Source organism: Triturus cristatus, chromosome 2_1 (genome assembly GCF_964204655.1).
Source record: "Triturus cristatus chromosome 2_1, aTriCri1.1, whole genome shotgun sequence".
In the NCBI taxonomy this organism is placed as follows: Eukaryota; Metazoa; Chordata; class Amphibia; order Caudata; family Salamandridae; genus Triturus; species Triturus cristatus.
Window position 1 is genome coordinate 1,146,741,645 of NC_140581.1, and position 72,089 is coordinate 1,146,813,733.

The following is a 72,089-nucleotide window of genomic DNA, read 5'->3' on the forward strand; positions in this document are numbered from 1 at the left end:
ACACAAAAGCGACTCCGCCACCAGCATCATCAGGAATTGCCCCTTATGGGCGGTATTGTCCATTCCAATCGATGGCTTCAATAATAAATAGTTTTGTCATGTGTCTCTGGGGTCAACACTCTTTCATAACTATTTAAATTACTGAATGAGCATGACTTTCGAATTTTAATCCAGGATTGAATAAAAAAAAATTGATGTAATTCAAAAGGTCTACAAGAGAGAAGCTGGTGGTGTAGTCCTGCTTTGTATGTCCAGAGGATCTCTTTACTTGGGTTTTCACCTTGCGTGTTATGCCCCACCAGCTCCTGCTTCAAAATGCTGAGAGTGATGCTTTGGGCCTCAATTTCCCTTGGCTTCCTGTTAAACAGGATATGTAATAAAGCCATTATGAATTTCCATTGCTGACAGTCACCACACCATATCTGCCTAAAAACAAGCAAATCAAGCTCGTCAGAACAGTGTCGTCTCCAAGATCGACCACAGCGGTGCACGCCTCATGGGTCATCTTCCAGGACCTCTAGGATAATCCCAGTGATATGTGATAGTGGAGGTAGGGTGACCTTCAATCTCATGAATTGCGGCTATAATAAATTTGAGGGGGAGATGCAGAATCACTAAGTTTTTGGCCAGATTCTGAGCCATAGAAGGGCTTGTTGTCGATTACAACCGTAAGAAATGCTTGCATAGTGGCACAGCCTACCATATACAATGAGGAAAACATTAATTTTTGTAATTGTATATTCAAAGGAGAATAAGAATCATATTTAGCAAATATTATTAAGCCTGCACTATTCCATAAATTAACAATGACTGGAACATTGAATTCACCACTTTTTTGTAATACTTCACTTTTCAGAGTATAGGATCTTATACAATAAAGTAATCAAGGGTGAAATTGTTTTAGAATCCTATTCGATATGGAGATAACAAACAAGAAAAAAGTGTTTGGGAAAGTGTCAGTAAAAGGGAAAGCCGATACAGAAAAAAGCCAAATGTCCTCAATGTGTTTTGCCTACCTTTATAACTGTTTGGCCACGGTGCATAGATACCACTAAATCAAGCAATGAAGTACACTGAGCATCGGAAAATATAGTAGTGAAATATGAAGGTGAGGGTTTGTGTGGGCCTGCATTCTTTTCTAAAGTGCTTTCCAGAATTTTAAAGAAGCAGATCTTTGGTTTATTTCAAATGTAAAGGGATGAGGGTATCAGTGAATAAAGGCATATTGTATAAGGAGAATGCGTTCAAGAAACAATTTTCCAGATTGGGAAATTAAAGAAGGCTTTTTGACCACCTGATTGATATGGGAAATATTAATATTTAGATCTACTGATAGCGCACTAGGCACTGATACTTGGTTTGAAAGTCATAATTAAGTGTCATATATACTTTGAATGTTGCTTGCATGTATTCTGAAATATCCAACATTACTCACACGTTTTATTGCTTCCTAAATAGATTTCATAATAACATACACCTAAAAGCATTAATAACTTTAATAGATCTCTGGTATGCATGCAGAATTATATCATAAGTGCATTGGGTGTTATCTTTTTTTTAATCTCAAGTAGAATGTGATTTTCATATCTTTTATCACTGCATGATAATTAAGTAAATCAGAATATTGATGAGAATACCATTCTTTCCGATTTTGCTGCTGAATTAGTTCTTTTGTCATATTAGTGTCCTATAGTCAACTGTTGAGTTCATCTGTGGCTTATTTTAAATTGAGAAATGGTCTTGTTTTAATAAAGTGTTTTCAAATATTGCATATATCACAGAATCTACGACTTATTCATTACATATGACATTCATTCCTTTGAGGTGGCATACTGCGTATAAACCACTGAAACCTAATTGGTATATGTACTCAGTTTAACTAAGACTTTGCAGTGCTTCTGTGACGTTAGTGTGACAATGGGGTTTGGAGCTCTCCCTTCCTCCACTGTTTTTATCTCCTTGAATTTTACTAATCTAAAAGTGAGAGTCTGATGCACAGAATGATGTAATACTCAATTTTCAACATGACAGCTGCTCATAGATTAGATAGAAATGGCATGATGTATGTCAGCAATGGAAGTTGGAATAGCCGTGCAAGTGATATACCTGCAACATATATCACCCTATTGGGTTAAATCATTCCTTTTGATATAAAGCTTAACACATTTAAGCCTTCTTTGTCCCTAATTGCTCCATGTGCACCCTTAATCAAGCTGTGTTCTTGATCATTTTGGGTGGCTCTTCTAGAAAAGAAGTATTTGCTCCAGTCTGTCTCCAGGGTATTATAATTGCTGCGCTCCCTTCTAGAACCTCCAAACAAGTCTCATTAGCTAGTTGCAGATGCAACTGATGGTAGTCAAGCTCCAAGTCTTCAGGCACATCCAAGTGAGGCGCTTTCATTAATTGTTCCTCAACAATAAATCGAAAACTCTGAACACAAAAGCGACTCCGCCACCAGCATCATCAGGAATTGCCCCTTATGGGCGGTATTGTCCATTCCAATCGATGGCTTCAATAATAAATAGTTTTGTCATGTGTCTCTGGGGTCAACACTCTTTCATAACTATTTAAATTACTGAATGAGCATGACTTTCGAATTTTCATCCAGGATTGAATAAAAAAAATTGATGTAATTCAAAAGGTCTACAAGGGAGAAGCTGGTGGTGTAGTCCTGCTTTGCATGTCCGGAGGATCTCTTTACTTGGGTTTTCACCTTGCGTGTTATGCCCCACCAGCTCCTGCTTCAAAATGCTGAGAGTGATGCTTTGGGCCTCAATTTCCCTTGGCTTCCTGTTAAACAGGATATGTAATAAAGCCATTATGAATTTCCATTGCTGACAGTCACCACACCATATCTGCCTAAAAACAAGCAAATCAAGCTTGTCAGAACATTGTCGTCTCCAAGATCGACCACAGCGGTGCACGCCCCATGGGTCATCTTCCAGGACCTCTAGGATAATCCCAGTGATATGTGACAGTGGAGATAGGGTGACCTTCAATCTCATGAATTGCGGCTATAATAAATTTGAGGGGGAGATGCAGAATCACTAAGTTTTTGGCCAGATTCTGAGCCATAGAAGGGCTTGTTGTCGATTACAACCGTAAGAAATGCTTGCATAGTGGCATAGCCTACCATATACAATGATTAAAACATGAATTTTTGTAATTGTATATTCAAAGGAGAATAAGAATCATATTTAGCAAATATTATTAAGCCTGCACTATTCCATAAATTAACAATAACTGGAACATTGAATTCACCACTTTTTTGTAATACTTCACTTTTCAGAGTATAGGATCTTATACAATAAAGTAATCAAGGGTGAAATTGTTTTAGAATCCTATTCGATAAGGAGATAACAAACAAGAAAAAAGTGTTTGGGAAAGTGTCAGTAAAAGGGAAAGCCGATACAGAAAAAAGCCAAATGTCCTCAATGTGTTTTGCCTACCTTTATAACTGTTTGGCCACGGTGCATAGATACCACTAAATCAAGCAATGAAGTACACTGAGCATAGGAAAATATAGTAGTGAAATATGAAGGTGAGGGTTTGTGTGGGCCTGCATTCTTTTTTAAAGTGCTTTCCAGAATTTTAAAGAAGCAGATCTTTGGTTTATTTCAAATGTAAAGGGATGAGGGTATCAGTGAATAAAGGCATATTGTGTAAGGAGAATGCGTTCAAGAAACAGTTTTCCAGATTGGGAAATTAAAGAAGGCTTTTTGACCACCTGATTGATATGGGAAATATCAATATTTAGATCTACTGGTAGCGCACTAGGCACTGATACTTGGTTTGAAAGTCATAATTAAGTGTCATTTATAATTTGAATGTTGCTTGCATGTATTCTGAAATATCCAACATTACTCACACGTTTTATTGCTTCCTAAATAGATTTCATAATAACATACACCTAAAAGCATTAATAACTTTAATAGATCTCTGGTATGCATGCAGAATTATATCATAAGTGCATTGGGTGTTATTTTTTTTATCTCAAGTAGAATGTGATTTTCATATCTTTTATCACTGCATGATAATTAAGTAAATCAGAATATTGATGAGAATACCATTCTTTCCGATTTTGCTGCTGAATTAGTTCTTTTGTCATATTAGTGTCCTATAGTCAACTGTTGAGTTCATCTGTGGCTTATTTTAAATTGAGAAATGGTCTTGATTTAATAAAGTGTTTTCAAATATTGCATTTATCACAGAATCTATGACTTATTCATTACATATGACATTCATTCCTTTGAGGTGGCATACTGCGTATAAACCACTGAAACCTAATTGGTATATGTACTCAGTTTAACTAAGACTTTGCAGTGCTTCTGTGAAGTTAGTGTGACAATGGGGTTGGAGCTCTCCCTTCCTCCACTGTTTTTATCTCCTTGAATTTTACTAATCTAAAAGTGAGAGTCTGATGCACAGAATGATGTAATACTCAATTTTCAACATGACAGCAGCTCATAGATTAGATAGAAATGGCATGATGTATGTCAGCAATGGAAGTTGGAATAGCCGTGCAGTTGATATACCTGCAACATATATCACCCTATTGGGTTAAATCATTCCTTTTGATATAAAGCTTAACACATTTAAGCCTTCTTTGTCCCTAATTGCTCCATGTGCACCCTTAATCAAGCTGTGTTCTTGATCATTTTGGGTGGCTCTTCTAGAAAAGAAGTATTTGCTCCAGTCTGTCTCCAGGGTATTATAATTGCTGCGCTCCGTTCTAGAACCTCCAAACAAGTCTCATTAGCTAGTTGCAGATGCAACTGATGGTAGTCAAGCTCCAAGTCTTCAGGCACATCCAAGTGAGGCGCTTTCTTTAATTGTTCCTCAACAATAAATCGGAAAGTCTGAACACAAAAGCGACTCCGCCACCAGCATCATCAGGAATTGCCCCTTATGGGCGGTATTGTCCATTCCAATCGATGGCTTCAATAATAAATAGTTTTGTCATGTGTCTCTGGGGTCAACACTCTTTCATAACTATTTAAATTACTGAATGAGCATGACTTTCGAATTTTAATCCAGAATTGAATAAAAAAAAATTGATGTAATTCAAAAGGTCTACAAGAGAGAAGCTGGTGGTGTAGTCCTGCTTTGTATGTCCAGAGGATCTCTTTACTTGGGTTTTCACCTTGCGTGTTATGCCCCTCCAGCTCCTGCTTCAAAATGCTGAGAGTGATGCTTTGGGCCTCAATTTCCCTTGGCTTCCTGTTAAACAGGATATGTAATAAAGCCATTATGAATTTCCATTGCTGACAGTCACCACACCATATCTGCCTAAAAACAAGCAAATCAAGCTCGTCAGAACAGTGTCGTCTCCAAGATCGACCACAGCGGTGCACGCCTCATGGGTCATCTTCCAGGACCTCTAGGATAATCCCAGTGATATGTGACAGTGGAGGTAGGGTGACCTTCAATCTCATGAATTGCGGCTATAATAAATTTGAGGGGGAGATGCAGAATCACTAAGTTTTCGGCCAGATTCTGAGCCATAGAAGGGCTTGTTGTCGATTACAACCGTAAGAAATGCTTGCATAGTGGCACAGCCTACCATATACAATGAGGAAAACATGAATTTTTGTAATTGTATATTCAAAGGAGAATAAGAATCATATTTAGCAAATATTATTAAGCCTGCACTATTCCATAAATTAACAATGACTGGAACATTGAATTCACCACTTTTTTGTAATACTTCACTTTTCAGAGTATAGGATCTTATACAATAAAGTAATCAAGGGTGAAATTGTTTTAGAATCCTATTCGATATGGAGATAACAAACAAGAAAAAAGTGTTTGGGAAAGTGTCAGTAAAAGGGAAAGCCGATACAGAAAAAAGCCAAATGTCCTCAATGTGTTTTGCCTACCTTTATAACTGTTTGGCCACCGTGCATAGATACCACTAAATCAAGCAATGAAGTACACTGAGCATCGGAAAATATAGTAGTGAAATATGAAGGTGAGGGTTTGTGTGGGCCTGCATTCTTTTCTAAAGTGCTTTCCAGAATTTTAAAGAAGCAGATCTTTGGTTTATTTCAAATGTAAAGGGATGAGGGTATCAGTGAATAAAGGCATATTGTATAAGGAGAATGCGTTCAAGAAACAGTTTTCCAGATTGGGAAATTAAAGAAGGCTTTTTGACCACCTGATTGATATGGGAAATATTAATATTTAGATCTACTGATAGCGCACTAGGCACTGATATTTGGTTTGAAAGTCATAATTAAGTGTCATTTATACTTTGAATGTTGCTTGCATGTATTCTGAAATATCCAACATTACTCACACGTTTTATTGCTTCCTAAATAGATTTCATAATAACATACACCTAAAAGCATTAATAACTTTAATAGATCTCTGGTATGCATGCAGAATTATATCATAAGTGCATTGGGTGTTATTTTTTTTATCTCAAGTAGAATGTGATTTTCATATCTTTTATCACTGCATGATAATTAAGTAAATCAGAATATTAATGAGAATACCATTCTTTCCGATTTTGCTGCTGAATTAGTTCTTTTGTCATATTAGTGTCCTATAGTCAACTGTTGAGTTCATCTGTGGCTTATTTTAAATTGAGAAATGGTCTTGTTTTAATAAAGTGTTTTCAAATATTGCATATATCACAGAATCTATGACTTATTCATTACATATGACATTCATTCCTTTGAGGTGGCATACTGCGTATAAACCACTGAAACCTCATTGGTATATGTACTCAGTTTAACTAAGACTTTGCAGTGCTTCTGTGACGTTAGTGTGACAATGGGGTTGGAGCTCTCCCTTCCTCCACTGTTTTTATCTCCTTGAATTTTACTAATCTAAAAGTGAGAGTCTGATGCACAGAATGATGTAATACTCAATTTTCAACATGACAGCTGCTCATAGATTAGATAGAAATGGCATGATGTATGTCAGCAATGGAAGTTGGAATAGCCGTGCAGGTGATATACCTGCAACATATATCACCCTATTGGGTTAAATCATTCCTTTTGATATAAAGCTTAACACATTTAAGCCTTCTTTGTCCCTAATTGCTCCATGTGCACCCTTAATCAAGCTGTGTTCTTGATCATTTTGGGTGGCTCTTCTAGAAAAGAAGTATTTGCTCCAGTCTGTCTCCAGGGTATTATAATTGCTGCGCTCCCTTCTAGAACCTCCAAACAAGTCTCATTAGCTAGTTGCAGATGCAACTGATGGTAGTCAAGCTCCAAGTCTTCAGGCACATCCAAGTGAGGCGCTTTCATTAATTGTTCCTCAACAATAAATCGAAAACTCTGAACACAAAAGCGACTCCGCCACCAGCATCATCAGGAATTGCCCCTTATGGGCGGTATTGTCCATTCCAATCGATGGCTTCAATAATAAATAGTTTTGTCATGTGTCTCTGGGGTCAACACTCTTTCATAACTATTTAAATTACTGAATGAGCATGACTTTCGAATTTTCATCCAGGATTGAATAAAAAAAATTGATGTAATTCAAAAGGTCTACAAGGGAGAAGCTGGTGGTGTAGTCCTGCTTTGCATGTCCGGAGGATCTCTTTACTTGGGTTTTCACCTTGCGTGTTATGCCCCACCAGCTCCTGCTTCAAAATGCTGAGAGTGATGCTTTGGGCCTCAATTTCCCTTGGCTTCCTGTTAAACAGGATATGTAATAAAGCCATTATGAATTTCGATTGCTGACAGTCACCACACCATATCTGCCTAAAAACAAGCAAATCAAGCTTGTCAGAACATTGTCGTCTCCAAGATCGACCACAGCGGTGCACGCCCCATGGGTCATCTTCCAGGACCTCTAGGATAATCCCAGTGATATGTGACAGTGGAGGTAGGGTGACCTTCAATCTCATGAATTGCGGCTATAATAAACTTGAGGGGGAGATGCAGAATTACTAAGTTTTTGGCCAGATTCTGAGCCATAGAAGGGCTTGTTGTCGATTACAACCGTAAGAAATGCTTGCATAGTGGCATAGCCTACCATATACAATGATTAAAACATGAATTTTTGTAATTGTATATTCAAAGGAGAATAAGAATCATATTTAGCAAATATTATTAAGCCTGCACTATTCCATAAATTAACAATAACTGGAACATTGAATTCACCACTTTTTTGTAATACTTCACTTTTCAGAGTATAGGATCTTATACAATAAAGTAATCAAGGGTGAAATTGTTATAGAATCCTATTCGATAAGGAGATAACAAACAAGAAAAAAGTGTTTGGGAAAGTGTCAGTAAAAGGGAAAGCCGATACAGAAAAAAGCCAAATGTCCTCAATGTGTTTTGCCTACCTTTATAACTGTTTGGCCACGGTGCATAGATACCACTAAATCAAGCAATGAAGTACACTGAGCATAGGAAAATATAGTAGTGAAATATGAAGGTGAGGGTTTGTGTGGGCCTGCATTCTTTTTTAAAGTGCTTTCCAGAATTTTAAAGAAGCAGATCTTTGGTTTATTTCAAATGTAAAGGGATGAGGGTATCAGTGAATAAAGGCATATTGTGTAAGGAGAATGCGTTCAAGAAACAGTTTTCCAGATTGGGAAATTAAAGAAGGCTTTTTGACCACCTGATTGATATGGGAAATATCAATATTTAGATCTACTGGTAGCGCACTAGGCACTGATACTTGGTTTGAAAGTCATAATTAAGTGTCATTTATAATTTGAATGTTGCTTGCATGTATTCTGAAATATCCAACATTACTCACACGTTTTATTGCTTCCTAAATAGATTTCATAATAACATACACCTAAAAGCATTAATAACTTTAATAGATCTCTGGTATGCATGCAGAATTATATCATAAGTGCATTGGGTGTTATTTTTTTTATCTCAAGTAGAATGTGATTTTCATATCTTTTATCACTGCATGATAATTAAGTAAATCAGAATATTGATGAGAATACCATTCTTTCCGATTTTGCTGCTGAATTAGTTCTTTTGTCATATTAGTGTCCTATAGTCAACTGTTGAGTTCATCTGTGGCTTATTTTAAATTGAGAAATGGTCTTGATTTAATAAAGTGTTTTCAAATATTGCATATATCACATAATCTATGACTTATTCATTACATATGACATTCATTCCTTTGAGGTGGCATACTGCGTATAAACCACTGAAACCTAATTGGTATATGTACTCAGTTTAACTAAGACTTTGCAGTGCTTCTGTGACGTTAGTGTGACAATGGGGTTGGAGCTCTCCCTTCCTCCACTGTTTTTATCTCCTTGAATTTTACTAATCTAAAAGTGAGAGTCTGATGCACAGAATGATGTAATACTCAATTTTCAACATGACAGCTGCTCATAGATTAGATAGAAATGGCATGATGTATGTCAGCAATGGAAGTTGGAATAGCCGTGCAGGTGATATACCTGCAACATATATCACCCTATTGGGTTAAATCATTCCTTTTGATATAAAGCTTAACACATTTAAGCCTTCTTTGTCCCTAATTGCTCCATGTGCACCCTTAATCAAGCTGTGTTCTTGATCATTTTGGGTGGCTCTTCTAGAAAAGAAGTATTTGCTCCAGTCTGTCTCCAGGGTATTATAATTGCTGCGCTCCCTTCTAGAACCTCCAAACAAGTCTCATTAGCTAGTTGCAGATGCAACTGATGGTAGTCAAGCTCCAAGTCTTCAGGCACATCCAAGTGAGGCGCTTTCATTAATTGTTCCTCAACAATAAATCGAAAACTCTGAACACAAAAGCGACTCCGCCACCAGCATCATCAGGAATTGCCCCTTATGGGCGGTATTGTCCATTCCAATCGATGGCTTCAATAATAAATAGTTTTGTCATGTGTCTCTGGGGTCAACACTCTTTCATAACTATTTAAATTACTGAATGAGCATGACTTTCGAATTTTCATCCAGGATTGAATAAAAAAAATTGATGTAATTCAAAAGGTCTACAAGGGAGAAGCTGGTGGTGTAGTCCTGCTTTGCATGTCCGGAGGATCTCTTTACTTGGGTGTTCACCTTGCGTGTTATGCCCCACCAGCTCCTGCTTCAAAATGCTGAGAGTGATGCTTTGGGCCTCAATTTCCCTTGGCTTCCTGTTAAACAGGATATGTAATAAAGCCATTATGAATTTCCATTGCTGACAGTCACCACACCATATCTGCCTAAAAACAAGCAAATCAAGCTTGTCAGAACATTGTCGTCTCCAAGATCGACCACAGCGGTGCACGCCCCATGGGTCATCTTCCAGGACCTCTAGGATAATCCCAGTGATATGTGACAGTGGAGATAGGGTGACCTTCAATCTCATGAATTGCGGCTATAATAAATTTGAGGGGGAGATGCAGAATCACTAAGTTTTTGGCCAGATTCTGAGCCATAGAAGGGCTTGTTGTCGATTACAACCGTAAGAAATGCTTGCATAGTGGCATAGCCTACCATATACAATGATTAAAACATGAATTTTTGTAATTGTATATTCAAAGGAGAATAAGAATCATATTTAGCAAATATTATTAAGCCTGCACTATTCCATAAATTAACAATAACTGGAACATTGAATTCACCACTTTTTTGTAATACTTCACTTTTCAGAGTATAGGATCTTATACAATAAAGTAATCAAGGGTGAAATTGTTTTAGAATCCTATTCGATAAGGAGATAACAAACAAGAAAAAAGTGTTTGGGAAAGTGTCAGTAAAAGGGAAAGCCGATACAGAAAAAAGCCAAATGTCCTCAATGTGTTTTGCCTACCTTTATAACTGTTTGGCCACGGTGCATAGATTCCACTAAATCAAGCAATGAAGTACACTGAGCATAGGAAAATATAGTAGTGAAATATGAAGGTGAGGGTTTGTGTGGGCCTGCATTCTTTTTAAAAAAGTGCTTTCCAGAATTTTAAAGAAGCAGATCTTTGGTTTATTTCAAATGTAAAGGGATGAGGGTATCAGTGAATAAAGGCATAGTGTGTAAGGAGAATGCGTTCAAGAAACAGTTTTCCAGATTGGGAAATTAAAGAAGGCTTTTTGACCACCTGATTGATATGGGAAATATCAATATTTAGATCTACTGGTAGCGCACTAGGCACTGATACTTGGTTTGAAAGTCATAATTAAGTGTCATTTATAATTTGAATGTTGCTTGCATGTATTCTGAAATATCCAACATTACTCACACGTTTTATTGCTTCCTAAATAGATTTCATAATAACATACACCTAAAAGCATTAATAACTTTAATAGATCTCTGGTATGCATGCAGAATTATATCATAAGTGCATTGGGTGTTATTTTTTTTATCTCAAGTAGAATGTGATTTTCATATCTTTTATCACTGCATGATAATTAAGTAAATCAGAATATTGATGAGAATACCATTCTTTCCGATTTTGCTGCTGAATTAGTTCTTTTGTCATATTAGTGTCCTATAGTCAACTGTTGAGTTCATCTGTGGCTTATTTTAAATTGAGAAATGGTCTTGATTTAATAAAGTGTTTTCAAATATTGCATTTATCACAGAATCTATGACTTATTCATTACATATGACATTCATTCCTTTGAGGTGGCATACTGCGTATAAACCACTGAAACCTAATTGGTATATGTACTCAGTTTAACTAAGACTTTGCAGTGCTTCTGTGACGTTAGTGTGACAATGGGGTTGGAGCTCTGCCTTCCTCCACTGTTTTTATCTCCTTGAATTTTACTAATCTAAAAGTGAGAGTCTGATGCACAGAATGATGTAATACTCAATTTTCAACATGACAGCAGCTCATAGATTAGATAGAAATGGCATGATGTATGTCAGCAATGGAAGTTGGAATAGCCGTGCAGGTGATATACCTGCAACATATATCACCCTATTGGGTTAAATCATTCCTTTTGATATAAAGCTTAACACATTTAAGCCTTCTTTGTCCCTAATTGCTCCATGTGCACCCTTAATCAAGCTGTGTTCTTGATCATTTTGGGTGGCTCTTCTAGAAAAGAAGTATTTGCTCCAGTCTGTCTCCAGGGTATTATAATTGCTGCGCTCCCTTCTAGAACCTCCAAACAAGTCTCATTAGCTAGTTGCAGATGCAACTGATGGTAGTCAAGCTCCAAGTCTTCAGGCACATCCAAGTGAGGCGCTTTCTTTAATTGTTCCTCAACAATAAATCGGAAAGTCTGAACACAAAAGCGACTCTGCCACCAGCATCATCAGGAATTGCCCCTTATGGGCGGTATTGTCCATTCCAATCGATGGCTTCAATAATAAATAGTTTTGTCATGTGTCTCTGGGGTCAACACTCTTTCATAACTATTTAAATTACTGAATGAGCATGACTTTCGAATTTTAATCCAGGATTGAATAAAAAAAAATTGATGTAATTCAAAAGGTCTACAAGAGAGAAGCTGGTGGTGTAGTCCTGCTTTGTATGTCCAGAGGATCTCTTTACTTGGGTTTTCACCTTGCGTGTTATGCCCCACCAGCTCCTGCTTCAAAATGCTGAGAGTGATGCTTTGGGCCTCAATTTCCCTTGGCTTCCTGTTAAACAGGATATGTAATAAAGCCATTATGAATTTCCATTGCTGACAGTCACCACACCATATCTGCCTAAAAACAAGCAAATCAAGCTCGTCAGAACAGTGTCGTCTCCAAGATCGACCACAGCGGTGCACGCCTCATGGGTCATCTTCCAGGACCTCTAGGATAATCCCAGTGATATGTGATAGTGGAGGTAGGGTGACCTTCAATCTCATGAATTGCGGCTATAATAAATTTGAGGGGGAGATGCAGAATCACTAAGTTTTTGGCCAGATTCTGAGCCATAGAAGGGCTTGTTGTCGATTACAACCGTAAGAAATGCTTGCATAGTGGCACAGCCTACCATATACAATGAGGAAAACATGAATTTTTGTAATTGTATATTCAAAGGAGAATAAGAATCATATTTAGCAAATATTATTAAGCCTGCACTATTCCATAAATTAACAATGACTGGAACATTGAATTCACCACTTTTTTGTAATACTTCACTTTTCAGAGTATAGGATCTTATACAATAAAGTAATCAAGGGTGAAATTGTTTTAGAATCCTATTCGATATGGAGATAACAAACAAGAAAAAAGTGTTTGGGAAAGTGTCAGTAAAAGGGAAAGCCGATACAGAAAAAAGCCAAATGTCCTCAATGTGTTTTGCCTACCTTTATAACTGTTTGGCCACGGTGCATAGATACCACTAAATCAAGCAATGAAGTACACTGAGCATCGGAAAATATAGTAGTGAAATATGAAGGTGAGGGTTTGTGTGGGCCTGCATTCTTTTCTAAAGTGCTTTCCACAATTTTAAAGAAGCAGATCTTTGGTTTATTTCAAATGTAAAGGGATGAGGGTATCAGTGAATAAAGGCATATTGTATAAGGAGAATGCGTTCAAGAAACAGTTTTCCAGATTGGGAAATTAAAGAAGGCTTTTTGACCACCTGATTGATATGGGAAATATTAATATTTAGATCTACTGATAGCGCACTAGGCACTGATACTTGGTTTGAAAGTCATAATTAAGTGTCATTTATACTTTGAATGTTGCTTGCATGTATTCTGAAATATCCAACATTACTCACACGTTTTATTGCTTCCTAAATAGATTTCATAATAACATACACCTAAAAGCATTAATAACTTTAATAGATCTCTGGTATGCATGCAGAATTATATCATAAGTGCATTGGGTGTTATTTTTTTTTTATCTCAAGTAGAATGTGATTTTCATATCTTTTATCACTGCATGATAATTAAGTAAATCAGAATATTGATGAGAATACCATTCTTTCCGATTTTGCTGCTGAATTAGTTCTTTTGTCATATTAGTGTCCTATAGTCAACTGTTGAGTTCATCTGTGGCTTATTTTAAATTGAGAAATGGTCTTGTTTTAATAAAGTGTTTTCAAATATTGCATATATCACAGAATCTACGACTTATTCATTACATATGACATTCATTCCTTTGAGGTGGCATACTGCGTATAAACCACTGAAACCTAATTGGTATATGTACTCAGTTTAACTAAGACTTTGCAGTGCTTCTGTGACGTTAGTGTGACAATGGGGTTGGAGCTCTCCCTTCCTCCACTGTTTTTATCTCCTTGAATTTTACTAATCTAAAAGTGAGAGTCTGATGCACAGAATGATGTAATACTCAATTTTCAACATGACAGCTGCTCATAGATTAGATAGAAATGGCATGATGTATGTCAGCAATGGAAGTTGGAATAGCCGTGCAGGTGATATACCTGCAACATATATCACCCTTTTGGGTTAAATCATTCCTTTTGATATAAAGCTTAACACATTTAAGCCTTCTTTGTCCCTAATTGCTCCATGTGCACCCTTAATCAAGCTGTGTTCTTGATCATTTTGGGTGGCTCTTCTAGAAAAGAAGTATTTGCTCCAGTCTGTCTACAGGGTATTATAATTGCTGCGCTCCCTTCTAGAACCTCCAAACAAGTCTCATTAGCTAGTTGCAGATGCAACTGATGGTAGTCAAGCTCCAAGTCTTCAGGCACATCCAAGTGAGGCGCTTTCATTAATTGTTCCTCAACAATAAATCGGAAACTCTGAACACAAAAGCGACTCCGTCACCAGCATCATCAGGAATTGCCCCTTATGGGCGGTATTGTCCATTCCAATCGATGGCTTCAATAATAAATAGTTTTGTCATGTGTCTCTGGGGTCAACACTCTTTCATAACTATTTAAATTACTGAATGAGCATGACTTTCGAATTTTAATCCAGGATTGAATAAAAAAAAATTTATGTAATTCAAAAGGTCTACAAGAGAGAAGCTGGTGGTGTAGTCCTGCTTTGTATGTCCGGAGGATCTCTTTACTTGGGTTTTCACCTTGCGTGTTATGCCCCACCAGCTCCTGCTTCAAAATGCTGAGAGTGATGCTTTGGGCCTCAGTTTCCCTTGGCTTCCTTTTAAACAGGATATGTAATAAAGCCATTATGAATTTCCATTGCTGACAGTCACCACACCATATCTGCCTAAAAACAAGCAAATCAAGCTCGTCAGAACAGTGTCGTCTCCAAGATCGACCACAGCGGTGCACGCCCCATGGGTCATCTTCCAGGACCTCTAGGATAATCCCAGTGATATGCGACAGTGGAGGTAGGGTGACCTTCAATCTCATGAATTGCGGCTATAATAAATTTGAGGGGGAGATGCAGAATCACTAAGTTTTTGGCCAGATTCTGAGCCATAGAAGGGCTTGTTGTCGATTACAACCGTAAGAAATGCTTGCATAGTGGCATAGACTACCATATACAATGATTAAAACATGAATTTTTGTAATTGTATATTCAAAGGAGAATAAGAATCATATTTAGCAAATATTATTAAGCCTGCACTATTCCATAAATTAACAATGACTGGAACATTGAATTCACCATTTTTTTGTAATACTTCACTTTTCAGAGTATAGGATCTTATACAATAAAGTAATCAAGGGTGAAATTGTTTTAGAATCCTATTCGATAAGGAGATAACAAACAAGAAAAAAGTGTTTGGGAAAGTGTCAGTAAAAGGGAAAGCCGATACAGAAAAAAGCCAAAAGTCCTCAATGTGTTTTGCCTACCTTTATAACTGTTTGGCCACGGTGCATAGATACCACTAAATCAAGCAATGAAGTACACTGAGCATAGGAAAATATAGTAGTGAAATATGAAGGTGAGGGTTTGTGTGGGCCAGAATTCTTTTTTAAAGTGCTTTCCAGAATTTTAAAGAAGCAGATCTTTGGTTTATTTCAAATGTAAAGGGATGAGGGTATCAGTGAATAAAGGCATATTGTGTAAGGAGAATGCGTTCAAGAAACAGTTTTCCAGATTGGGAAATTAAAGAAGGCTTTTTGACCACCTGATTGATATGGAAAATATTAATATTTAGATCTACTGGTAGCGAACTAGGCACTGATACTTGGTTTGAAAGTCATAATTAAGTGTCATTTATACTTTGAATGTTGCTTGCATGTATTCTGAAATATCCAACATTACTCACACGTTTTATTGCTTCCTAAATAGATTTCATAATAACATACACCTAAAAGCATTAATAACTTGAATAGATCTCTGGTATGCATGCAGAATTATATCATAAGTGCATTGGGTGTTATTTTTTTTATCTCAAGTAGAATGTGATTTTCATATCTTTTATCACTGCATGATAATTAAGTAAATCAGAATATTGATGAGAATACCATTCTTTCCGATTTTGCTGCTGAATTAGTTCTTTTGTCATATTAGTGTTCTATAGTCAACTGTTGAGTTCATCTGTGGCTTATTTTAAATTGAGAAATGGTCTTGTTTTAATAAAGTGTTTTAAAATATTGCATTTATCACAGAATCTATGACTTATTCATTACATATGACATTCATTCCTTTGAGGTGGCATACTGCGTATAAACCACTGAAACCTAATTGGTATATGTACTCAGTTTAACTAAGACTTTGCAGTGCTTCTGTGACGTTAGTGTGACAATAGGGTTGGAGCTCTCCCTTCCTCCACTGTTTTTATCTCCTTGACTTTTACTAATCTAAAAGTGAGAGTCTGATGCACAGAATGATGTAATACTCAATTTTCAACATGACAGCAGCTCATAGATTAGATAGAAATGGCATGATGTATGTCAGCAATGGAAGTTGGAATAGCCGTGCAGGTGATATACCTGCAACATATATCACCCTATTGGGTTAATTCATTCCTTTGGATATAAAGCTTAACACATTTAAGTCTTCTTTGTCCCTAATTGCTCCATGTGCACCCTTAATCAAGCTGTGTTCTTGATCATTTTGGGTGGCTCTTCTAGAAAAGAAGTATTTGCTCCAGTCTGTCTCCAGGGTATTATAATTGCTGCGCTCCCTTCTAGAACCTCCAAACAAGTCTCATTAGCTAGTTGCAGATGCAACTGATGGTAGTCAAGCTCCAAGTCTTCAGGCACATCCAAGTGAGGCGCTTTCTTTAATTGTTCCTCAACAATAAATCGGAAAGTCTGAACACAAAAGCGACTCCGCCACCAGCATCATCAGGAATTGCCCCTTATGGGCGGGATTGTCCATTCCAATCGATGGCTTCAATAATAAATAGTTTTGTCATGTGTCTCTGGGGTCAACACTCTTTCATAACTATTTAAATTACTGAATGAGCATGACTTTCGAATTTTAATCCAGGATTGAATAAAAAAAAATTGATGTAATTCAAAAGGTCTACAAGGGAGAAGCTGGTGGTGTAGTCCTGCTTTGTATGTCCGGAGGATCTCTTTACTTGGGTTTTCACCTTGCGTGTTATGCCCCACCAGCTCAAAATGCTGAGAGTGATGCTTTGGGCCTCAATTTCCCTTGGCTTCCTGTTAAACAGGATATGTAATAAAGCCATTATGAATTTCCATTGCTGACAGTCACCACACCATATCTGCCTAAAAACAAGCAAATCAAGCTTGTCAGAACATTGTCGTCTCCAAGATCGACCACAGCGGTGCACGCCCCATGGGTCATCTTCCAGGACCTCTAGGATAATCCCAGTGATATGTGACAGTGGAGGTAGGGTGACCTTCAATCTCATGAATTGCGGCTATAATAAATTTGAGGGGGAGATGCAGAATCACTAAGTTTTTGGCCAGATTCTGAGCCATAGAAGGGCTTGTTGTCGATTACAACCGTAAGAAATGCTTGCATAGTGGCATAGCCTACCATATACAATGATTAAAACATGAATTTTTGTAATTGTATATTCAAAGGAGAATAAGAATCATATTTAGCAAATATTATTAAGCCTGCACTATTCCATAAATTAACAATGACTGGAACATTGAATTCACCACTTTTTTGTAATACTTCACTTTTCAGAGTATAGGATCTTATACAATAAAGTAATCAAGGGTGAAATTGTTTTAGAATCCTATTCGATAAGGAGATAACAAACAAGAAAAAAGTGTTTGGGAAAGTGTCAGTAAAAGGGAAAGCCGATACAGAAAAAAGCCAAATGTCCTCAATGTGTTTTGCCTACCTTTATAACTGTTTGGCCACGGTGCATAGATACCACTAAATCAAGCAATGAAGTACACTGAGCATAGGAAAATATAGTAGTGAAATATGAAGGTGAGGGTTTGTGTGGGCCTGCATTCTTTTTTAAAGTGCTTTCCAGAATTTTAAAGAAGCAGATCTTTGGTTTATTTCAAATGTAAAGGGATGAGGGTATCAGTGAATAAAGGCATATTGTGTAAGGAGAATGCGTTCAAGAAACAGTTTTCCAGATTGGGAAATTAAAGAAGGCTTTTTGACCACCTGATTGATATGGGAAATATTAATATTTAGATCTACTGGTAGCGAACTAGGCACTGATACTTGGTTTAAAAGTCATAATTAAGTGTCATTTATACTTTGAATGTTGCTTGCATGTATTCTGAAATATCCAACATTACTCACACGTTTTATTGCTTCCTAAATAGATTTCATAATAACATACACCTAAAAGCATTAATAACTTGAATAGATCTCTGGTATGCATGCAGAATTATATCATAAGTGCATTGGGTGTTATTTTTTTTATCTCAAGTAGAATGTGATTTTCATATCTTTTATCACTGCATGATAATTAAGTAAATCAGAATATTGATGAGAATACCATTCTTTCCGATTTTGCTGCTGAATTAGTTCTTTTGTCATATTAGTGTCCTATAGTCAACTGTTGAGTTCATCTGTGGCTTATTTTAAATTGAGAAATGGTCTTGTTTTAATAAAGTGTTTTCAAATATTGCATTTATCACAGAATCTATGACTTATTCATTACATATGACATTCATTCCTTTGAGGTGGCATACTGCGTATAAACCACTGAAACCTAATTGGTATATGTACTCAGTTTAACTAAGACTTTGCAGTGCTTCTGTGACGTTAGTGTGACAATAGGGTTGGAGCTCTCCCTTCCTCCACTGTTTTTATCTCCTTGACTTTTACTAATCTAAAAGTGAGAGTCTGATGCACAGAATGATGTAATACTCAATTTTCAACATGACAGCAGCTCATAGATTAGATAGAAATGGCATGATGTATGTCAGCAATGGAAGTTGGAATAGCCGTGCAGGTGATATACCTGCAACATATATCACCCTATTGGGTTAAATAATTCCTTTTGATATAAAGCTTAACACATTTAAGCCTTCTTTGTCCCTAATTGCTCCATGTGCACCCTTAATCAAGCTGTGTTCTTGATCATTTTGGGTGGCTCTTCTAGAAAATAAGTATTTGCTCCAGTCTGTCTCCAGGGTATTATAATTGCTGCGCTCCCTTCTAGAACCTCCAAACAAGTCTCATTAGCTAGTTGCAGATGCAACTGATGGTAGTCAAGCTCCAAGTCTTCAGGCACATCCAAGTGAGGCGCTTTCTGTAATTTTTCCTCAACAATAAATCGGAAAGTCTGAACACAAAAGCGACTCCGCCACCAGCATCATGAGGAATTGCCCCTTATGGGCGGTATTGTCCATTCCAATCGATGGCTTCAATAATAAATAGTTTTGTCATGTGTCTCTGGGGTCAACACTCTTTCATAACTATTTAAATTACAGAATGAGCATGACTTTCAAATTATCATCCAGGATTAAATTTAAAAAAATTGATGTAATTCAAAAGGTCTACAAGAGAGAAGCTGGTGGTGTAGTCCTGCTTTGTGTGTCCGGAGGATCTCTTTACTTGTTTTTCACCTTGGGTGTTATGCCCCACCAGCTCCTGCTTCAAAATGCTGGGAGTGATGCTATGGGCCTCAATTTCCCTTGGCTTCCTGTTAAACAGGATATGTAATAAAGCCATTATGAATTTCCAGTGCTGACAGTCACCACACCATATCTGCCTAAAAACAAGCAAATCAAGCTCGTCAGAACATTGTCGTCTCCAAGATTGACCACAGCGGTGTACGCCCCATGGGTCATCTTCCAGGACCTCTAGGATAATCCCAGTGATATGTGACAGTGGAGGTAGGGTGACCTTCAATCTCATGAATTGCGGCTATAATAAATTTGAGGGGGAGATCAGAATCACTAAGTTTTTGGCCAGATTCAGAGCCATGGAAGGGCTTGTTGTCAATTACAACCGTAAGAAATGCTTGCATAGTGGCATAGCCTACCATATACAATGAGAAAAACATGTATTTTTGTATTTGTGTATTCAAAGAAGAATAAGAATCAAATTTAGCAAATATTATTAAGCCTCCACTATTCCATAAATTAACAATGTGCGGAACATTGAATTCACCACTTTTTTGTAATACTTCACTTTTCAGAGTATAGGATATTATACAATAGAATAATCAAGGGTGAAATTGTTTTAGAATCCTATTCGATAAGGAGATACCGAACAAGAAAAAAGTGTTTGGGAAAGTGTCAGTAAAAGGGAAAGCCGATACAGAAAAAAGTCAAATGTCCTCAATGTGTTTTGCCTACCAATATAACTGTTTGGCCACGGTGCATAGATACCACTAAATCAAGCAATGAAGTACACTGAGCATAGGAAGATATAGTACTGAAATATGAAGGTGAGGGTTTGTGTGTGCCTGCATTCTTTTCTAAAGTGCTTTCCAGAATTTTAAAGAAGCAGATCTTTGGTTTATTTAAAATGTAAAGGGATGAGGGTATCAGTGAATAAAGGCATATTGTGTAAGGAGAATGCGTTCAAAAACAGTTTTCAAGATTGGGAAATTAAAGAAGGCTTTTTGACCACCTGATTGATATGGGAAATATTAATATTTAGATCTACTGGTAGCGCACTAGGCACTGATACTTGGTTTGAAAGTCATAATTAAGTGTCATTTATACTTTGAATGTTGCTTGCATGTATTCTGAAATATCCAACATTACTCACACGTTTTATTGCTTCCTAAATAGATTTCATAATAACATACACCTAAAAGTATTAATAACTTTAATATATCTCTGGTATGCATGCAGAATTATATCATAAGTGCATTGGGTGTTAATTTTTTTTATCTCAAGTAGAATGTGATTTTCATATCTTTTATCACTGCATGATAATTAAGTAAATCAGAATATTGATGAGAATACCATTCTTTCCGATTTTGCTGCTGAATTAGTTCTTTTGTCATATTAGTGTCCTATAGTCAACTGTTGAGTTCATCTGTGGCTTATTTTAAATTGAGAAATGGTCTTGTTTTAATAAAGTGTTTTCAAATATTGCATTTATCACAGAATCTACGACTTATTCATTACATATGACATTCATTCCTTTGAGGTGGCATACTGTCTATAAACCACTGAAACATAATTGGTATATTTACTCAGTTTAACTAAGACTTTGCAGTGCTTCTGTGACGTTGGTGTGACAATGGTGTTGGAGCTCTCCCTTCCTCCACTGTTTTTATCTCCTTGAATTTTACTAATCTAAAAGTGAGAGTCTGATGCACAGAACGATGTAATACTCAATTTTCAACATGACAGCAGCTCATAGATTAGATAGAAATGGCATGATGTATGTCAGCAATGGATGTTGGAATAGCCGTGCAGGTGATATACCTGCAACATATATCACCCTATTGGGTTAAATCATTCCTTTGGATATAAAGCTTAACACATTTAAGCCTTCTTTGTCCCTAATTGCTCCATGTGCACCCTTAATCAAGCTGTGTTCTTGATCATTTTGGGTGGCTCTTCTAGAAAAGAAGTATTTGGTCCAGTCTGTCTCCAGGGTATTATAATTGCTGCGCTCCCTTCTAGAGCCTCCAAACAAGTCTCATTAGCTAGTTGCAGATGCAACTGATGGTAGTCAAGCTCCAAGTCTTCAGGCACATCCAAGTGAGGCGCTTTCTTTAATTGTTCCTCAACAATAAATCGGAAACTCTGAACACAAAAGCGACTCCGCCACCAGCATCATCAGGAATTGCCTCTTATGGGCGGTATTGTAAATTCCAATCGATGGCTTCAATAATAAATAGTTTTGTCATGTGTCTCTGGGGTCAACACTCTTTCATAACTATTTAAATTACAGAATGAGCGTGACTTTCGAATTATCATCCAGGATTGAATTAAAAAGAATTGATGTAATTCAAAAGGTCTACAAGAGAGAAGCTGGTGGTGTAGTCCTGTTTTGTATGTCCGGAGGATCTCTTTACTTGTTTTTCACCTTGGGTGTTATGCCCCACCAGCTCCTGCTTCAAAATGCTGGGAGTGATGCTATGGGCCTCAATTTCCCTTGGCTTCCTGTTAAACAGGATATGTAATAAAGCCATTATGAATTTCCAGTGCTGACAGTCACCACACCATATCTGCCTAAAAACAAGCAAATCAAGCTCGTCAGAACATTGTCGTCTCCAAGATTGACCACAGCGGTGTACGCCCCATGGGTCATCTTCCAGGACCTCTTGGATAATCCCAGTGATATGTGACAGTGGAGGTAGGGTGACCTTCAATCTCATGAATTGCGGCTATAATAAATTTGAGGGGGAGATGCAGAATCACTAAGTTTTTGGCCAGATTCAGAGCCATGGAAGGGCTTGTTGTCAATTACAACCATAAGAAATGCTTGCATAGTGGCATAGCCTACCATATACAATGAGAAAAACATGTATTTTTGTATTTGTGTATTCAAAGAAGAATAAGAATCATATTTAACAAATATTATTAAGCCTCCACTATTCCATAAATTAACAATGTGCGGAACATTGAATTCACCACTTTTTTGTAATACTTCACTTTTCAGAGTATAGGATATTATACAATAGAATAATCAAGGGTGAAATTGTTTTAGAATCCTATTCGATAAGGAGATACCGAACAAGAAAAAAGTGTTTGGGAAAGTGTCAGTAAAAGGGAAAGCCGATACAGAAAAAAGTCAAATGTCCTCAATGTGTTTTGCCTACCAATATAACTGTTTGGCCACGGTGCATAGATACCACTAAATCAAGCAATGAAGTACACTGAGCATAGGAAGATATAGTACTGAAATATGAAGGTGAGGGTTTGTGTGTGCCTGCATTCTTTTCTAAAGTGCTTTCCAGAATTTTAAAGAAGCAGATCTTTGGTTTATTTAAAATGTAAAGGGATGAGGGTATCAGTGAATAAAGGCATATTGTGTAAGGAGAATGCGTTCAAGAAACAGTTTTCAAGATTGGGAAATTAAAGAAGGCTTTTTGACCACCTGATTGATATGGGAAATATTAATATTTAGATCTACTGGTAGCGCACTAGGCACTGATACTTGGTTTGAAAGTCATAATTAAGTGTCATTTATACTTTGAATGTTGCTTGCATGTATTCTGAAATATCCAACATTACTCACACGTTTTATTGCTTCCTAAATAGATTTCATAATAACATACACCTAAAAGTATTAATAACTTTAATATATCTCTGGTATGCATGCAGAATTATATCATAAGTGCATTGGGTGTTAATTTTTTTTATCTCAAGTAGAATGTGATTTTCATATCTTTTATCACTGCATGATAATTAAGTAAATCAGAATATTGATGAGAATACCATTCTTTCCGATTTTGCTGCTGAATTAGTTCTTTTGTCATATTAGTGTCCTATAGTCAACTGTTGAGTTCATCTGTGGCTTATTTTAAATTGAGAAATGGTCTTGTTTTAATAAAGTGTTTTCAAATATTGCATTTATCACAGAATCTACGACTTATTCATTACATATGACATTCATTCCTTTGAGGTGGCATACTGTCTATAAACCACTGAAACATAATTGGTATATTTACTCAGTTTAACTAAGACTTTGCAGTGCTTCTGTGACGTTGGTGTGACAATGGTGTTGGAGCTCTCCCTTCCTCCACTGTTTTTATCTCCTTGAATTTTACTAATCTAAAAGTGAGAGTCTGATGCACAGAACGATGTAATACTCAATTTTCAACATGACAGCAGCTCATAGATTAGATAGAAATGGCATGATGTATGTCAGCAATGGATGTTGGAATAGCCGTGCAGGTGATATACCTGCAACATATATCACCCTATTGGGTTAAATCATTCCTTTGGATATAAAGCTTAACACATTTAAGCCTTCTTTGTCCCTAATTGCTCCATGTGCACCCTTAATCAAGCTGTGTTCTTGATCATTTTGGGTGGCTCTTCTAGAAAAGAAGTATTTGGTCCAGTCTGTCTCCAGGGTATTATAATTGCTGCGCTCCCTACTAGAGCCTCCAAACAAGTCTCATTAGCTAGTTGCAGATGCAACTGATGGTAGTCAAGCTCCAAGTCTTCAGGCACATCCAAGTGAGGCGCTTTCTTTAATTGTTCCTCAACAATAAATCGGAAACTCTGAACACAAAAGCGACTCCGCCACCAGCATCATCAGGAATTGCCTCTTATGGGCGGTATTGTAAATTCCAATCGATGGCTTCAATAATAAATAGTTTTGTCATGTGTCTCTGGGGTCAACACTCTTTCATAACTATTTAAATTACAGAATGAGCGTGACTTTCGAATTATCATCCAGGATTGAATTAAAAAGAATTGATGTAATTCAAAAGGTCTACAAGAGAGAAGCTGGTGGTGTAGTCCTGCTTTGTATGTCCGGAGGATCTCTTTACTTGTTTTTCACCTTGGGTGTTATGCCCCACCAGCTCCTGCTTCAAAATGCTGGGAGTGATGCTATGGGCCTCAATTTCCCTTGGCTTCCTGTTAAACAGGATATGTAATAAAGCCATTATGAATTTCCAGTGCTGACAGTCACCACACCATATCTGCCTAAAAACAAGCAAATCAAGCTCTTCAGAACATTGTCGTCTCCAAGATTGACCACAGCGGTGTACGCCCCATGGGTCATCTTCCAGGACCTCTTGGATAATCCCAGTGATATGTGACAGTGGAGGTAGGGTGACCTTCAATCTCATGAATTGCGGCTATAATAAATTTGAGGGGGAGATGCAGAATCACTAAGTTTTTGGCCAGATTCAGAGCCATGGAAGGGCTTGTTGTCAATTACAACCATAAGAAATGCTTGCATAGTGGCATAGCCTACCATATACAATGAGAAAAACATGTATTTTTGTATTTGTGTATTCAAAGAAGAATAAGAATCATATTTAACAAATATTATTAAGCCTGCACTATTCCATAAATTAACAATGACTGGAACATTGAATTCACCACTTTTTTGTAATACTTCACTTTTCAGAGTATAGGATATTATACAATAGAATAATCAAGGGTGAAATTGTTTTAGAATCCTATTCGATAAGGAGATAACAAACAAGAAAAAAGTGTTTGGGAAAGGGTCAGTAAAAGGGAAAGCCGATACAGAAAAAAGTCAAATGACCTCAATGTGTTTTGCCTACCAATATCACTGTTTGGCCAAGGTGCATAGATACCACTAAATCAAGCAATGAAGTACACTGAGCATAGGAAAATATAGTACTGAAATATGAAGGTGAGGGTTTGTGTGTGCATGCATTCTTTTCTAAAGTGCTTTCCAGAATTTTAAAGAAGCAGATCTTTGGTTTATTTAAAATGTAAAGGGATGAGGGTATCAGTGAATAAAGGCATATTGTATAAGGAGAATGCGTTCAAGAAACAGTTTTCCAGATTGGGAAATTAAAGAAGGCTTTTTGACCACCTGATTGATATGGGAAATATTAATATTTAGATCTACTGATAGCGCACTAGGCACTGATACTTGGTTTGAAAGTCATAATTAAGTGTCATTTATACTTTGAATGTTGCTTGCATGTATTCTGAAATATCCAACATTACTCACACGTTTTATTGCTTCCTAAATAGATTTCATAATAACATACACCTAAAAGTATTAATAACTTTAATATATCTCTGGTATGCATGCAGAATTATATCATAAGTGCATTGGGTGTTAATTTTTTTTATCTCAAGTAGAATGTGATTTTCATATCTTTTATCACTGCATGATAATTAAGTAAATCAGAATATTGATGAGAATACCATTCTTTCCGATTTTGCTGCTGAATTAGTTCTTTTGTCATATTAGTGTCCTATAGTCAACTGTTGAGTTCATCTGTGGCTTATTTTAAATTGAGAAATGGTCTTGTTTTAATAAAGTGTTTTCAAATATTGCATATATCACAGAATCTACGACTTATTCATTACATATGACATTCATTCCTTTGAGGTGGCATACTGTCTATAAACCACTGAAACATAATTGGTATATGTACTCAGTTTAACTAAGACTTTGCAGTGCTTCTGTGACGTTGGTGTGACAATGGTGTTGGAGCTCTCCCTTCCTCCACAGTTTTTATCTCCTTGAATTTTACTAATCTAAAAGTGAGAGTCTGATGCACAGAACGATGTAATACTCAATTTTGAACATGACAGCAGCTCATAGATTAGATAGAAATGGCATGATGTATGTCAGCAATGGAAGTTGGAATAGCCGTGCAGGTGATATACCTGCAACATATATCTCCCTATTGGGTTAAATCATTCCTTTGGATATAAAGCTTAACACATTTAAGCCTTCTTTGTCCCTAATTGCTCCATGTGCACCCTTAATCAAGCTGTGTTCTTGATCATTTTGGGTGGCTCTTCTAGAAAAGAAGTATTTGCTCCAGTCTGTCTCCAGGGTATTATAATTGCTGCGTTCCCTTCTAGAACCTCCAAACAAGTCTCATTAGCTAGTTGCAGATGCAACTGATGGTAGTCAAGCTCCAAGTCTTCAGGCACATCCAAGTGAGGCGCTTTCTTTAATTGTTCCTCAACAATAAATCGTAAACTCTGAACACAAAAGCGACTCCGCCACCAGCATCATCAGGAATTGCCCCTTATGGGCGGTATTGTCCATTCCAATCGATGGCTTCAATAATAAATAGTTTTGTCATGTGTCTCTGGGGTCAGCACTCTTTCATAACTATTTAAATTACAGAATGAGCATGACTTTCGAATTATCATCCAGGATTAAATTAAAAAAAATGGATGTAATTCAAGAGGTCTACAAGAGAGAAGCTGGTGGTGTTGTCCTGCTTTGTATGTCCGGAGGATCTCTTTACTTGTTTTTCACCTTGGGTGTTATGCCCCACCGGCTCCTGCTTCAAAATGCTGGGAGTGATGCTATGGGTCTCAATTTCCCTTGGCTTCCTGTTAAACAGGATATGTAATAAAGCCATTATGAATTTCCAGTGCTGACAGTCACCACACCATATCTGCCTAAAAACAAGCAAATCAAGCTCGTCAGAAGATTGTCGTCTCCAAGATTGACCACAGCGGTGTACGCCCCATGGGACAGTGGAGGTCAGGGTGACCTTCAATCTCATGAATTGCGGCTATAATACATTTGAGGGGGAGATGCAGAATCACTAAGTTTTTGGCCAGATTCAGAGCCATGGAAGGGCTTGTTGTCAATTACAACCGTAAGAAATGCTTGCATAGTGGCATAGCCTACCATATACAATGAGAAAAACATGTATTTTTCTATTTGTGTATTCAAAGAAGAATAAGAATCATATAAATTGATAAAGGCATATTGTGTAGGAAGAATGCATTCAAGAAACAGTTTTCAATAGGGAGAAATTAAAGAAGGCTTTTTATTTACCTGATTGATATGAAAAATAATAATATATATTGATAGCGCACTAGGCAATGACACTTAGTTTGAGTGAAAGACTTATTTAAATTTGATTTATATTTCATCTATTGCTTGCATGTATTTTGAAATATCCAACATTAGTCAAACATTTTAATGTTTCCCAAAGAGGTTTAATAATAATATACACTAAAAAATATTAATAACTATTTTATATGTGTGGTATGCAAGCAGAATTATAGCACAGGTGTCTTCATTTTTAAGTTTTTTTTATCTCAAAGGTAATTTTCCTGTCTTTTATCTCTTCATGAGATAAAGCTGAAAATTAATGAGAATTCTATCCTGTTTAATATTCCTACTGAATAAGGTCCATTGGCATATTCGTGTCCTATAGTCAACTGCTGAGTACTTCTGGGGCATAGTTTACATAGGGGAAAGGCTCTTTGTTTACTTTTGTGTCGTTCAATAATTTCTTTTATCAAAGAGTTCATCTTATTTATCCCATACATAATTTTTGTCCTGTGTGGTAGCAAACTGCGTATAAACCACTGAAACCTGGCTGGTATGAGTACTCATTTATAAGAAGACTCTGCAATGCTGGTGTGACATTAGTTTGCCAATGAGGTTGGAGATTTCCCTGGTTGCACTGTTTTTTATCTAACTGAATTTTCTTAAATCTAAAAGTGATAGTCTCATGGATAGAACAATGCAATACTCTGTTTTTGACATGACAGCAGCTCATCGATTAAAGATGGCATGTCTATCAATAATGAAATTTGGAGTAGCTCTGAGAGTGATATATCTGCATCGTATGTCACCCTATTGGGTTCCTTCACTATTTTGCATGTATGGCTTAACACATTTAAGCCCTCTTCCTTCCTAATTGCTCAATGTATACCCTCAAGCAAGTTCTATTCTCTATCACTCAGGGTGGGTCTTCTGCGAAAGAAGTCTTTCCCCATTGTGTTTCCACTGTATCTAATTGCTGTACCAGTTTTAGACATAGTTTTTGGTAGGTAAAGTGCAGTTTTGCAGGATCATCCAAGTGTCTAGTCAAGTTTCAAAGAGAACTCTGCCATTTTGTATTGAAGTTATCTTGCAATTGGGCTTACATATCTCCCTTTTGTAACTTTCTTAGCTTCCTGAGGTATGTTAGATCTGAAAATGTGAGTCTCACGGTAAAAAAAATGTTTTGTTGATTTTTTTACATAACTGATAATACAGTAGACATAAATGGAGGTATCTTTTTCATTATTGGACGTTGTAATGCTATAGTTGTGATCTCTTTACAACATGTTACCTTGTTCAGTCCAATCAATGTTTTGTCTGATAAATTTCTTACAAAGAAGCCTTGTTACTTATAATTGTAATTCATAATGTGTGCAACAGACATTGAAACTTTAATGCACATACCAAATGCAATGTAATTCCCCAGCCCTAAATGGAACAGAAGCAATTACTCATTCCGTATAAAAAAACCTTTTTGAAAGTTTAATAAAAACATTTCCCAATCATAATTCAAGCATTTGACTACGATTATTAAATACTTTTTTTAATAAAAACATTTAATGGTTCATTGCAGCAGAAGAAGCATCCTTATCCTTCTTCTAATCAAATTCACACCAAACTGCATTAATAAATTTTACAAAGCCACTTAATATATGTCTATCATTACTGTTAAAACACATTTGAATTTTATTTTTCAAAATTAGATACCAAATTTATGTAATAATGGGACTAAGCGTTTTCTATGATCAGTCCAGAAGACTGAACTGTAGGGATAATATCTATTGAACGCTTTATATCCAAAGAAGCAGCACTTCTATTCTCTCTGCTCCACATTTGGTGAATTTCACGTACATCAAACAACTCATTGCGTTCTTCCTGGAAAAACAAACAAGAGTAGCCAGAAGGGGCAGTGGAACAGACCTTCTGTCTAAGGATCTGAAAGGGATTCCTCAATGGACTAAGTGTTAAAAAAAGCGAGAAAGTAAGAAAGAAATTCAAGTAGAGGTATAGGTATACATGATTAGCAACAACCCATGAATTCTGCAAGTTGTGTTTCATTCTGCAATCTATAAGCTGCACAACAGCTTTGCAAAATACAGCCAGCGCACAAAATGCAATGCTAATTACCTTATATGTATAAGAATATGTAGCAGCAGCTAAAACACATTGAAACTAACTTGCAACACATTCTGAAAGCACTTAAACAATACAACATTCTTTATCAACTCTTTCATAGTTCTAAGGGTAATTCCTCTGTAAGATCATATACATCACTTGCAATTACAGCTGTCACATCAAGGGTGAGATCATGGGGGGCGTGGCTTGCAGCTGTGCCTGATGGCCGCAGCCGAGAGGAGCCCCGGGACCACCAAGAGGTTCCCCAGCAATCTGTCCACTAATCCGTACTGACAATCAACCCCAAAGCTGGAAATCCCAAACCGGAATGTGGGGGGCATCCGCCGATCGAAATTGGAGGCCGGAATATTGCTGCAGCGCGACCCTCAGAGACGCGACCATTGTGAGGCCTATCTGCGTGCCTGCAGCAGCGGCCTTGAGTAGCACAACAGCCCAGCGCGGCAGCGCCCGGATCGCGGTGGCTGCATCCGGGACGGCAGGCGCCGTACTTCACACAAATTGGTAGCCAGACGAAAGACCAAACACCAGTGGGTGGCCCTGCCGGCAGAGTGCCCCGAGGACAGTGCGGGCCCCAGCACCATTCCAAGAAGACACGGCAAAGAAAGGGCAGAGGGGGCGGAGCACTTGCGCCATAGAGACCGGGCGCGGGTGGACTGCCGCCATCCACGCATAGGTACCCGGGCAGAACCAGGGGGGCACCATTCCTAGCAGCCAGCAACGCGGTTCAACAGACTGAAAAGGTGCAATGCGCGGTGCCAGAAGAATGGCCATCGCTGCACACGTAGGCACAGGGTGGCCCCGAGCCTGCAGGCAGCACGCAAGCACCTCGGTGCATCACCCGTTCCCTGCTACGAGTCACCGGCCAAATCCTTGTGTTGTCGGTATACCGGCTGGACAGTCTCGGACGTGGTGCCAGCACTTGGGCATAACAGGTTGAGGAGACATTAATCGCCACTGGGCACCACGACTCCTCGAGACGCCCCCGTGCCCAGCCATGGGCCTACACTACTGTCCCCCCACTGTCGCTGCTCATACTGCGTAGCGGGAAAACCAAGTGTGACGTACCATCACACGGCAGGCAGTGGCGAGTACTGCGCCGCACTCCGACTGGGCACTCCTTACTCGTAAATCGTACACTAATGGGGGGCAGAGGCCAGCGTGCTACGCAGCAACTAAAGCTAGACAAGTATGCCTACTCTAAAGACTTTCCGGCCCTGCCTGTTAAGACTGCTCCCAAAGAACAAGCCCCCACGCAGGAAGGCCAGCCAGAAGTCACACTACAGGACATCATGTCCGCCCTCACCAGCGTCCAGACAACGGTGGGTTCAATCTCCGCAGATGCCTCCTTCCTCCGCACGGACTTTCAGAAAATGGCCACGAGAGTCACGGAGGTAGAAACTGTAACGACGTTCCTTGTTAAAGATACTAACACTCTGCAGTCAACTAGAAGCAGAAAACAGGCTAATGGCTGCGAAGCTGGATGACCAAGAAGGACGCTCTTGGCGCAACAACGTCAGTATTACGGGCATTCCGGAAAGCGAAGGGGGACCAGCAATGGACCTGTACATTGAAGGGCTCATCAAGACGAGGCTCCAGCCGAGAGGACTATCTAGTTTTTTCTCGGTCGAGAGGGCGCACAGAGTACCGGGGGGTAGGCCCAAGCCTGGGGCTCCCCCCAGACCCGTGTTGGCTCGCATTTTAAACTTTCGCGACCGTGACGCCATTCTACAGACAGCATGGGTGGCCCCGCCTCTGCGCATTATGATCTCAGTGGTATAATTCTTCCCCGATTACACAGCCCCAGTCACTAGGAAGAGAAGGAGTTTCCTTGAGGTGAAGAAAGAACTCAGGCGCAGAGAATTCACCTACTCTATGTTGCTCCCGGCAAAGCTGGTGGCAGATGGCAAAACCTTATTCTTTGAGGCGCCTGAGGAGGCACATGAATGGCTGGAGGGCTGGTGACAGGTGGGAAACGCGGGATGACCAGCAAGACAACAACAAAGACGTCCACCACGGGAGGCCTCACTGAGCGAGAGAGATGTCGGCAAGGAACAGGACTCACCACAGGGGAGGGAAGGAAGATGAGGTTGGGCCACATCCAGAATGGAAGGTCGCAAAACAACAGAGGGACTTGCTGGAAGAAGACTTGAGGTCCAAATGAACAGCACCACGCAACTGCACCAGGCCGGCTGGCTCTGGTCAAAACTGGGATGCTGTAAGGGATATACGTTGCTACAGGTTGGGGGCAATGGTGAGTCTCGATGGAAATCTCGGACTTCACCTCCCGCACGCAAGTACTGTTCATGGGATTGAAGCACTCTGCACTGTTGGGGTGGCGGGTAGTTGGGAATCCGTTTTGCAGGGGAGCAGGGAGGGATGTGGCGGGAGGGGTGCAGTTCAAGTTCGATTTCGTTGATTTTAAGTTGTTTGCAAGAGAGTATTCACAGTTAATGCAATTTGCCAAAAGTACGGTGCCACACAGAGGCAAAACCCCACTGTTCCCATGTCAACCATTCACTCACAGACTTTGGGAACCGTAGTGCACAGCCCTTCCAGTTCACAGCCTAAAGACCCGCACACACTGAGTTCCCCCTAACGGTAATATCCTGGAATGTAAATGGCCTGTGTAACAAAATAAAGAGGGGTTTAGTATTACAATACCTCAAGCGTCACACCCCATTAGTCACCTTCATCCAAGAATCGCACCTGGTCGGCACAGCAACTAAGGCGTTAGATAGATGGGGGTTCCAAATGGCGGTCCACTCTGACTTTACATCCGGTTCCAGAGGGATGGGGATTTTAATCAGGAAAAGCTGCCCTCTTGCAATAACCAAGACTTGGACTGACGATCAGGGGCGGTTTGCGACACTCTCCTGTCAATGGGAAGGGCGACCATACAATTTTGCGACAGTATACATTCCTCCGGCGCTCCACAGTCTCGCCCTCCCGGCCCTCGGTAAGTTTCTGTTGGCACTACCGCCCGGGGAGTTAATCATAGGGGGCGACTTTAACGCCACAATCGATTCAGCACTAGATAGATACCCACTTAGGGAACAGGGGACAATCTCATCGCCCCTCCGGGAGTTCCTGGACGCAATCGGGCTAGTGGACGCATGGCGCACACGATATCCCGAAGCACACCAGTACACCTACCACTCAGGGGCACACAATAGCCTATTGTGTATTGATTATATATTTACCTCCCCCACAAGTATGGAGGGGATATTAGAGATTCCCTAGCGGTATCTCCGATCATGCACCCATATTCATGACATATATATCGCACCTCATAGGAAGAAGACGTACATACCCTCTACATCCTGGATACCTCAAAGAACCAAAAATTTGGAAACGCCTTCATAAGACCTCTGAACATTACTTCGGAGAAAATACGCACTCAGTGGCCTTCCCTGTCACCGTACGGGACGCATATAAAACAGTCCTTCGCGGACAAGCTATTTCCTTAATCACGGCCCACAAACGAGATCAAACACTACAGGTGGAGGAACTTGAATGGGCGGTCGGCCGGGCAGATAGCGCGCATGCCGCTTATCCCACTGACCACACGACCCACTCCCTTAACCTGGCAAAACAAGCCTATAGGAACTACGTATGGGAGGGAGCTAAATAGAAAATTACAAAAACACAACACACCATCTATGAAGTTGAGGACAAGGCGGGCAGGCTCTTAGCCTGGTTAGAATGGGCCAGTCGTTGGGTGGCACAGATCCAGCTGCCCTCAGGGCAGACACTAACAGATCCAAACAACATAGTCACAGCATTTGCACACCACTACGAAACAGTATATACCCGTAGGAACGACTTCTGTAGAAGAAAACCTGGTCTATATAAAAGACATACGTCTGCCAAAGTTGATATCACAAGACATCCAGGCGTTGGAGGCTGACCTTACGGTGGATGAAATCATTGCAGCGAGTCTGGGAAGGCACTGGGTCCCAACGGTATTCCGATAGAACTCTATAAGAAAGATTCCGACATGTTGGCGCCCCACTTGTTGAGGATGTATGAGGCCAGCCTAGAGATGGGAATACTCCCTAGAGACCAGCGAGTAGCAACACTTATTACGATTCCAAAACCAGGTAAGCCCCCGAAGGATTGAACCTCCTACCACCCGATTTTGCTTCTTAATGCAGAGGCGAAAATCCTTGCAAAAGTACTGGCAGCCAGGCTACAGCCCCATCGCACGACCCTGATACACCCCGACCAATCCGGCTTCATGACGGGTAGAAACACGGAAATGAATCTCTGGAGACTTCATGGTGTGTTGGCCAGAATACCCACAATCCAGGAGGATGCGGTCATTCTCTCTTTGGACACCAGTATGGCCTTTGACCGAGTTGAATGGCCCTTCCTTTTCCCAGTGCTGCAGCACTTTGGTTTCGGGCCCAAGTTTTGTGCCTGGATTAGGTTGCTGTACACGCGTCCACTGGCGCAAGTGGTAGTTAATGGACGGCTCTCAGAGGAATTTCCTTTGGGACGTGGCACCAGGCAGGGGTGCCCCCTATCCCCGCTTCTATTTGCTTTAGTGCTCGAGCCATTGGCGGCATGGATAAGGTGGGATCCAGTAATATGTGGGCTAAGGTGGGCAGAAGGTTGGGAAGACCATATTTACCTCTACGCAGATGATATCTTGCTATATATGGCAAACCCCCGAAGGTCCATCGTATGCCAGGCTTGACATCTGCGAGTCCTACGGCAGAGTCTCCGGTTACACCATTAATTGGGCGAAATCGGTGCTTTACATACTTAGAGGTCCACCCACACGTTTGCCCCAGGGAGTGGAGATATTGCTAGCGGATGATGGATTTAAATATTTAGGCATACACATCACACCACACCCCACACAATTTTACAAGCGCAATCTCCTGCCCCCACTGAAGAGACTCCGCAGTGATGTGAAATGGTGGCACTCCCTGCTACTGACACTACTGGGGAGAGCGGCCCTGTTCAAGAAGATGGCTTTACCCAGGTGTTTATATGCACTGAAAAACACCCCTGCTCCTGTCCCTAACTCCCACCTCTGCCTCGATTGAGGCAGAGGTGGGGCACCTCCTCTGGGAGGAGTGTTGTAAATTGACAGCGATTGGCTTAGCATTAGCGGAATCCATCTTGTATTTAGAGGCTATCTTGTCCATTTTGCGGAATCCATTTGTATTTCTGACAGCCATTTTTTTTGCCATGTGCTCACCATGTGCTTTGTCCTCCCTCAGTGTTGACTGCTCTTGTAATCTGCCTAGAAACGAACTATATTTAGCATCTTCCACCTTTGCACATGCCCAGTGAGTTTTCAACTGTCCTTGCAGCTGTTAGTAGTATGTAACTGTCAGGATGTGTTTACTAGCATTGGCAAACTGTTAACTCCTCCTACTTGTCGACTGTGCATTTCTGTATAACCTTATATGTACATAAAATCTTCTGCTGTACTTGTACCGCCCTCTTTCAAGCCGCTGTGTGGGTATAAAAGGACCATGCTCCTTCTGTTTGGTGTGCTACTTCATTCAATACCGAAGGGTGCTGTGTGAATGTAGTTCCACCTCATGAGGTTTATTAAACTTTGTATTTTCTATTCCAGTTTCTGTGCCAACTTCTTCCTGTTGGTCTGAGGACTCTGTGCAGAGAAGGGCGAACCCCTTGCACTGGTAGGCCTAGCTGAGGCCCACTTCTACAAATTGGCGCCCAACCAGTGGGGCTCATCGGCGACTCGGATGCCCAAAGGATTGGTCACGACGAAGGATTGGAATCTCGCTCTGGACGCGATCGCTGCCCGATGAGACCCGAGTCTTGGCAACCACTGCATTTTTCCTTTCTTTCTGATCTGACCATCCAGGTGGTGCCGGTCCTCGACTGAGATCTCTTCTGTTGATTCGCCGTGCAGTGACCATTTGGTCGATTTTAGAACTTGGCAGTTGGAATCTGGACACCAAGTGATTGGTAAGTGTCATTCTGCGGCACTTGCTGTTGGTTTTTATGCCTGGGATTGGTAAGGTAGTTTAGTAACACTTACTGTGGCTTTTGTATTTTGGAATTTGTGTTGGCCAACTTAGATTTCTATGTGATTCATATATAAATTGCAATTTATATAGGCAGGTAATGAGGAGAATTTTCTCTATCTGAATTGATTTGAACGGCACATCGTACTAAAGGTACCTTAAGTGCTGCTTTGATTATAATACTGCATATTCTGCACTATTTTTGGCATGCCTGTTTTTAGCACACTTCGTAGGATGTGTTGCCTTTGTAGTGGTACCAATTTGAGACTCGATGAAGCACAACCGGCCCCCCCAGAGGGGACGCCTAATAGGGATATGTATATTAAGTATGCTCTTTCTTCTATAATGTACAGCACATTATGGAATAAATACACGCGTAAGGATCCTGAGTTGCGTTGGCCTATGTATGGGTCATCTGATTTACGAAAGACTGAGTATGTGGAACAATGTATGCTTAAGCGAAAGACTAGGCATGATATGTTTGATTGTGTACGACTGTGGGAGAAAGAAGTGCGTGAACGAATGAAGCGTGAACAAGCCTTGATTGAAAAAGAACAGCGAAAGAACATTTATGTGAAAGCATTAGAGCTGAAGAACAAAGAAATAAAAGAGTTAAAAGAGAGAGAAGAAAGGGAGCTCAATTTACAGATAACTGGCCAATACGCTGTTCGGCGGCCCCTTTATCCTATACTTAATAAACCACAAGATGATTCCTTATTATTAGATCGTCCTCCACCTCCGTATACTGTTCCTTCTGCCCCTCATGAGTCAGATGAGGACTCTAGTTTGGAGGAACACAAGGCACGAGAAACTCGTTCTATGTTGACCACTGCGTGTTCGTCCCAGCTCTGATCTGCTGCTCGTAAAGCAGTTCGTAGCATTGCCCCCGCCTCTGAACTTCTAGAGGGTGGCAGGAAAGGGAGCAGCTGTATTTTACTGAGGTGTTTGCCGCAGAGGTCCTTGAGCTGTTTAGGAAATATTCTGAGGAGTTAGAGCCCGATGATGTAGCAGTTGGTTGTAAGCAAATGCGTGATGGTCTTTTTGTTTTCCCCCAGGTGAATGATACAATCAGGCGTTTGGTTAAACTGCGTGTTGATGCAGTCGGTTTGCGAGAGGAGAAAAAGGCTGCAGACGTAGCTGCACAGACATCTCAGACCGGCATGGCACAAGCTTCTATCTCCGGAACAGATAAGACTATGATAGTTCATGCAAAACCTATGCGTGAGGCCGCGCCTTTGTATGTTCCTCCTAAAGGACAGGGTACAAGTGATGATAAGGCCTCTATCGATGCAAAGGGTTATTTTATTTATAATTGGGTTTACACTCCTTGGAATAAGACGGATGTCATGGCACTTAAAACTGCATTGCCTGATCCGCGGAAAAATCCAGCCGCTTTTTATGAGGAAGTTGAGGGTGCTATTAGCTCTTGTACTATGACTTTGCCTGATATTGATTTATTTTTCGGATTGATATTACCGCCTGATATGTGGAGAACTGTTCGTAAAATTGATGATCGTGCAGCTTTTGGGGCGTTATGGAAAGACTTAGAACAAATGGATGTAGAAAGGGAACCCGCACAGAAGCCATGTCAGTTAATTTTAGATCTTCCCGCAGCTATATTGGTTTAGTTAAAAACAATTATTCCCCCTAAAAAGATAGATTGGACTGTTTTAGCGTCTTGTAAGCAAAAGGCTCAGCAGTGTCCACGTGGTCGGGGACAAATGAGAAATCGTTCAGGATATTCAGGGCCTAGAGGAAGCACAGGTGATCGTGCTAGGTTTGATGCTAATACACGTGGGCAGAATGGGTTTAACACTTTTGATAGAAGGAACCAATATCAAATGTCCGACTATGTGCCGTCTGATTCTTATGCATAGGATTGCCCAGGATGGGGTAAGGAATCAGTTGAAGTTCCAGTAGATCAGAGGGGTCCCTAAGTTACAGCAAATGTTTTGGGTTCCACTGATCAGTTTCTGGTTGATACAGGAGCTACTCGTAGCGCTTTGTCTAAACAATTGGTTCCAAGAGCTCCCCTGTCTGGCTTAACCATTACGTCGATAGGTTTCGATGGAACCCCTTCCCTTAGCCCATTGTCACAACCACTTGCATTCCATGTGGATAAATGTACTGCTCCGTGTCCATTTTTGCTTTCCCCGAATACACCAGACAATATTGTGGGTCTTGATATGCTCAAGTATTTCAGGGCTACGATACGATGTTCTCCAGAAGGTGTACGTGTTATCTTGAATGACAACCATCCTGTGAAGGAGAGAGCTTGTCTTGTTAAAGAGGATATTGCATTAGTTTCACTCCCTAGTAATTTGTGGGCTACTTCAGACACTGATGTAGGGCAAATGGTTATTCCACCAGTACATATTAGTGTCAAGGAGGGCGCTGTGCTGCCACGTTTGCCTCAATACAAAATTTCACAGGAAGGTGAAGGAGCACTCATACGTATTGTCCATGATCTCATTGAAGTGGGGGTTGTTGAGGAAGTTCCTTACAATGTTTGTAACAGTCCGATTCTTCCTATTCTGAAAAAAGATACTGACACTAGGATTTACCGATTCATTATTGATTTGCGAGAAGTTAACAAGATTGTAGTACCACAATACCCCGTGGTTTCTGACATAACGACACTTCTTACTTTGGTTCCTCCGACAGCAACTACATTCTCGGTGATAGACTTGAAGAATGCTTTCTTTTCGATCCCAATTCATCCTGATAGCCGATATTTGTTCGGTTTCACTTTGAATAATCGATCGTATAGATTTTGTAGAGTTCCTCAAGGCTACACTGAGAGTCCTAGTATTTACAGTCAAGCATTAAAACAGACAACTTTTGGTGGCGCCTGACCGTCATGGAAGCCTTTCAGTGAGGCTCCCGGCATCGGTCCCCGCAAATCCTGCTGATTCCTCTCCTGGACTGCCCTGGCCGGCTCGCTCGGAGTGCGGGGGCCTGTGAAGCTGCCCTGCTGCCCCAAACCTAATCCTGGGTCGCTGCGGACATCGGGAGCCTGCCTAGACGTCGCGGAACCTGACCGACGACGGAAGGTGGCGGCTGTGGAGCCGCGGCTCGGGCGAGCTGGAAATTTAGCCCGCGGCGCCCACGAGGGGCGCAGGCCTGACCCTGCTGGAGTTGAGGACGCGGCGGCCGCGAGGCTGCCGCGGGTGCTGTTGGTGCTGGCCGGGCGCTGCCCTGCACCGCTGATGCTGTCCGGAGCCCGGGAGTGCTGGGACGGACCCCCCCAAGCGGCATAGAGTGGCGGATCAGGCGGTGAGTGCGGCTGGCTGCGACCGCTTCACCGGGGCGGCTGTGGGGTTGGGTGCGGAGGGGAGACCCCCCCATCGGGCCGTGCGTCGGCGGCCGGGGGACCCGGGCCCCCAGCCCCCCCCCTTCTCCCTCCCTTCTCCTCCTGGCTGCAGCGCGGAACCGGCTCCTTCGGCCCGAGACTGGTTGCGGACTCCGGGTGCGGGGGGGCCTTCCTTGAATCGGGCCACACATCGGCGGCCGGGGGGTGTGTGTGCTGTCCCCCCCCCTTCCATCGCTTGTGCCCCCGGCCGAGGGCCCCGACAAGTGGCACTGTGCCCCCCCCCTGGGGACCGCGGGGAGACTGAACTGTCGAAGCGTCCCCTTGGAGAGGTGGGCTGAGACAGGGGTTGCGGCCTTGGCGACTACCGGCTGAGGGGCTCCCGAGTGACGGTCCGGTGGCCTGGAACTGTGAACTACGTTGCTGGGCCTCGCTTTGTTGGGGGGAGCCTGCGGGCGCACCTGCGACCAGGGGCTGGACGGGCAGTCCCGCTGAGATGCCCATCGGGGCTTGACCGTTGAGGCTGGTGATACCCAGCCGTTTCCAGCCGCGGGACCTCCCGGCCATACCTCCTGCTGGTCCCACGGCAGCCCGAGCACCCGTTGCCATCCTGCAGGTGTATCGCCAGCCCGTTGCCCTCCTTCGCTGACGGCCGCCCCAGAAATGGGTAAGGACAGGGCCACCAAGCCGGCGTCCGGGGCCACCCAAACCAGGATGGACAGATTCACGACCTCCGACAAGGGGCCCGGCCTCACGGGCGAGCTGGTCCCGGCCCCCGCTACAGACCTGGCTGCCATCCTGCAGGCCATCAACTCATCCCGCGCCTCTCTCGAGGGCATGGTGGGAGAGGTCAAAGTGGACGTCGCTCTTCTCCGGCAGGATCTGAGGAATGCCACCGCCCGCATTTCGGAAGCCGACTCCCGGATATCCACGGCTGAGGATGACATCCGCCATCTACAAGACCAGGTTCGGGAGCTGACCACCCACTCTAAGGAGCTACACCGCCGGGTCGAGGATGCAGAAAACCGCGCTCGGCGCAGCAACCTGCGCTTAGTGGGATTCCCGGAGGGAGTCGAATCGGGCCGGGCGGACGACTTCATGGAGCGCTGGTTCCGGTCCTGGATGCCGGCGGACAGCCTATCGGCTTCGTTCGTGGTGGAGAGAGCCCATCGCTCCCTGGCCCCCAGGCCCCCCGGTGCGCCCCCCCGGCCGTTCATCCTCAAGCTCTTAAATTTCCGTGACCGAGATGCCATTCTCCGCGAAGCCCGGCGCACGGACGCCCTCCACTACCAAAACCACAAAATCATGATATTCCCGGACTACACCCGCGAAGTCCAAGAGCTGCGTCGCTCCTACACTGAAGTGAAACAAAAGCTGCGCTCCCTGGGAATCCAGTACCAGCTCCATTTCCCGGCCCGTCTCCGGGTTGTCTTCCAGCATAAGACACTTTTCTTCGATACACCACGGGCGGCCTGGACCTGGTTGACAGAGGAGCACCCCCTGCAGCGCTCTGGGCGCGGATCGCCTACGGATATGCGGGGGGGGCGAGGGAGGCCCCGGACATCGAAGACCCGTCGGCGGCATCGCACATTACCCCGGGAGCGCACAACGGGGGAGGCGATCACTACGCGCTCTGGGGGACGGCCACGCCGGGGATCAAGAACCTCATCTGCCTCCTCGGCCACACGCGCCAGTCCCGTGGCTGACGGGCGGCGGGCCGTGTCACCCCGGCTCACGGGCCCTGCAACCCAGCCGGCCGAATTGGTGGACACTTCAGACCTCTCTCGCAGCCCTAACATTTGACTCTCTTTGTTTCTTTGGGGGGGGGTGGGGGTGCCCGGGCGGGGGGTAGAATGCTCCGCTGACAGTGTTGCTCTTGGCCAGGGCAGGTAAATCAGGCTTGACTGCAATTGTATCAGGGGTCCACCAGCGCTCAAGCCCGAGCGTTTTAGCTTGGTGTTTCTTCCATTTGGTTCGGGCGACAGATGCTTCTGTTTTCAAAGTATAGGGTGGGGGGTGGGGGTTTGGGGTTGGCGTGGGGTTGTTTCTTCCCCGTTGGGGAGATTTTGTTGGTGGGGGATGACTCCCTCTTATTTGGTGTGCCATGGTATCATGTACTTTTTGACCGGCTCTCCTGCCCGATGTCCCGCTGTCCTTCCTCTCTAGGGGCGCATTCAGCCGCGCCTCCACTGGCCCCGTCTTCTGTCCTGGATTATGGCTGACCCACCTGTCCCTAGGGCCGCCATGCGCATATTATCCTGGAACGTCAATGGTCTTCTGGACCGTTTCAAACGCATGGCGGTCCTCAAATATGCGCAACGTACAGAGATCGATGTGCTCCTCCTCCAGGAGACTCACCTGTTGGGCAATAACTGTCCCTTTCTTGGCCGCTATGGTTATGACAGGGTATGGCATTCAGGTTTTGCACGGGGATCCCGAGGGATGGCCATTTTGCTTCGCAAGTCCTTCCCCTTTGTCCTGTCCCAGGTGCAATTGGACCCCCAGGGCATGGTGGTGGTGGTATGTGGCACTCTGGAGGGGCGACCCCTTACCCTGATGTCCCTCTACGCGGCTCCATCCCTCCTGCCGTCGGCCCTCTCCCGCACAGCGGATCTCCTCCCGACGCTCCCGGCGGGTTCCCTCATTCTCGGCGGGGACTTCAACGCTGTCTACTCGCCTCACCTGGACTCGACGGGTCCGGTATCCTTGGCCCGCGCCGCCCGCGCAAAACAGCTCTCGTCCTGGGCTGAATCTCAGGGCCTCTGCGATGTTTGGAGGATCTGGCACCCGCAGGCTCGCCAATACACCCACACTTCGGCGGCCCATCACTCCCATGCCCGGATCGACCTCATCTTCGTACCATCTACCGACTGCGCAGGGGTGCAGGATGTGCGCATTCTTCCGAGGGGCCTTTCGGACCACTCGCCAGTGCTCCTTGCTCTCGGTCCCCCCCCCTCTCTGCCCGTCCGCTGTGGCGTTTGAACGCCTGGTTCCTTCACGACAAGGCTTTTCGGAAGGTGGTCGGGGGCGAGATAGCCGATTACTACTCTCACAATGAGGGCTCTGTCCCCTCCCCTGCCGTCCTGTGGGAGGCCGGCAAGGCGACTGTTCGGGGTGCCGCTAAGGGGCATCTGCAGCGGCAACGACGGGCTCAATCCCAGAAACTCGCGGATTGCGAGGCTCAAGCCTTGGAACTGGAGCGCAATCTGGGGGACTTGAATGATGACACGCGCTCTCGTCGCCTGGCCCTCCTACGGGAAGAGATTCGCTTACATTCCCTGGAGGCGGCAAAGATTCAGTGGCGCTCCCCGGTGGCCCGGGTATACGGCTGGGGAGACAAAAATGGCCCTCTGCTCCACCGGCTGGCTACTTACCCCCGGGCGGGTAGGATCATTCCGGCCATCGCGGACTCTGCGGGTGGCCTCCACACAGCCCGGTGGCGATGGCCGAGGCGTTCGCTGACTATTATTTCCGGCTGTACCGTCTCCGGACGTCCACGCTCTCCCTAGGGGAGTTACTGGGGACGACCGGGGCGACGCTTGAGCGGCTGCGGCCTGAGGTTTCTGAGACCCTCGAGTCGCCTATCGCGCTGTAGGAGATTGAAGAGGCGATCGGCCGCCTGGCGCCTGGGAAGACCCCAGGACCCGACGGGTTCCCCCAGGAATACTACGCTCACTATCGTGAGACTCTGGCCCCGAGGCTTCGGGACCTCTTTGCGGAGGTGGTGGAGACGGGCTCGTTCTGGCCCGAGACGGACACAGCAACCATAGTTGTCCTCCCCAAGACTCAGCCCCCCTCGCGGTCCTGCTCCGACTACCGGCCTATATCCCTTATCAACACCGAACTCAAAATCTATGCAACGGTCCTAGCGCAGCGGTTGCGCCCGTCTCTTGCTTCCCTGGTCCACCCGGATCAATGTGGATTTATGCCGGATCGGGGGACTAGACACTGCCTGCGGCGCTTGCACGTCGCGATGGCGCACCGCGGCCGCCTTTCCCCCTATCTGGCCCTCCTGTTGGTCGACTTTGAAAAGGCCTTCGACTCAGTGGGATGGGCGTACTTAGGTGACGTTCTGGAGCGTATGGGTTTCGGTCCCCGGTTCCGTGCCATGGTAGCGGTCCTGTACGCAAGCCCGCGGGCCCGTGTGTTAGTCAATGGGGCTCTATCTCGCCCGTTTCCCATAGGTCGGGGGACACGCCAGGGATGTCCGCTCTCGCCCCTCCTTTTCGCTCTGGCCATGGAACCCCTGGCGGTGTTGATTCGTTCCGACCCCGTTCTTCGCGGATGGGACTGGCCAGGTGTGGCCCCTGATAAGATTGCCCTCTACGCAGACGATGTCCTCCTCTATCTTTCTGATCCAGCGACCTCGGGACCTCAGGTCCGCCGGATTCTCCGTCGGTTTGGCCAAGCGTCGGGTCTTCATCTGAACCCTAAAAAGTCCGTTCTAGTCCCGTTACACCCGTCACGGGAATGTTTCGACTGGCAGTCGGATATTCCCCTCCGGCGACTCTCCTTTAAGTACCTGGGGATCTGGGTCACCCTCCTTCCGGAACTCTGCTGGGCCCTCAACGTGGCACCTGTAGTCAACAAGACCAGATCAGATATGCTCCGGTGGCAGTCCCTCCCGTTGAATCCGCTAGGGAGAGTCGCCCTATATAAGATGAAGATCCTCCCCAAGTTTTTGTACATGCTACAAAACACTCCGTACCCCTTTCCGCGCCCGTGGTTCCGGGACCTGGATAAGATGGTGACCAAATTTCTCTGGGGCGGTGGTAGGCCTCGGCTGGCCTTAGATCGATGCAGGGTTCCCTCCTATGACGGCGGCATGAGCATGACTAACCTATATCTCTATTATCTGGCCAGCCAGCTACTGGTGATCCATGACTGGTTCTCGGTGGTTGGGTCGACCCGGCGTATCGACTCGAGGTGCAATGCCTCGGGTTCTCCCTTATCCAAAATATGCTCTATGGCACAGCGATCCCCCTGTCGCTTCCCGGCGTCGTTCGGGCCCCCTTTCTCGCGTGGCGCGCAGCCTTGCGACACACCAGATGGTCGGGGACGTTCACGCAACTCACTCCGCTTTGGCAAGGGACATGGCTGCGGGAGGTGGTGGGCCTAGCGGGCTTTCGGCAGTGGGATCTTCTCGGTATCTCCTGTTTGGGCGATATATGGCGTGGAAGCCACATGTGTTCCTTCCAAGAGCTCCAGGCCCGCTTCTCGCTACAGCCGTCTCAATTTTACCGTTACCTTCAATTGCGCCATGCGGTCAGGGCCCACGTCCCTCTAGAGTCCAGATTGCCCTCCCATAGTCCACCGGAGGCTCAAGTGATGTTAGGGTATCTGGGGAAGGGGGGTATATCCCGCATTTATAAATCCCTGATTAACAATACCCCAGTGGACTGGGGCGGGCTAAAACAGCACTGGGAGGCCTGGGTGGGACCCCTGGATGACGCGGACTGGAGGGACGCCCTTATGGCCCCTCGATCGCTCACCTCCTCCGCTAGGCTGCGGCTCATCCAAATCTATTACCTCCACACTGCTTATCTGACCCCGGACCGCCTGTATCGCGCGGGCCTCCGCGTGGATGCCTCCTGCGCTCGCTGTGGGGTAGCTCCTGCGGACTTCTTCCACATGGTGTGGTCTTGTTCCCGCCTGGAGGCCTATTGGGCAGCGATTGAAGACGATCTAGCGGAGGTCCTGGGTTGGGAGGTTCCCCATGAGCCTAAAATGGCCTTGCTGGGCATCACGGACGGGATGGATGGGTCCCGCAACGAGAAATATTTCCTCACTACTGCCCTTATGGTGGCTAAGAGGGATATCGCGGCCGTGTGGTCACAGCCAGACCCGCCCAGAAGGGCTACCTGGAGTAGAGGGGTGGATTGGTGTGCAGCCCAGGAGCGGGCGTTATACGCTGCACGGGGCTGCCCCAAAAAATTCCGCAAGATATGGGGGAAATGGCTGGGGGGCCTGTTTTGAAGGGTGGGGGTGCAGGGGGCGGGGACGGGGGATGGGGGAGGAAGAGGGGGTCTTTACAATTGCTTGCTGATACATCCCGGATTGAACCTATTGATGCCATGTTCAATGCACTGCTGTATATCATTCTTGATGTTGTCTCTCATGCTGCAAAACTCAATAAAAATTTGTTTATCAAAAAAAAAAAACAGACAACTTGATTCTTTTGTTTTGCCTGAAAGTGTGGCTCTCATACAATATGTCGATGACATCTTGTTGGCAGCCGATACCCCTGAACAGTGTGAGAAATGTACTTTGTCCTTGCTATCTTTTCTTGCTTCCCATCATCACAAAGTATCACGAAAGAAATTGCAATATTGTAGACCGAAGGTAACCTACTTAGGTCACCTTCTGTCTAAGGAGGGCCGTGCACTCACACCAGATCGCATTCAAGCTATTTTAGACACTCCAGTGCCCCTTGCTCAGAAAGATGCCCGTGCATTCATTGGTCTTACTTCTTTTTGTAGGCAATGGATATTAGGGTTTTCACACATTGTTAAACCCTTGCTAGCACTTTTGACTAAAGATACTCCAATGCCCCTCCCATGGACAGATGAATGTGAGACTGCTTTCCGACAGTTACGACAAGCTCTTTGTTCAGCACCAGTGTTAGGTACTCCAGATTATACGAAGCCTTCTACACTATATGTACATGAGAAAGATGGATGCGCATTGTCAGTTTTAGTGCAGACACACGGTGACAAACAGCGTCCCTGTGCATATTTTTCAGCAGTACTTGATCCTGTTGCTCGTGCGTTACCTGGATGCTTCCGTTAAGTTGCAGCAACAGCTGTGTCAATACGTCAGAGTGAAGGGATAGTTTTGTCACATAAGCTGTTGGTGCTAGTACCCCATGCGGTTGATGCCCTTTTAAATCAGACGATGACGCAGCATTTAACTAGTGCTCGTCTGACAGGATATGAATTGACATTGTTGGCCCCTCACATTACACTAAAGAGATGTGCGATACTAAACCCAGCCACTTTGTTGCCATACCCGGTGACTCAGTCTCAGTCACAGGAATCTCATGATTGTATATTCCTTACTGAGGAACAGACAAAGGGTAGTGTCGATTTGCAAGACACGCCCCTTTCAAGTGTTGATGGGAAACTATGGGTTGATGGGTCCTGTTTGAAGTTACCAGATGGTACAACGTCAGCTGCATATGCAATTACAACACTTCAGACGGTAGTTGAGACAGCTCGTATTCCACAGAAGTCAGCTCAGGCAGCTGAGCTAATAGCTTTAACACGAGCATGTGAACTTAGTACTGACTTATCTGTGAACATTTATACAGATAGCCGCTATGCTTTCGGAGTGGCTCATGATTTTGGGCTACTCCGGAAGGAGAGGGGCTTTCTTACATCCCACGGGATGCAAATAATGCATGGAGAATTAGTACATAATCTCTTGACTGCTTTAACATACCCGAAGAGAATAGCAATTGTTAAATGTAGCGCAAATAAGAAAATAATTGATAAGATAGGACAAGGCAATGCTTTTGCAGACCAAGCAGCCCGTGAAACTGCCATGCAGCGAAGCACCACGTCTATGTACGTAGTGAAGTCACAGGCTGAACGTTGGCATGATACCAGACAGGAAGTGCTAGATATGCAGAGATCTGCTTCTGCAGAAGAAATTGAGCAATGGTCTAAGGAGGGAACATTGGACGATGAGGGCCGTTGGAAGAATAAAGAGATGAGCAAGTGGAGACTGCCTACAGCCTATTTACAACCTATGATTCATATGGCACATGGGCCGGCACATGTTGGAGCCTGCTCGATCACAAAATTGCTCACGCAAGTTTGGGAGCATCCAGAAATTGCCAGCACAGCTAAAAAGATGGTGCAGTCTTGTCTGATTTGTCTTCAGCATAATCCTGGTAAAGGGGCACGAACTCCTACAGGAGGGTTTGCTACGCCAACCGCACCTTTTGAAGTTTTGCAAATGGATTACATCCAGCTTGAGCGCTGTAATAACTTAAAGTATGTTTTGATAGTGGTATGTGCCTTCAGTAAATGGATAGAGGCATACCCTACGAAGGACAATACAGCTCTCACTACAGCAAAGGTACTTTTGAAGGAATTCTTCCCTAGATTTGGTGTCTGTAAGCTTTTATGGAGTGATAACGGACCCTATTTTGTTGGCCAAGTTGTCGACTATGTCCTGAAGGGATTAGGAATTAAGCACAAGTTCCACGCTGCTTTCCATCCACAATCAGCAGGGCTAGTGGAAAGGTATAACGCCACACTTAAATTGAAACTGGCGAAAATACTGGCTTCCACATCCTTGAATTGGCCCGACGCATTACCTTGAGCACTGTTGTCCATTAGATCAGTGCCACATTCGCGATCTGGTGTTACACCATACGAGGTGGTGTTTGGAAGGCCTATGAACATTTGGGGAATTCCTAAACCACGCCCCATACATGATGTACCATGTGTGTTGATGAGTGACTACCTATCACAATTGACTGACAGTTTGGTTTCTATTTATCAACAGGTTCGAGAAGCTCTTCCTGAAAGGTCTGCAGGTGAAGGCCATGGACTTCGACCTGGAGACCAGGTGATGATCCGATCATTCCAGAGGTCGAGCAACTTGGAACCGAGGTGGCGCGGCCCAGAGCAGGTGCTCCTTTCAACGAGAACTGCGGTCCGAGTGACGAACAGGAGGAACTGGGTGCACTCCACCCATTGCAAGAAAGTGCCGTCTACCTTGGTGGATCCTGCTGCCTTAATCGACCATCGGGACATCCTGGATACAGAGAAAGGCCAAGCCATATCACCTGACGAACTTGAGGGAGTCTTCCAGGACCACAGGATTCCTTGAGTATCCCGATACCAACTGAGACAACGGAAAGAGCCCGCATCGTCGAAATAGACTGGTTGAGCAACTGCCCTGGGTTAGTGAAACGGAATGCCGATGTGACAAGGGGGGGATCAGTCTTGTATAGTGTAGCGACACCCGTCTTGACCCTCGGTGAAGAAACCAACGGCTGCCCAGGGATAAGAGCTCCAATTATTGTTTTCAACGACAAGCTGATCATGTCCACAAAGAAATCAACTGTTGCTAAGAGAAAGATCATTTGTACTATAGGGTTTGTTGTTGCTATGGTTGCTGTAGCAGTAATAACCTGGTTCGTTGAGAAAGTGGCTCCTGCTCGAGAGCTTTTGATCGCCACTACTCCAGTATCAGTTGAACACCACTACTTTACGCTTCCCTACCATGAGCAGAAGCATCGACAATCTTATTTAAATAATACCTTTATCCAGATGTTGCATCATACTCATAATGCCACAAATACTACCAACTGTTGGGTGTGTGGGATGATACCTGCACATCAAAAGAAAGGAGGAACACCTTTTATTCCTCTTCCCTTTTCTCATAATGGTTCTTGTCAAGCTTGGTATGCGCTTTTGTTTGCATCTGGAAGACGCACAGTAGGCGGACTTCTTTTTCGCCTTAATAAAGTATGCTACCAAGATAAAGATGGTTATCCTCAAGCCAAAGGGACCAAATGGGAATGGGAAGAGTATCAACCGGACAATATTTCAACACCATATGTCTTCACAAATATGAGAACTTTTACCAGTAATGAACAATTTGTGATTTCTGTTACTACAGCTAAAGCAGATCTATGTGTAAGCAGTATTTGGAGAATTCCAGTGGGGAAAAGCGAATGTACTGTAATTCTGACTATTGAAGGTATAAATAATAGCAGTTTTATAGCCTCACATAATACCTATTTTGTCTGTGGTAGCCACGGATACTATCAACTACCTGCTGGGTGGTCAGGTGTGTGCTATGTGTCCTTTCTATTGCCCCCAGTGTTTCTGGCACCTGCATCATATCACCTGGACCTTAAATTATTTAACGATATCTCTAGAAATAGATACAAGAGGACAATAAGTACTGACGAAGTAGACCAAACTGATATCGCTCTGCAACAATATATCGATTTTAATTTAGGTTTGTTCTTCTTTGTGGGTGCTGCATTAAACAGTAGGAAAGTAAGACGATTAACTAGAGTTGTGGAAGCTGTTTCCAATCAGACAGCTATGGCACTTGGGAACATTACAGAGGAGCTGCAAATTGCAAGGATTGTAGCTCTCCAGACCGAATGGTTCTAGATGTGGTTCTGGCTGATCGAGGTAGCAGCTGTTGCGTATTCATACCGGATCACTCACCTTCAGTATACGACGCAATATCAAAACTGCATAAGATTGCTGTGGAAATTCATCCAGAGACTGGTACTTGGACTTTTGCTGGGTGGTTTTGGACTCTTGTTTCTGCGTGGGGCTGGAAGCTACTGACTATCCTGTGTTTAATGATTACGATACTTTTTACATGCTGTGTATGTATCCAATGTGGTCCAATGCTTTGCTCCATTTGCATATCTGCCTGTATACCTGTCAAAAGGAATGTTGCAGAAACAGAAGCCCAACAAATGTTGAATAAAGAGGTGGCCAAAATAATGCTAATAGATGTACGGGATGCATATTTAGATTACCCCAGAGGAACAGATGTCTTCAGCTAATGCTAAAAGGGTCGTCTGTGTAAATTGACAGCGATTGGCTTAGCATTAGCGGAATCCATCTTGTATTTAGAGGCTATCTTGTCCATTTTGCGGAATCCATTTGTATTTCTGACAGCCATTTTGTTTGCCATGTGCTCACCATGTGCTTTGTCCTCCCTCAGTGTTGACTGCTCTTGTAATCTGCCTAGAAACAAACTATATTTAACATCTTCCACCTTTGCACATGCCCAGTGAGTTTTCAACTGTCCTTGCAGCTGTTAGTAGTATGTAACTGTCAGGATGTGTTTACTAGCATTGGCAAACTGTTAACTCCTCCTACTTGTCGACTGTGCATTTCTGTATAACCTTATATGTACATAAAATCTTCTGCTGTACTTGTACCGCCCTCTTTCAAGCCCCTGTGTGGGTATAAAAGGACCATGCTCCTTCTGTTTGGTGTGCTACTTCATTCAATACAGAAGGGTGCTGTGTGAATGTAGTTCCACCTCATGAGGTTTATTAAACTTTGTATTTTCTATTCCAGTTTCTGTGCCAACTTCTTCCTATTGGTCTGAGGACTCTGTGCAGAGAAGGGCGAACCCCTTGCACTGGTAGGCCTAGCTGAGGCCCACTTCTACAGGAGAAGCCCCCACGGATAGCAGTGCGTAAACTTACACGGAGTTGGTATGACGGGGGAACTGCCCTTCCCAACATTCAGTTATATTATTGGGCCTCGCAGCTTATAGTGATCAATCAATGGCTCCACACTCCACAAGAGGAACCAGCATGACATATGGACAGGCATACCCTTGGCACGGATGGAATCACGGGTGCCCTGTATGATAAAACTCGGAAACATGCACTGATTGGCCCCACGGCCCACACCGTGCATGTCTGGTTTATAGCACAGCGAGCGTTTGGTTGGGAGGGAGTGACAACACAACAGATGCCACTCTGGGACACCCCTAGGTTGGGAAAGCTATGCACCAGCAAAGATTTCTCCCGTTGGGATCAAATAGGCATCTCCGTGGTGGGGGACCTGTGGAAAAAGGGGGGGTAGTCACTTTTGCACAGCTGCAAGCAACATACCACATGGTAGGGACGGAGCACTACAGATACATTCAAATAAAACACACACTAACAAAGGCCATACCCCCTGGAACTGACCTCCCCGAGTTCTCGCTACTCGAGGATCGATTATTGACGGACCACCTCATTAAAAAGGCAATTTCTTTAACATATCCCAAACTGATCAACAACCAAAATGATCCCACTCACAATCTCAGAGAGAAGTGGCAAGCCGAGGTAGGTGAGATGGACGATCAAGACTGGCAGGAGGCTCCGCTGTTTGAATCTGATACATTGGGGAAACTTTGGCACACGAAGGGGTTCGAGCAATGGGACCTGATTGGGATATCCAGGGTGGGGGACCTGCTGGTTAAGGGCAGGGTGAAATCGTTTGACGAGCTGCGGACGGAGTACGAACTGGAGGGTACGGAATATTTCCGGTATGCACAGGTACGCCACGCTCTGTGGTCCGTCCTCGTCGAGGGGGAGACCGTGCCTGAGTCCTCTCCCTTGGAGGATCGGATCCTGGATGGCCATATGCCGGAGAGTACAATCTCCTTAATTTACAAGAAGCTTGTTAATGTCCGGACTGACCTCCTCCTGGGGGTGCGTGATCAGTGGACTAGGGATGGCCTTGAACTGGATGACGAGGACTGGCAGTATGCCATCTCCTCTCCTAAGGAGGTCGCGATCCCGGCAAGACTGAGGCTGGTGCAGCTTAAGATACTTCATAAAGTCTATGTCACGGGGCCCGACTGATTCATATGGGTTTCTCCGAGGATGGCTTATGTAAGAGAGGCTGTTGGATGGTGGGAACCTTCCTACATATCATTTGGGAATGTGGTGTGATCACGGAGTTCTGGAAACGAATTCATGATGTGATGCAGGAGGTCACGGGTATTGCACTGCTGCCGGAGGCACGGCGTTGTCTTTTGAATGTCTGGGGTCCCACTGACTATGATGCGGCGCAGACTCAATGGGTGACCCTAGGAAATATGGTGGCGAAGCGGGATATTGCGCGATTGTGGGGCTCCCAGAGACCTCCCACTATGGAAGCATGGATGGAAAATATGGACTGGAGCATGTTTAGGGAGAAAACGGTGTATAGTGCCGGGGGCGCCCTAAGAAATGGCACAAGATATGGGGGCGATGGAACCAGTATAGGGGTGATATATGTCTGCCCCCGGTCTCTGAACCGTTAGAGGAGCAACTTTCCCCCTAGCTTCACTTCCAACTTGGGATTTTTATGATGATTATATGCTTGAATGTTAGCGCCTCTGCTTCTCCCTCATCCACCCGGCCGGTGGCTTTGCTCTGACTTTGGGAATGGGGCCTCGCCCCCACCGGGAACTGGCACGAGTTCATTGTGTGTACTGCCTTGCTTGTGTTATTTATTTTAGGTTTGTCTTAAAAAGTAACCTTTGTTTTTCCTGTTCCAGAGCTGTGGACACTTTCATGTGTTGTACTTAATGGGCAGCCGAACCTCCGGGATGTCGGCTGAATAGCTGTGTTCCAGACTGGCATAAATAAAGGTTTTTAAAAAAAAAAAAAAAGACTGGCAGGAGGCCCTGGCATCCCCGCCGGAGGTGGCAATCCCATCCTGACTGAAGCTCGTGCAACTGAAAATATTGCACAGAACATATTATACCAGGACCACACTATACAAAATAGGGAAGGCTGATTCACCGCTTTGTCTTAGAGGGTGCGGAGTGGCGGGCTCCTTTTATCAAACACTATGGTACTGTCCCCACATTACTTCGTACTGGAGGGCGGTCATGGATACGATCACTCGAGTGAGTGGCTTTGAGGTCCCCCCGGAACCGAGGAGATGTCTACTCAATGTGTGGGAGCCAAGAGTCCTTAACCACGCGGAGCAGAGCTGGGCGACCATGGGTATTGCACTAGCAAAACGGAACATTGCTCAACATTGGGGGGCACAGCCGGTCCCCTCCCATCATCAGTGGTGTCGTGACCTAGACAGCACAATGGTAGCGGAGAAAACGGTGTTCGTTCATAGGGGGTGTCCACAAAAATGGACGAGGGTATGGGGCAAATGGAACACTTATTGAGGAAACTTGTGTGCCCCTCCTCTAGAGGAATCAGATCTGGAACTGAGCGAATGACAAATGCAATGGATGTACTACTGGGGACAATTTTACGTACTTTACGGTTCATGGGGCGGGCAATTACGGAGGAAAGAATATGTATATATGTAATGTTCTGTGTGGTAATGGTGTGGATAACGTTCGATCTGATGAGACACAAGACACAATTGATTTTAATCAGCTGTGATTTAATGCAAATGCTAATAAGGAGTTAAAAAAAAAAAGGTGAGATCATGATTGTTACATTTGGTGTGGGACGCATTGTTTGTACAGCCAGTGTGTGATTTATGGATTTCGTACCTAACCATATCTTGCAAATTTCATGTTTTGGAGTTTTAATATATAAACATAGCTGCACTTAAATGTATGTGTGTGTGTATATATATATATTTTTTAATTTATATATATATTTATATATTAAAGCTCACAGGTTGCCCTTCAGGTTCGGGGAGCACTCTAGAAACAACAATGTCATGCAGACTTCAACAGTTCAGACGTCGCGGCCTGACGCGTTTCGCTTGCGCTTTTTCAAAGGCCGTTCTCTTCTTTCACTCGGCAATGCGCGTCCCACATAAATACAAAAATGCCGCCTGCTGATAGGCTGCAAGTTCCCACAGGATTGTGGTATTTGTAGTGAGTCGCTAATTCAGCCTGAATGGGTGCCAGGTTCAGAAGATCCCTAATGCCTGCCCTGGATGGGCCCCCTGAGCTGGAGAGTCATGATTTCGGCGTCGGTCCTCCCGAAATGAGCTGGGCTATTTCCCAACTCATCGGCCCGCTCTGATTTCAGCGGTGGTGCTTCCCCCGCGGCAAGGCATGCCGCGTTGTAAATTAAAGCTCACAGGTTGCCCTTCAGGTTCGGGGAGCACTCTAGGAACAACAATGTCATGCAGAATTCAACAGTTCAGACGTCGCGGCATGACGCGTTTCGCTTGCACTTTTTCAAAGGCCGTTCTCTTCTTTTACTCGGCAATGCGCGTCCCACATAAATGCAAAAATGCCGCCTGCTGATAGGCTGCAAGTTCCCACAGGATTGTGGTATTTGTAATGAGTCGCTAATTCACCCTGAATGGGTGCCAGGTTCAGAAGATCCCTAATGCCTGCCCTGGATGGGCCCCCTGAGCTGGAGAGTCATGATTTCGGCGTCGGTCCTCCCGAAATGAGCTGGGCGATTTCCCAACTCATCGGCCCGCTCTGATTTCAGCGGTGGTGCTTCCCCCGCGGCACGGCATGCCGCGTTGTAAATTAGTGACTATGGGTTGATGGCACCTATTCAGGTTTAATTGGCGCCACACTACTAATACCACAATGCTGTGGGAGACTGCTGGAACTGCTCAATGAGTGGGAGCCTATCAGGAGGCAGCCCATTTGAATAAAGGTGTGGCACTTGATGTCATTACACACATAGGAACGGCCTCTGAAGAAGATTGTTTGAAACACGTCAGGCTGCATTCCATGGGCTACGGAGTCCATGTGGCATTGCTGATCCCAGAGTGCGTCCCTGCCAGCTGGGCAACCTTGGAGCTTACATTTATACGCGGCAGGCATTACCCCGAGGGATGCACCACCGCGAGTATGGCAGCGGGTCGGTGAGATGAGAATCATGCTCAGTTTGCAACGAGGGGACAGCGCCGGAATGAGTGACTCCAAAGCACATAGAGCCCATCCAGGGCATGAATTAATGACTATGGGTTGATGGCACCTATTCAGGTTTAATTGTCGCCACACTACTAATACCACAATGCTGTGGGAGACTGCTGGAAATGCTCAACGAGTGGGAGCCTATCGGGAGGCAGCACATTTGAATATAGGTGTGGCGCTTGATGTCATTACACACATAGGAACGGCCTCTGAAGAAGATTGTTTGAAACGCGTCAGGCTGCATTCCATGGGCTACGGAGTCCATGTGGCATTGCTGATCCCAGAGTGCGTCCCTGCCAGCTGGGCAACCTTGGAGCTTACATTTATACGCGGCAGGCCTTACCGCGAGGGATGCACCACCGCGATTATGGCAGCGGGTCGGTGAGATGAGAATCATGCTCAGTTTGCAACGAGGGGTCAGCGCCGGAATGAGTGACTCCAAAGCACATGGAGCCCAACCAGGCCATGAATTAGTGACAATGGGTTGATGGCACCTATTCAGGTTTAATTGGCGCCACACTACTAATACCACAATGCTGTGGGAGACTGCTGGAACTGCTCAATGAGTGGGAGCATATCAGGAGGCAGCACATTTGAATAAAGGTGTGGCGCTTGATGTCATTACACACATAGGAACAGCCTCTGAAGAAGATTGTTTGAAACGCGTCAGGCTGCATTCCATGGGCTACGGAGTCCATGTGGCATTGCTGATCCCAGAGTGCGTCCCTGCCAGCTGGGCAACCTTGGAGCTAACATATATTTATATATGTATATATTTTTTTATATACATGTATATATATTATCTACTGGCGGTCGCCAGTAGATAGTTATAGTTAGGACCGTGTTTCCATAGGAAATCCGGAACATTCTATTTGGAATAACTTTGGCGCCGATTGACGAATCCTCGCGAAATTTTCAAAATCGGTGGGGCGCTCCGCTCCGCTCCTTCCCTGAAAGTCTCGGGGGGATTCGTCAAGCGGGGGCTGAGAAAAAGGGGGGGTCCCAAAACGCATTTTCCCCATGCATTTTTCCATAGGACCTTTAGTCCAAGCTACAGCCCGAACGGCTGAACAGAATTTCTTGAAATTTGGCAGAGAGGTAGTCCTCAGGTCAGGGATGTGCCTCTTGCAGGTCTGGTGTAAATCTGTTCGGTATTTCCTGAGAAAATAGCATTTAAAAGCATATATATATCTATAGGCGCGCTCTGTGCGCGTACGGTAAAACGCGATTCTGATTGGTTGTTAGATCTTAGTAAACATTCGAATCGGTCGAAACCAGGAAGTGTCGGCCGCTATTTTGTCTCTCGCAGTGTGAGGGGATAAAAAACAAAGGTGGAGAACGTGAAAAGGGGGCAGGGTGGACAGTTCCTGACCCCCTAGCCTTTGTCAGGGGGTCCCAGAAGGACCCCTAAGGGCCAAAATGTATTTTAATTTTTTTACGAAAAATCGCGGAGTACGCGTAGCGTGCGCGTATGGTATGAACGGAAAAATTCCGCGAATTGCGTAACGTGGGCACACCGTGCGCGCACCGAGCGCCCACGGTGAAGGGCACCATGCGCGCACGGAGCACGCACGGTGAAAAACCTTAAAAAAATAAAAAAAATACATAACTTAGCATTTAAAAAAACGTACAAATTCACTGAAAAAACCATAGGTTTCACACACGTTATAGTTAGGAATTAGCATTTAAAAAACCTTGCAAATTCCCTTCAAAAATCATAGGTTTCACACATGTTATAGTTAGCTGGACATTTCACTCGTGAAAAACCATTGAAATTCCCCCGTTATAGTTAGTGCAGGCAACTATAACTCACGCGACCGCAATCCTCTGCTGATGATGTCAGATATTACATCACTGATGACATATGTGTCTTTCTGAAAAAAAAATATTTGTAATATATGTATAGCTCAAAATTAATGGAAGAAGACATGGGTAAATAAGTGTCTAAATACAGTATTAGCATCAGCAGAGGATTGCGGTCGCGTGAGTTATAGTTGCCTGCACTAACTATAACGGGGGAATTTCAATGGTTTTTCACGAGTGAAATGTCCAGCTAACTATAACATGTGTGAAACCTATGGTTTTTTAAGTGAATTTGCAAGGTTTTTTAAATGCTAATTCCTAACTATAACGTGTGTGAAACCTATGGTTTTTTCAGTGAATATATATATATATATTGCTCTGTATATACACATCTATATATACATACATACATACACAGATCACTGAAAAAACAAACGTTAAACTGATGTTATAGTTAGGGTTTGAAATTAGGTAAAAAGTAATGTTTAAAAAACAAAAAAACCTCTAAAATTCGCTAGTAGTATTTTACTGACCTAACTATAACTTGTGGCCCCGCCATACACTGCTTATGACTTCACATATTACATCACTCACTCATGAAATGTTAAATGACATCTTTTATGATATGACTGATCACATCAGTGATAACAATTGAGTCATATACAACATTGAGTTACTAAATGTACACATTTGCGTCAATAGTGTGGAAATAGCATAAGCCCTGTAGACAAGGATAGTTATGTATTTTAAAAGATAATGTGGAGCACCGTTGTGAGAAATTGGGCTGTTGGTTGACTGGGGTGTTCACCCTGACAAGGATTGTGGCTGTTGCTTGAGCAGGGTTAACAAAAAAGTCACTAAATGAACCCTCTGGTAGCTTGGCACAGAAGCAGTCAGGCTTAAATTAGAGTCATTGTGTAAAGTATTTATGCGGCACACAGTAATAAAGTGAAAGCACAACATAATAAAAATCCCAAACCAATTCAGAAAAATCGAGTAAATTCTAATAAATAATTTGACACAAAAACACAAAAATCCAATCAGTAGAACCTGAATTATGCTTTCATAAAGTTTAAGGTAAAAAATAGCACTTAAAAGATCAAAGCGCCAACCGCGGACATCGAGTTGCGCGAGACCCGGTCAAAGTTGAAAAATATGAGCAACACTCATGGCACGCGAGTAGGATACAAAAATTGCATTGGGCCCAGTCGGTGCTTACCTCCAGACTTAAAAGAAATTTGTAAGTGTTCTGAGATGGTAAAGTTCAGCAGAACGAAACAGCAGGTGGTGTAAAAGGAGGGAAGGTTGTCGTCAGGGAGCTGCTAGACGAGGTCGCAGTGAAGATTTCTTTGTTCGGTCTCTTTTTTTGGACATTGAAAATCACCAGGATGAGGCTGGAGGCTAGAGGCTGTAGCCGACGAGAGTTCCTTAAGGCTAGATACCCCTTTGGTGAAGGACTGCTGAACGGGATTTGTTGCAGCGGTGAAGATCACAGCAGGAGGGGAGCATTCATTTACCTTGGGCAGATAAATGAGCAAGTTGGTCCTGGTATCCTCTCAGGTTTCAGAGCAGTTTTTAGTTCCACATTTTGTATTTGGCTAACTGGGCACCTTTAGCACCACCACCAAGGGTCCAGGCCTGAAAGGGACTCACTCTAACTGGGTCCATATACCGGTTAAAGATGGTAGGAGCCTTTTCTCTCTCTGAGGATCGCGGACAGGCGCAGCGGGCGCTCCTAAGGCATGCCCGTCTGCGCCCGTCCGCGCCTGGACCGTGCCCAGCGCCAGACCCCCGTGAACGCCATGACACCCGACTCCGCTACGATGCCAGCACCTGCATCCGGGCAACCCCAAAGCGGACCCATGGGCCCTTCTCCTGCCGGAACTGCAGCTACACCAGCCTCCAAACCACCACCACGCCCACTGCGATAGGCCACAACAACTCCGATGCCTTCTACTCAACACCCGCTCCGCCCGCAAACACGGCATCGAACTCTGGGACCTACTCGACTCCATCTCCCCAGACGTCGCCTTCCTGACGGAGACCTGGATGAACCCCTCCGTGGCACCCGACATCGCCATAGTCATCCCTGACGGCTACAAGATCACCTGCAGGGACCGCACCAACGGAACAGGGGGAGAAATCGCCATTGTCCACAGAAACACCCTCAGAATCTCGACCAGCACCGACGACACGCTCATCACCGCCAAACACCTGCACTTCCAGATCCACACCGACCCCAACACCACCCTCAGAGGAACCCTCATCTACAGACCACCTGGCCCCCGGCCGCAGTTCAGCGACTCCATCGCCGACCTCGTCAGCACGCATGCCCTCTCGTCCACGGACTCCATCCTCCTCGGAGACCTCGGAGACCTAAACTTCCACCTCGAGAACACCAAAAACAGCAACTCCACCACCCTGCTCGAGAACCTCGCCAATCTCTGACTCAAACAGCTCGTCACGACTCCCACCCACTCCGCCAGACACACGCTCGACCCCATCTTCTCAGCCAGCAACCGCGTCACCTTCAGCCACACCACCGAACTCCACTGGACCAACCACCGCTGCATCCACTTCACCTTCGAGAAGCCTACCACCGCACACAACGGGCCCCCCACCGCAGCTGGAGCAAAGTCACCGAAGACCAGTTAGTCACTACCCTCGCCCGAAACCCACCAACGGACACTACCGACACCGCCGCCCTCAACCTCAGGCAATGGATCGACGACTGCGCCAACACTCTCGCCCCGATCAAGAATCCCTCGAACAGACGCACCAACAGAAAAGCCATCTGGTTCACCACCGACCTCCAGGCTTCCAAGCAGGCCTGCCGTAGGTTCGAGAAGAAGTGGCACCACGAACAGAAACCGGACAGCAACACAGCCTACAAGAGCGCCATCCACAGACACCACCAACTCATCCGAACCACCAAAATGACCTCCTTCAAAGAGCGCATTGACAACAGCGCACACAACAGCAAAGAGCTCTTCAACATCGTGAAGGAACTCTCCAACCCCAGCTCCAACTGCAACGACATCCCGCCATCACAAGACCTCTGCAACTCCCTAGCCACCTTCTTCCACCGCAAGATCGCAGACATCCACGACAGCTTCAGCAACCAGGCCCCCCCGAGAGACACAGTCACCTCAGACTCACCACCCCCCAGCCACATCAACCCCCTGCTTTCCTGGACCCACGTTAACGACAAAGACACCATCAAAATCATGAACACCATCCACTCCGGTTCACCATTTGACTCCTGCCCGCACCACATCTTCAACAAAGCAAGCTCCACCATCGCACCCCATCACCGCAAGATCATCAACAGCTCCATCGAGACCGCCACCTTCCCAGAGAAATGGAAGCGCGCCGAGATCAACGCCCCACTCAAGAAACCCAAAGCTGACCCCAAGGATCTCAAGAACTTCCGGCCCATCTCCCTCCTCCCATTCCCGGCTTAAGTCATCAAGAAGCTCGTCAATAGGCAACTGACCGCCTTCCTCGAACAGAACATCATCCTGGACCCATCCCAATCCGGATTCTGCAGCAACCACAGCACCGAAACAGCGCTCATCGCCGCCTCCGATGACATCAGGGCCATGATGGACAATGGAGAAACCGCGGCCCTCATCCTCCTGGACCTCTCGGCTGCCTTCGACACTGTCTGCCACCACACCCTCGGCAAACGCCTCCACAACGCAGGGATCCGCGACAAAGCACTGGACTGGGCCACCTCCTTCCTCACCGGCCTAACCCAGAGTGTCCGCCTCCCCCCATTCCGATCTAAAGACACCAAGAACATCTGCGGCGTACCCCAAGGATCATCCCACAGCCCGACACTCTTCAACATCTACATGACTCTGCTCGCCAACATCCCCAGATCGCACAACCTCAACATCGTCTCATACGCCGACGACACCCAGCTGATCCTCTCCCTCACCAAGGCCCCCGCCACCGCCAAAACCAACCTACACGAAGGAATGAAGGCCATGGCCAAATGGTTGACGAACAGCCGCCTGAAACTTAAGTCGGACAAGACAGAGGTCCTCATCATCGGATCCACCCCCTCTGCCTGGGACGACTCATTAACCACTAACCACGCACGCAACCTTGGAGTCATCCTGGACTCCGCATTGCCAATGACCCAGCAAGTGAACGCCGTCTCCTCCTCCTGCTTCAACATTCTCTGCATGCTCCGCAAGATCTACAGATGGATCCCCACCGGTACCAGAAGGACAGTCACCCAGGCCCTCCTTAGCAGCAGACTGGACTACGGCAACGCTCTCTATGCAGGAATCTCAGCCAAACTCCAGAAACGACTACAACGCATACAGAACGCCTCTGCACGCCTCATCCTCGATATCCCCCGCCACAGCCACATCACAGCCCACCTGAAAGACCTGCACTGGCTCCCCATCAACAAGAGGATCACCTTCAAGCTCCTCACCCACGCTCACAAAGCTCTCCACAACACCAGACCAGCGTACCTCAACGAACGACTCACCTTCTACACCCCGAACCGCCATCTTCGCTCCGCTGACCTTGCCCTCGCCACCGTCCCCCACATCTGCCGAGTGACCGCCGGCTGCAGATCGTTCTCTCACCTCGCCGCAAAAACCTGGAACACCCTCCCCATCCGCATACGACAGACCCAGGACCTGCTGGCCTTCAGGAGACTCCTCAAGACCTGGCTGTTCGAGCAGTAGCAGCACCCTTGCCCCCCCAGCGCCTCGAGACCCTCACGGGTAAGTAGTGCGCTCTACAAATGGATTGATTGATTGATTGAGGAGGCCAGCCATCTATCCTTTGGAGTAACTCTGGTAGTCCTGGGTTCAGATGTTGACAGAGGGCTCATGCAGCAGGCCAGGCCTCTGAGGATTTAAGGCAGTCTCCAGGTAGCAAAGCAGTCCTTCCAGGTGCAGCAAAGCAGTTATGTGGAGTAGACAGCAGGCCAATGCTGCAGGTAGCCTACTGAGAGTCCTTTCGCAGGTCCAGAAAGTGAAGTGAAGAGGGGGGTCTGAGAGTCATTTCTACCAGGAGCCTTCCTTTTTTTTGTAACATATTTTTATTGGCATTTATCATATTAATACTCATACAGGTGCAGTCTCAATATTCCTTAGCATACATCGTTAGTTATAATGTAGCAACCAGTTGGCATGTCTTATCCATCATGTCTATTCTTATCATGTCTTCAATACATTTCAACAATCAGTTTATCCTGCTGTGATATGACATTTTCCCCACGCCTGTCTATATGTTAGACCCTTAGATATTTTCACATTCTCCTGTGTATACATCAAGGGGGATGTGTCCACGCTGACTTGATGGTATGTTTCATCCTAAATAGGAGCCCCAGAGGGGGAAACTCGCTGATTGTGCCTTTAAGTGTAAATGCAAGAGTTAACAAAAAAATGAAAGGAAAAAGAGGGCTGTTATTCCGCAAACTGGAACATCTAACGAACCTATGCGTATCGTTTTGGTCCTCTTGGATCTATTTTCTATTTTAGTTCTATCGAAGGATATCTCTAATAAAAAGTGAGGTGGGAGAGATGAGCACAAGGAACGGAGGGTCCATTCAGGGCCACTCGCCTCTCTGCACACTTCCTGCTTTCATTGCCTCCATTGTACCTATGACTGAGTTTTAAGGAGCAGTTGTTGTATAAAATCTACCTTCATGCCCAAGCTGAGCACCATCCCTCCTAGGAGTCTTCAATGGGGGACGGTGTCACTTAACTCATTGGCCAGCCTCTGTGTTTGTACTGCCATCCAGCTGGGATGTAGCGATTCGGCAGTCTTGGTCACGCTCTGGGTGCTCCCAGGCATCCAGTGCCTCCCTCCACTGCTCTGCAATGGGGTGTCTCCGCAGACCCCTGGCTTCCTCTTTAATCAAAGCCCTCCCCTCCGCACTGGCCCATTGTGACACGTCTTGTCTCCAGTCTTCTATCCTGAGGCCCATTGTGGATTTCCAGGCCATGGCTATTCATCTCATGGCCAAAACCAGGGCCAAATATAGGAATCTCTTCCCCACCTTTCGGTTGGGGGGGATGTGGGAAGAGCCCCAGTAAGCAAACCTCAACACTGGGGGTCAGTGTGGGCCCCAGGGTCATGTGTGCCATGTCGACCACGGTCTCCCAGAATGGCTTTAGAGTTGGACATGCCCATGTCATTTGTGGGAAATCGGCGTCCTCCTGGCCGCATCTGGGCAGAGTCTAGTCTCACCACTATATACTATCCTCAGCTTGTGAGGTGTCATGTAGTTCATATGCAAAAATTGAAATTGAGTGTATTTAAGTCTGGTATTAAGGGATATTGTTTTAGGATACGCAAGGGCTCTGGTCCATTTGGGGTCTGTAAGCTCCCTTTTCAACTCTATCTCCCAGCGGGCACGCAACCGTTTCAGGGGGCATCGGGATGCCTCAGATATTGAGCAATATAGCCATTTAACCAGGTGCCTAGCTGTGCCTAGGGTCAAAATGGAGTGCAATACTTGGTGGGTCTTGGGTTCCTCCCTACAATCTCCCAACAGCGCTCAGAAGGTGAGAAGCAGCGCTTCATATCTAAAAAACTGGCCAGCCGGGAGGTCAGTCTCCAACATCAAATCCTCTAAGGGAACGGGCTGCCATCTTGGCAAAGACCTCCCAAAGTGGACAGCTCTACCTCAGTCCAAGCCCCTAGTTGATCAGTAGTGAGAATAGAGATCGGGTTTCCATGCAGGAGTCCAGTCAGGGGCAGCACTGAAGAGTATAAAGGCGTACCCACAGCCTTAACCACTCCTCTGTGCCAGCAACGTAGAGCCACCAGTAACATTGGAGAGTTATTCGGGGTCCCTACTTTTGGGGCAAGCAAATTGGCTGAGAGCCATGTCGAACCCGCCGCAGTCCCAGCTTGGTGTGTTTCCTCTAGCCTTAACCCACACAACCACTGAGCCACCCATTGTAGCTGGGATACTCAGAAGTAGTGTTTGAAGTTTGGGACTCCCAGTCCCCCATAACTCGTGGAATGCTGCAGGGTCTCCAGAGTGATTCTATGTCTGCCCTCGTCCCACACCAGGTCCCTCAGGAGAGAGTCCATCCGTCTGGGATTGTGATCGATAGGTTAATAAAATAATTTAAAAGGCGTGGGAGCATGACCATTTTAGATAAAGAACTCCGAGCCATGCATATGGTTCGCCGGAAAGCTACACAGGGTTCAGAATAACACATTTTATTCCCACATAGTTGAGAAAAAAGAGCTCTCATTTTAGCTTCTAGAGCACCTTCCATAAACTCTATGATACAATCATGAGAGAAAAGAGGTTTCTCTCTAACATGGTTTATCAAACCCTAGCAGACGATTGGCATTTTTCACTGGGTAAAATCACCTTGGAACACACCACAATTCCTGAAATTAGTATGGTACCAGCAACAAATTATTTTTATTGTGCCTAAAATCGGTTATCACCCTTTATATTACCATGCAATTTACCATGAACTAGTCACAAGTGATCCTACGAAATAATTCACACTTGTTTGTGTACTGTTGGACTTCCTCCTGTATTTTTTTTGACCTGTTGTTGGCTGTTTTATGACTCTGGGCACTTTACCACTGCTGATCAGTGCTAAAGTGCATATGCTCTCCCTATTGTAAATTGACGCATGGATTAGTGACTCCATGATTGGCTGATTTGTTTTACTTGTCAGACCCTAGTACAGTGCACTGAGTGTGCCCAGGGCTTGTAAATCCAAATGCTGCTAGTGGGCTTGCAGCACTGGTTGTGCCACCCACAGAAGCAGCCTTGTAAAATGTGTCTCAGGTCTGCCATTGCAGAGCCTGTGTGCAGTCTGGTACTGCCATGCTGACTTGGAAAGTGCACCCACTTGCCAGTCCCTAAACCTTCCCTTTTCTTCATATCAGACACCCCTATGGTAGGCCTAAGGGCAGGGTGCATTGTAAATATAAGGTAGGACATGCCCTGGTGTGTGTGTGGCATGTCCTAATAGTGAATTACAGCCATTTTCGTTTTTCACTATTGCAAGGCTACCTGTTCTATATAGGCCAGAATGGGCAGTTAGATTATTACATTTTATAATCCTAACTGACTCAGGGAACATGGTGGAAATTCGAGTTTAGTATGCCTGAACTCAGAATGATAAAATACATCTTTTAGTGAAGTTGGTTTTAACATTCTGTGTTTGAAAATACCACTTTTAGAAAGTAGGTATTTTCTTGTCAAACTATCAAAGCCTGCCTCTGCTAGGTTGTGTATTCCTTGTCTGGAGTTTGAGTGACAGGGCTGGGGAATTCCAGGAGACAGGGTGAGTCCGCCCAGTGGTGAATAGAGCGATCTGCATCTAGATGGGAGGGAGGAGTTGCACCTGGGACCTGAATAGGACTGTGCCTGTCCCCCACAGTGCTGGCTCCACCCCTTGTGGTGCGTCTGTTGTCTCTGCCCTGCACTGTGAAAGGAGAGTAGGAATCATGTTAACAGAGTGCTCCAGGGCTGTGCCTTTCCTCCACAATGCTGGCTCCACCTCCTGTGGGGCCTCTGATGTTTCTGCCCTGCACTGTGAAAGGAAAGGAGTCATATAAACAGAGTGCTCCAGAACTGGTTTGGACTAGGCAAAGGCCCCTCTGCCCTCAGAGGACAAAGGATTTTGGGGTATAAGTATTGGGACCCTGATCCCAAGAATTTAGATCACTTTTAGAACAAGAAGAAACCTTTCCTAGGAGCGGAACCTGAGGAAACTGAGGAGAGACTATCCCTAAGCTGAAGTGCTGCTTGGGGGATTGGCCTGCAGTGGTTTGCCTGACTGCCAAAGGAAGGAGAAGAGACTTTGTGTGCTTATTTCAACTTGTAAGCATCTCCATGGGCTTGAGAGAAGAGCTTGCCTCCTGCTGAAGTCTCAGGGACAACAGACTTCAACCACCAGCTCCCCAAGAGTTCTTTGGAAGTGCCTATTGCTGTTTTGGGCCTTCTGAGGGACTGCGTGTCGCAAGGAGCTGGAAGTGTGACTCAAGAGGAAGAAGTGTGTTGCCGTCGTTGCTGCTGCAGTCGCTTCTTGGATGTCGCCGCTGTAGCTGTCATATTGCACCGCATCGTGAGAAGCGTCTCGCAACGCCGAAGAAGTGTGTCGCCTTTGCAGCCGATGGGGCTGTCGCATCGCACCGCATCACGAGAAGTGTCTCGCATCGAGGAAGAAGCACGTCGCTGCTGCTGCCGTCGCATCTTGGATGTCGCCGCTGTAACTGTCGTATTGCACCGCATCAAGAAAAGCGCCTCGCATCCACGGAGAAGCGTGCCGCCATCGGAGCTGCTGTCGTCGCATCACGGAACAAGGGTGTCGCCGCTGCAGTTGTCACATCGAGCGGAAGCGTCTCGCAATGTCGGAGAAGAGTGTCGCCGCTAAAGCCGTTGTCGTCGCATCACTGGACAAGGGTGTCGCCGCTGCAGCTGACGGATCGAGCCGAGATCTCTCGCAACATCGGAGAAGCGTGCCGCATCAGGAAGATCTTCACGTCTTTATTTCTTTGCACCAAACTTTCATCACATCAACATCGTTGCAACACTTTCGTTTCCCTGCGTGTCGCATCTAAAGGTACATTGACTTAAAGTGTCGCATTTAAGATCTAAAGAGAACTAAGCTAAATACTATGGGCCCGATTCACAGAACTAACTTAAGACAAATTCCTAAACTTACTACTTTTGGTATTCACAGAAGTTAGGATTTTGTCTTAAGTTTGTCTTAAGACAAACTTAAGACAGACTTAAGACAGACTTAAGACAGTCTTAAGACAGACTTAAGACAAACTTAGGACAGACTTAAGACAGACTTAAGACAGACTTAAGACAGACTTAAGTTAGGATTTTGTCTTAAGTTTGTCTTAAGTCTGTCTTAAGTCTGTCTTAAGTTTGTCTTAAGTCTGTCTTAAGACTGTCTTAAGTCTGTCTTAAGACTGTCTTAAGTCTGTCTTAAGTTTGTCTTAAGACAAACTTAAGACAAAATCCTAACTTCTGTGAATACCAAAAGTAGTAAGTTTAGCATTTTGTCTTAAGTTAGTTCTGTGAATCGGCCCCTATCATTTTAAAGTAACACTATTGTGGATTTTTGTCGTTTATGGTCTTGTGGTACATCTATATAAAGAATACTTATTTTTGATATAAAACTGGTGTCGTGTCCATCTGTAGTGTTGTCACTTGATTACTGTATGTGTTCACAAATGCTTTACACACTGCCTCTGAGATAAGCCTGTCTGCTCGTGCCAAGCTACCAAGGGGGTGAGCAGAGGTTATTTTAGGAGTGTACCGCTTTACCCTGACTAGAGGCGAGGGTCCCGATTTGTCACAAGTACCTACCTCTGCCAACTACAGACCCCCAATTCTAACATGTACCTTAAATAAGAACACATCCATTAAAATGTGCATTGCGTTAACATTCTAGCTCTAAAAAAGGAATATGGGGGGCGTGGCCAAGATGGCGGCGTAGCAGCAGCTACCGTCAGGAGCTCCGCTCGCCGTGCCGATGAAAGTGTCTATGCAGCATGATGTAACACCCTAGAAGCACTGGAGGGGTCACGCTGCTCTAGAGTCGGAGTGGGACTATTTCCGAGCCGGGAAGGCCCTTGTAGGCAAAGAACCGAGATGCGAGTGTGGAGGGCCGCCGGAGAGAGGGACGCAGGAGGACGCCGCGTGTAGTTGTGAAGCTTTGGGTGTAGTCATGAAGCTCCAGACATAGAGCTGCTAGGAGTAGCGGACAGCGTTTGGCTGCTTCCCGGCCCGGTGAAGTGGCCGGTGGAGGGGTCAAGCCGGATTCCCTGCCCACCTGACCCGTTAGCTCGTGCCGGATGCCAAGACCTTGCCCTGCGAGCCGGACCTGACATCCCGGCACACACAAGACAGCGGACGGTAGCGGGAGCGACCTGGTTCTGGCACAGCGGAGTGGGGGTGGGCAGCGCCCTTGGTGGGACCGAGAGCAAGCAGAAGAAGGCCGTACTGGGCGGGGGAGAGGACCCGAAGGCCAGACCGCAAGGTGAGCGAGAGGAGCTGAGGCCCCCCCGCACCGAGCTTGAGGGTGATTAGGCGGAAGACGGCGCTTGAAACTGCCCGTGTGGGGCTAAGGAGCAGAGTAGGCCCGAGGCAGCACTTGGCTGGTGGAGGCTCGTTGAGGCCCGAGTGGAATTCCTGGGGCAGATGGAGAAGGCCCGCTTTGCTGCATGGCCCGCCAGGCCTAGTGCATGAGGCCTACCTAGTCCACATGCCTCAGGCGCCGCATTGGGGATGGAGGGGCCTGCCCGTGAAGATCCTCACTAAATCAAAGGTATCGGGGTGACCCAGCTGGTGCTGCCACAGTGTCCTTCGAGTTCCAGTGGGGTGAAGAGGCCTGCAGTCCAGGGACATGAGGGAAGCCTACGCCCGGGGGCCTGGAGGTCTACAGCAGCGCAAGAGGAGCCAGCTCGCTTTGGGTCACGAGGACAGCCTGAGTCGGCCCTTGAAGGCACTGGCCTGCAGCTGGGACACGCTGTAGAGGGCACATGGAGGAGCTTGATTTGGGGTGAGTAGGCTCATATACGATCTGGCCACGAGGTGGGAGCCAATCCCTGGTCAAACCTTGCATCTCACTTTTTGATATAACTAGCCACCAGGATGTCCACCCATAGAGTGAGGAAGGACTCCACAATTTAAGACCTCCTACAAAAGTCAAACTCCAAGAAGATAGCGATGCATGGGCATGAGCAACCCCTGGAGAAAGAGATGGAGCCGGTGAGCGACCAGACGGTGGAGCCAATAACAAGGGGCTTCCTGGAACGACTTTTTGCCTCGCTCAGAGAGGACTTCGAGGCCCTCCGACAGGAGGTGGCCTCCAACGTTAAACAGCTCAAGGCAGACATCCAGGAGACTGGGGGGACTCCCTTGAGCGGGCAGGTGACTGCAGAGACAAGGAAATCACGGAGCAAGTCCGAGAGCTACTGGAGCTCAGAGATCGCAACGAAGAGCTACACCTCCGCCTGGAAGGCTTGGAGAATTGCTCACGGAGGTCCAACATCCGCATCAAGGGGGTGCCATTGCAGGGAGATGGTGGGAAGCTGGAGGACTGGGTGGTGCGTTTTTTCCATCATGCAGCCTGGAGCTCGGAGACAGAGAGATCATCCTGGACCGCACACACCGGCGATGAGCCCTGGACAGCAGCAAGATATCCATACCTGTCTTCACTCGTACAGACAGAAGGAGCTTTGAGGGTCTCCAGATTGGCATATATCAGGACCTCTCACTTTTCAGCACCGGAGGGCCCTAAGGACAGCCACTTCTCTCTTGAGGGAAAAAGGAATCCACTGTCACTGGGGCCATCCCTTCAGTTTGTCCTTTATACAGGATAAGGAGCTGCGGACTCTGAGATCCCTGAAGGAGGCTCAGGAAATACTCTGCGTAAGTCTGGGGGAAGATGAGCCCGAGGGTCGCCAGCGTGCTGTCACTTTGTCCCTGAGGCAGGCGAACACGAGAAGACGTAGGAGGACTGGGAGAGGGAAGCCCACAAAACCCATGGAACTCGAAAAGCAGCAAGAGAGAGAAGCCCTGATCCGTCAGTTGCAGAACAATGGAGACTCTGGGGAACCAAGGAGTGACTGATTAAGGATACCCTGCAGATGATTTAGTCGCGAGTCCGGCAGTCTCTTAAGATGTCCTAACTCCATCGAAATCGGCCAGGGCTGGGAGGCCCACTTCTCTGGGAGGATGACCAACCTCCTGACACATGGACCCATGCACGTTGATGTGCTCAGAGCCCAAATTAGGGCGACTTCCTTGTTCTTGATGACTTGCTATAATGTTTTGTTATATCTTTCTTCTTCTCTTCACCCTTCTCTTGACCGCTGGGAACCATTCCCCGTAGGATTACAGATAGGCTTTCAGTCAGGAAACGCAAGGTCACAGGCTAGGGTGGGTGCTGTGGAGACAAGGCTGGAAAGGGGCAGAGATGGGAGGTTGGAAGGAAAGAGGACTTAAGGGTGGCTGGAGGGTTGGAGGCCACCGGCGGACCCAGGCGTGGAATCAGAGTAGAACCATCAATCAGACCCCATGTTGGCACTTAAAGTGAGCTTCTTTAGCCTCAACGTCAGGGGTCTTAATTCCCCGGTTAAAAGACGGACGCTTTTGGCCCTTGTGATATCTGCCTCTTACAAGAGACCCACTTATCGAGAGCAGATTGGAAACGCCATCGATCCAGGTGGTCCGACAGGCAGTATTTCTCCTCCACGGGGGGAAGAAGTCGGAAGTGGCGGTCCTCTTTGCTACACACTTCTCTGGCTCAGTTTTGGATATACAAGCGGAGGTGCCGGGCAGAGTGTTGGCTTTGAGGGTGGTAGTGGGGAATCACACATACACAATCGCATCCATTTATGGCCCGAATGAACCCCAGGAAGCATTCCTTTTTTTTTTTTTTTTTTTTTTTGAAATTTTTTATTGAGATCAGGACAGGAGAACGGGACAACACATAATAGCTAGAATAACAGGCAATTAAACACATTGATCAAATCGAATAGGCAATGGAATACAAAGCATGTATATTCAGATCAGAAACCGTATCAGTTGTATCAGAGTCGACTCAATGGCATAGAAAAAAAAAAAAAAAAAACCCCCCCACACCCATAGAAGCCCCCTCAGTCTTTACTTAGAGTTGATGAGCCCCAGATTCTATTAGTGTTTTGTAAAAATTTGTGGCCTCGGATCTTAGCTAAAGAAGTTTCCATGGTGTGAATTTCTTTGACAAGAAGCCACCACTCCATCACATGTGGAGGGTTGCAAGAGATCCAGGTCCTAGCGATAGTAAGTCTGGCACACCCAATCAGGATATTAATAAGATCAGTTTGTGAGGCTATAGATGGATGATTCAGCAGGGGGATGCCAAGCAAAACATTGGCCAAGCTTATTATGATTGGTTGTGTCAAGATCTGCGTAATACCCTGGCTAACTTTAGACCAAAATTCAGTGAGTCGGGGACACATGAACATCATATGTTCGAGAGTAGCGGCTAGCAGGTCACATTTAGGGCACCTTGTCCGGTCACTGCTGGAACTATTACTAGACCATTTTGAAACTTTTTCCGGAGTATAATATAGCTGAAATATCGTTTTATACTGTTGTATACGTAAGCTGGAAGATTGGACCGAGCGGTTAAAACTAGTAAGTGAAGATGATATCTGATTAGCTGTGATATTCAACCCCAAACGGGAGCTCCATTTATCCGCGATATTCCCGCAGTCGTCCAGTTTGAACGATGTGAGAACTTTATAGCCTAAACTGATGAGTGATCTAACCTTAACAGTGTAAAAGCAATTCCATATATCTGAATCTTCAATTTTAAGTAGCTTTATTTTGCGTATTAAGTAGTCATGTATCTGAATGTATTTAAACTGTGCAACTGAAGGTAATTTGAAGATTACTCTTAGTGACTCAAAGGATAATAGTCCATCATTACCATAAAGGTCACCGAGTGTTTCAATTCCGGCAGCCTTCCACTTATGAAATACACCGTCATGAAATATGTCCGGAAGACCGGGATTCGCCCATAGAGACAGTTTAGGATGAAAAAAAGACGTATTACATTTGGCTAAAATAAGTTGCCAAATTTTAACCGTGTCTCTGATCGTCTTAAATTTTACCCGCTTGAAGTAGTTTGGGTCAATAGATTTGGCTAGAAACATATTGGAGTCTTCGCCAAGGGCGAATTGGTAACAGTATATCGTTTGTATGTTACGGATAAACAGGCCACGGAGACGGCTCAAAAAAGCAGAAAAATAGTAAACTCTGAAATCGGGAAAGGTCAGGCCACCTTGGTTAAGAGGTAGTTTAAGAAGACTTATTGACCTGCGGGCCTTCTTGTATCCCCAGATGTAGCTGCTAAAGATCCCATCAAGCCGTTTAAAGTATGCATTACTAACAAGAAGAGGTATGGACCTATATAAATATAAGAATTTTGGTAGTATGTTCATTTTAATTAGGTTGATCCTACCTACCATGCTTAAGGGAACCTTGTGCCATTTTTTTAGAGTTGTAGCGGTTTCTTTAAGAAGAGTCTCATAATTAAGTTTGATAATCTCATTAGTGTCTGAAGAGATTTTAATACCAAGGTAAGTGGCTGTTTTGCAAGTCCCTTCTATTTGAATCGATGGTTTATAGTTAAGAATAACTTGTGTTTTATGTGAGTTAAGTTTATAGCCGGAGACTAACCCCAATTTGTTAGCCTCCTCAGTGATTCCCAGTATAGCTAATGGGATATTGGTTGAATAGACCGCAATATCATCGGCATACGCCGTTATTTTTAGTTGTTTCTGACCGTGTATGAAAGGGGTAATTTTAGGATTCGTTTGTAATGCCACGAGAAATGGTTCAAGCGATAGCGCGAAGAGCAAGGGTGATAACGGACACCCTTGCCGAGTGCCACGAGAGATGAAAAAGCTAGAAGAAGTTAGCCCATCATAGCAGAGCGTAGCTGAAGGACGGTTATATAAAGCCTGGAGCCATTTAAGAAATCGGCCATGAAATCCCATAGTGATCATTGTTGACCAGAGAAATTCCCACCCCACTCGGTCAAAGGCTTTTTCAGCGTCCAAGAGAATCATACCGAGTGGGGTGGGTCCAACTCTGGCAACATCGAATGCAGTAATGGCCATATTAATATGGGCAGTAGTATCTCTTCCCATAACAAAGCCATGTTGGTGAGGGGACACCAGAAGAGGGATGAGTGGAGCTAATCGGGAAGCAAGTACCTTGGCAAAAATTTTGGCATCTGCATTGATGAGTGAGATGGGTCGATAGGACCCACATTGATCCGCCGGTTTACCCTTTTTTTTAAAAAAAAGACCATCCTGGTTGTGTTCCAGGATTTAGGAGCCTCCCCATTTATCCCAACATTACTGATCACATCAGTGAGTAATGGGAGAATTTCCTCCGAGCATTTTTGGTAAATGTCTAGTGGG